We start from the raw sequence: 71,427 nt of genomic DNA, 5'->3' as shown, positions 1-71,427 counted from the left end.
TGTAGTTTTGTAGGGTTTTGGTGCGATTTTCTTTACATCGATTTGCTTGAAGAAAATTTCCAGGAGAGGCATCTTCCCTCAGGACTTGGAGAAGGCAATGGGAACCAATGGGGCTGGGCTGGGCTGGGGGTGGGATGGAGAAATGAACTCACATCCTGCGGGATAAAAGGAGAAAAAGGGCTTTGGGAGATGGATTTCTACAAATTTCCTTGGGAAAAACACAAAGCACCCCGCTTCTGAGAATGCAGCAAGCGTGTGTCAATGTGTGCTGGAAAGGAGACACAGGTCTTTGTTTGGAGATAGCTTGTGGTCCTTTTCTGAGGTCAGGGATGTGATTGTAGTGGAGAAAAAGGAAACAAATCATCACTGAGAACTGTGTGAGAGGCGATGAGCTGAGTCAGCACTTGTGGGCTTGCTGTTGAACAGCGTGGCAATTTCTAGTGGTTTTATCAGGGGAAATTTGGAGGACTGGTTCTCAAACAACACCCTCCTGGGATGGCTGTGGTGGCTCACATGGATGACCTGAATCTGGGAAGGATTCAGCCTCCAGATGCTTCTCAAATGGATGTGATGTGTACGATCCTGAGCAAAACTGGTGGGGTTGACTTAAAATGAGGCACTAATGTATTTGAGGAGGTTTCTGTATGTTTTTTCACAGCTTATATTTGTTTTGCAACCAAACCTCCTGGTTTGTAATTCTTTTCGGAGTTGTTCTATATTCTACTTCACCCATTCATGGTGCATTGCTGCCGGAGCAATGCTGATGCTGCAGCTGGTTTCACACCAGGCAGAACATCTCAACCAACAGCATCTCTGCAGCATCTTGAGGTGAGCAAGACCTGACTTTTTTGTTTGTCTAGCAAATATCTCAGGAACACCATTTCCAGAGGTGTTTGCTAACCTTCCCTGGTGCTTTGGGTGTCCAGATCAGGCACATCATACCTGATCACTGCAGATCCCGCTGAGTGGAGACAGGAGGTTCCAACCCAGGCTGTGGGCTGGGTCCTGCGCAGGTCAGTGTTGGGCCCATAAATGAGGAATAAAGCTCCAGTAGTCAAACTTTTTGTCCTGTCAATGTGGGAGAGATTTGCCCAGATGACTTACATTAATTTTAATGGAAACTGTGTGCGGAAACCACAAGCTTAAATCAAGAAGATTATGTCAAAAGAGCAGACTTTACATTCATAAATCCAAATGACAGACTCCAAGTGTGTTGTTTTTTTTTTTTTCTCACTGCAAAGAACCCATCACTATTTTCAGCTTCTTAAAGCTGACACAATGCCCGGCCTTCATGGGGATCAAGTTTTGAAATGGTTTTCATAACTCAAAGGATAAAGGAAGAAATCTCCCCAACCAGGGTCATGCTAATAAGCAGCTACATTAAAAGAGCAGTTCCCAGAGACTTCAGCACAAGTTTTGGCTTGGCATCTCATCGCGGCCTCTGTGCCAAGGTGGGATGAGCTGCTGAATCTCATTTCCCTGCAGTGGTGTGGTTGGGAGTACAGCAAAGGATGTTGCATCAGTCCATCCTGCGTGCTCATCCCAGCAAGGAGACTGGCACTTTCCATGGAATAAACAGCCTTTCCTGGCCAGCTTCACTTTCTAAATTCTATCCATTAACAGTGATGAAAGTAAGGGAAAATAGAAACATCAGGAATGTCCACAATGAATAGTATTGATTTTTCTGAGGATGCTTTTAGCCTGGAAACATACCTCCTGAGCTTGCAAGGAGCTTGGGGGTTTCAGGCAGATCCAATATAGCAATCACTGTCTGATCAAAATGCACTCAAAGAAGTATGGTGTGTAATTTGATGTACTGCAACAGGTTGAGAAAACCATGACAGGTCTTTGGGCAAACAGAAAGGAAAGGACATGGCTTGGAGGCTGGGAGTGAAAATTCCATTGCATCCTGTGCTTGAGAGAGCCCCTTCACACCCAGCTCCTGGCTCTCTCCATTAGGAAGATGGGAACAGAGAGTTCCTGGGGAAGAAAGAAGAAACCTTCCCTGCAAAAACTGCTTTCAGAGATTTCTGGGCAGGGCGGGAGGAAGTTTCTCTGCCAGGAAACAGTAGCCATCACTAACGAACAGGGAGCAACTTGTCATTAGGTTCTTGTCAATGATTGACATGTTTGTGGCTCTGGACATCTGGAAGGGATTTAGAAGAAAGGTCTGGTTCCTGTGACACCGCTAATCTCTCCAGCTGATGGATTCAAAGGGAATGAGGTAGAAAGAGAAAAGGAAACTGAAGAACCAAGGGCTGATTCTTGCCACATGTGAAATAAATAAAGGACCTGCTCAGGAAAGGGTAAATAACCCAGCTCTGCAGTATCAACCACTTTCTCTTCCCTTTGCCTGCTATTTTGTCAGAGGTGACTACAACACACTGAAAGCAAAACACGTTCTTCCCTGCAGAGACTGGGTTTCTGCAGGGTAGTGGGGGGCTCCATGTGTCTCCCCCACGCTGGCTCCCGGCCGCCTTCCCCTCCTGGACTGAGCACTTGGGCCTCAGCGATGCTTGTCCTGCAGAGGTGGAGAGCAGAGCTTTAACTAAAGCCCAAACCATCACTTGGTACAAACTCTCATCCAAACTTGGTGAGTACATTAGAGGCTCAGCCTGTGACCCTGCCTTTGGCTCAATGGAATGACCAGAGTAGAGCCCATCACTGACCTGAGACAAACATGGGGAACAAAGATGGAAATGCAGAGGTTTTAATTGTTTGTTTCATTTTGGTATGACATAAAACCCAAGACTTCTGGAAAACATTGTGCAGAGAAAGAGGGAGATTTCCCAAAGCCAGATGTGCTGTTTGGGCTTTACCTGGGCTGTGGGAGACCTGAGTTTCCTTCTCAAGAAGCCCTTGGCTGCAGGAAAATGGGCTGCTCTGGGTTAGTCACACTCAGAAATTACTCAGTCTTACTCAAAATTGCACACCCAAAAGCTGGTTGAAAATAAGAGATGACCTGACTTTCCAACCTCCTTGATTACTTGCCTGTCAGGTTCTTCCAGGAGTGACCCATATTTCATCGTATCTCGCATTTGGGAAACCTTCCACCTGAATACACAACATACAACATGTTGGTCATGCTCTTTCCCTTGGTTCAGACCTGCTCAAGATAACTTTATCCCTAGACATTGTGTACTGGTAAGCAACATGTTTTAAGTTGTTTCACTTAATATAACACAAGATTTGGAATATTATCCTATGTATGGCACCCCTCTATTTATGTAAAGAGAAAACTGAAGGAATATAGCTGGTCTGTGTGTTTAATTTGCAGTCCTAAAATATGTTCTTGCATGTCTCATGTTTTTGAGATGGTCTTTTTTTAGTACCATCTGGGCTAAAATAATAAGGGTCTGTCCGGGAGCCATGAGCCAGTTTGTTAGCTCAGACCTTGGTAAGATTCAGATACAATTCCTAATTTGGACAATTCCTGATCCAAACAGTCCCTCGAGGAGAATGGCTGGGAAATTCCCTGGTTCTTCAGTTTAAAGTGTAAATCACCAAAGTCCAGTGAAAGGCTAATGAGCAAACCAAAGATAGCTCAGCCACCTAAAAACATATTCCCAGCAGTAATCAGCAGGGAGCATCTTCTGATGAGCTTTTAAAAATAATAATAATAATTTTTTAAAAGTCACTTTTAAGAAAAAAAATCGTTTAAAGAAGCTCTCAAGGACTTTGACAAGTTCTGAAACCTCAGAGCAACAGGTACCTAGTGCTGGTGCTGGAAATATAATGTTGTGCCCCGGCAGCCCTTTTACGCTCTGGAGCAAGTCTTTGTGTGTGTATTTGCATATCACTGTGTCCCTCAGACCCTGTGGTTTGCTCTCAGCAAGCCCCAGGTGGGGAGAAGAATGTTCCATCTCCCACCTACCTGATGTGGCCTCTAGAAAGAAAGTACAGTTTGGGATTAGACAACCATGACCTCATTCTGGGAGTTTCACACTGCTGTGAGGATTAGGACCATATGACTGGAAAGCCTGTCTGGTAAATATTTATTCCTGCTCATGCATAGAACGCCTCTCCCGCAGCAGCTGAAGCAAGGGAGTGTTGCCTTCCCACTTCTTCCAGTTTTGCAGGCACACTGGACTCCCACTGTAAATTAACCCATCCCTCTGCTATAATAAAAGCTTTGGAGTCGGAGAGTGATGAGGGTGGATGGTGCCAAACCATTGTGAAAAGCAGACTTAGAAGAATTAAAAACTAATAATGAAGAAATTAGTCTGTCTTGATTGTGCTACAACTGCCAGACTAATCCTACTGGAACCCTCCCGAGCCAGAGCATCACTTAGTTTCTCAGTAGCTGGCAACTCTGTTTTTTAATCGTAATGGTGGAAATAACTTTGGTTTTAAGAAGCTCTTTATTTGCAGTGAGGTTTTCCTTCATTTGAATTCCAGATTTCCAGACACTTGGGGCTAATGCTAATACAAAGTCCTATTGTATCACACTAAAGAGATTACTTCTCTGAATCTTGCCATAAATGCCTGAAGCTGAGTTTCTTTTTACCTTGCCTGAGTGAGAAGCACCACTGAAATAAAGAGGTCAGTTTGCCTGAACAAAAGGAACCAGATTTGGCCCAAGATATCTTGCTTTATAATGTGCTACGTCTCCTATAAAAATCCACGTCTCCAGTTTCTCTCTGCTTTGGATATGCCAAAGTCCTGGTACATGTTCAAACATCCTCTACGAGACCTATTCCCACACCTGCATCTCCTGTAAAAAGCAATGAACCTATGTGCTTGTGAGCTTCAGAAATGTGCATATACTTTGCTGGATAAAACAGTGCCTGCATGTTTCAAATATTTGACTGAAAGCTGCAGAAAATGCTGCTTCTTTTATTTTACGGAAAATAAGCTACGTGGACCTGGCTAGTTGTAGAAGTGGTTTATCCAGGAACATATGTCTGTACCTTGAACTTGCATAACGAAGGCAATTATTTTCCATTCAACCCTGCTAACACATATTGCAACATTCGTTCTCAGCAGTAGTGAAGAAATGGATCCAAACTGTTCCAGGTCTCCCTGGCCCTTTATCACTGAGCCTTTAACAAGTGCTGTAGACTATATTACTAAATCATTCCCTCTTCGAAATTATTACTAACCTTGTCATGTTATCTACTCAGCTGTGACTAGAAAACCACTGAAACTAAATTAAGCCATATATTCCCCTATGATTCCTTGCAGTGACGATGAACTCACAATATCTAATGTGTCTATATGGGGTTTGGGTTTGTATCTCTGTGTGTATGCAGATAGAAATGGTCCAGAATCATAGGCTTGGATGAAGTTCTGCTGGTCATACAGCCCCCCAACACAGACCATGGTGAAGGAGATGTCTCTGTCTCCGTTTTCCAGCCACGAGGAAGCAGGAGGAAAAGGTGAAATTCAGACATGAAGGAGATGATGAGATATATAATCACCTGCAGCGCACAGCCTCAAGGACAAAGGAAAGCCTGAGAACGTCTTTTGCTGCTGCTGGTGTGATGCCAGGCAGGAGAACGTGTCGAGTGGGATGTTCTGCTCTTGTACCTACCATGGTCCAACCCTGTGGGGATTGGTGAGGAGGTGTCCAGTGAGTGAGGGCTGGGGCAGGCAGAGCCCGTGCATGAGTCCGTGCTGCTGCTGGCATCATTTGCTTCCCTGCCTGCTCCTGCCCATCCTGCTTGCTGCCTCCAGAAATGCTCCTACTGCTGGGGAGCCGCTTCAGCTCATGAATCCAGCAGGAAGCTGGACCTGCAAAGTGGGTCCCACTGTGCTGGGGCAAAGGAGCAGCCTGGGAGCACTATGCTGGGCTGATGGAGGCAGGAGAAGAGCTGGTGCATGGGACAGGGAGAAGCATACTTTTTGGAGCAAGTCAGCTGTAGTGTCAAAGGTTACCCAGCAGAAACTGGTCCAGGAAGGTGTAAGTGGATCTAATCCCCACTGACAGCTAAGGTCATCTAGTCCATCCCCCCATCCCAGGGCTCCTCGGTGCAAGCTCTCTCCTCGCAGCAGGTGTCTGTGCAAGCTGTTACTGAAATCAAGAGGGGAGGCTGCTCAACTTCCTACCTCACAGCTATACAGACCCCCTCTGATGTCAGGTCTGTGGTCACACATCCACACAGTGCTTGGATCTGCTTACAGAGCCGAGGGAAAAGTGATGGAGTGGGAAGGAGGTAGGTTGCTGTGTCCAAGCACTTGGTTTGATGTACAGTAGGAGAAGGCTGTTCCTCCTCAGTGGTGGCCTGGCACAAACTGTGACTGGCTGTGTTGTGAACTGTCCCTCTAGTGTCATTGATGCTTGTTCTGATTTCATTAAGAAGGGAGACTTTTCTTTATCAGGACCTAGTTTTCCTAAAGTTTATCACTGCTCGCTTGGTCTTCTGTCCTGTGCTTCCTTACGTATCTGGTTCACCTTGGTGCTTGAGGAGACCGTTGTCTGAAGAATGGACCAACCAGAAAAAAAAACCAAAACATCCAGCATTTGTATAACTTTGCAGAACTGCGATATCAGTGACGTGAAAATCCTATGTGAAATATTTACCAATATTTTATTATTATTTAAGACTCTCTCTTTTTCTTAGGTGCAGTATGTCTTCCCGTTGATGAGGGGGTGAATCAAACAAGGCATTGCAGCCTTGAGAAAGACTCTGCTGTTCTCCAAACAGTTTCTTGACTTCTCAGCATGCTCCTGACTGCAAGAGTCCATAGGGTTTATATAAAACCTCAGGTTTACTTCAGATATACGGATAGTGATAGAGAAGTTTCTATTCCCTAACAATAGTGTGTTGGAAAATGTACAGTAGGGAACATACTTGGACTTTTACACTCTAATTTCCCTTTGCTTTGTTAACACCATGTGAAATGTATTGAGAGATGACTGTGCAGAGGTCCTGTGATCAGTAGGTAATGACCACCTTGTCACGTTGGGTGTAGCATGTCGTTGTGGTAGAGAGATGGAGAACAAAATGGCTCCTTAAATCTTGATGAAGAAATTTCGTGCTGGGTTGCAGAGGGACGTTTTGAGCTTAGTCTTGAAGTCAGAGTTTTGTCATGCTTTCAGGGAGCTGAATTTCATTCAAAGACTCTAGGCTAACAGAAGCAGCCTTCTGGCTACACATGTCTAGTTATGAGATGGTCGATTGACATAATGTAATGTAGTTTATGTATCTTTTTGGCAGGGAACAGTTTCTTCTGCCTGTTCCATTTAACTGAAGTTAATGAATATATATATATTTTTTTGGAAGTTCCAATGTATCATAATAAACTAAATGAATTCAGATTTCGAAGCTGAGCATCCCAAAATAAGTCTGTTGTAATTTGGCTCAGGATGCTCAAACGTTTGCTGTCTTCCTGCATTACAGAATGGCCAACTGCCAATCTCACCAGATTACTGCACTGACACCGAGCGTCTATCAGACCTTTAAATCAGTTGAAGCAGGCCAGAAAAAACTTGCTTTTATCCATTTTAAAGTCTGTAGACTCTGCTTGTCAAGTGGTTTGCTCTCCACTGATCACACAGACTTTTCCATGGCTTATGCAGCTATGCATGGAAATGAATACTCCCCAGAAAGATACGTCAGACTAAGCTTTCTTAGGGTTTTTCTACTTCATTGCTGGCTTGCTGAAAACAAGAAGATAAATTGCAGCATAAGGAATAAAATGAGAACATGTGAGAGCTAGAAATGCCTTGTGGAAGTTGTTTTCTATCTCATTTTTTCTTTTTTGTACATGGCTGATATGACTAAGTGACACTGAATTATTCTCTGAAAGTTGAATTGCTACTTCTTGTGACTTCCTGCTCTACAATTTTACTGGATCATATATCTGCAATATAGGGCAGGGGGAAGGAGAGGAAAATAGAAAACAGATGAGGGATATCAGCTTGGCCCCATAACACTACTCATGATCTTCAGTGGGTTTACGAGTGTCAGCATACGAGAGAGAAACAGCAACGGAGAGGCATTCTTGAAAAGATTTATCTCAAAGTATCTAATGTGGGAAGATAATTACAAGCTTATACGATGAGGTAAGAGAATTGTTTTGTTTATACTAGAGAAGATAAAGCACATATTTCTTCCATCACAATGATATATTAAGAAGAAGCAGAATATTGTGTGTTAATTGCCTTTTTGGCTGGTGCTCCCTGAGGCCCCTAAGAACAGAATGACAAGGTGCCTTTTAAAGCTCACGAGCTCGCTCAGGGCAGCCACCCTGCTTAGCTGCTTGCATCACTCAGAGTAGATTCATTTCACCAGACCTAACAAGACATTCAGCAATAACTTCCTCCTTAATCAGAAAGGAGGGAGAAAACAAACAGCAACTGCACCCTATTTCCTCCAAGCAGCTTTTTGGAGGATGTGACAGAATTGGGCTGGTCTGGTCCTCACCATGGAGCATCACGGCTCCTCCCAGGCAAACGTGCATTCTGCGGACTGCTGGTACCCAAATTGTCCGTAGCTTGTGATGAAGGCCCCGTATGGATGCTGCAGGCTGGGGAACTGGCAGAGTTTTGTGCCTTTTGACAGGGGTAAGTTGGCTGTGGCACCGCAGCAGCGAGCAGGAGGCTTTCACCTTCTCAGGCTCTAATGAAGCACTGGTCCCTCACAGTAAATTTGATAACCAGAGCATGATTCATTTTTGTTCCTTTCTGCTCTTGCTCACTCTTCCTACTCCAAATACAGTCCTGATTTTTATTTTATTCTGAATTTCCACTGTATGTCGTATCTCTGAAGGGCTGCACCGGCTCTTCTGAGGTTTCAAAGACAGCTTGTGCTGCCTGTTGCTATTCCGATTGCTGGCCTAGATGTTACTATACATAATAATAAAGCTGTATACATACAGAGGGTCTTTTGGACACAGTTTTGAGTGGAGCTGGAACATAAATCCCATTAATTCCCCACCGTGTGCAGTGGAGGCAAGTGGGATTAGTGATCTTTTTCAGCGGGCTCTGGACACATCAAATGGAGCTGTCTACAATGGAAAACTAAGAGGACTATGTGATCTTTATCGGGATCTTTTTACAAGACTGAGGTGTGAAAGTAAGAGCGTGATATGGAGGAGCATCTGCTACATCATTAACACACGGGACATGGAAAGAAGACCCAAAAGGCAAGCGTGGGAGCATTTGGGGTGAAGAAGTTGCTCAAAAAAGACCAAAAAATGACCCAGAAGGGAAATATTTTCCCTTGATATCAGTATTGATAGTGAAAACAGATAAAAAAGTGGGAGTGTGGGGTTGGGTGGGATGGGATTTATTTGATACTGATACATTAACAGGCTCATGGTTAAGGTCATTTCCCACCAATTAACCCATTTCTCCACCAACCCAAGCCAGGCATGAACTGCTGGCTGTCAGCACCACTGTCACCAGGATATATTTTCCTGTGATATTCTGATTCTGTCTGTCTGGCTCATTTTTTGTTTGCTTCAGCCCCTTTTGCACCTGAGCCACACAGGTCCTGCCATGTTCTGTGTGGGGCTGTGCCCCTGAGAGTAAAATGAATGCAGGATCATCTGTTTATTCTTCTATATATATTTGGCTGTATATAAAACACAAGCTTGGAGATATTTCCAGTGCTTTTGCTCAGGGTCTTGGAAAATGAGAGCAAAGGCTACTCTGGGAAAATAAAAACCTAACCTGAAATCACCACTAACAATGGAGATCCAGCCTGTTGCATGGATGTGGGGTTTACCAAATGCCACTATAACTTTTGATTATGGGAATAATTGCTTATAAAATTCTGAGGACAGTAGAAATAGAATTCTATGCCATTGGTCATTTCTCCTAAAACTATTACTAGAGAGGTGGAAAGGTGTTTTTTCTGTACAAGCTCTTCTTCTGGCCTTCTGTGCAGCTCACAAAACAAAGTAAAAAATATTTATGGTACTAAAGATTTGGTAATTTCAGCCTTCAGATTTGTTTATAGAAGGAAAGCTTTTTAAATAATAGATGTTTATTATTGCTGAAGAATTCTTCGTTTTGGCTCAGAATACATCTTGCAATTTCTCCCTTTTGGTGGAGCAGCTGTTATTTCTGTCTATTGCTTACTCTGAAATGTGTATAGAAGTGTCTACTTGTGTAAGTGCAATTTTCTACGTGATTGATTTTAAAGTATTTGTATGAGTGTGCAGAAAGTCCACTGCACATGGATTTCATTTCAAACTAAACATCCGCCCAAAAGCAGAGGTTAAAACAAGTGCAAACCAAACTAATGGTCATTCACAAATAGGATATTTGAATATTTCTTTGCAACAGTTGAACCATCCTCAAACAGATTCACAGAAGCCAGTTGAAGGCTTAGTACAGAGAGTCCTGCTGGAGAGGAATAATAAATAAGGATTCACTGGAGAAGAACAAGGAGGCAGCAGGACCAGGTGGGAGGGATGAGGAGGAACAAAACCAGCAGTGATAAATAAAAACCATGAATTTGCCTGTGGGGTTTGTGAGAGATGCTTTTCCGTGAGAGCTCTCCACTGCCCAAATGGCAAATGCACTGGCTCTGCCCACCCTCCTGCACATGGAGTATTCTCCAGTCCTGCCCTTGCCTTGCTCTGCGTATCTCGGCACAACCAACCCAGACTTTTTGGGGCAGGAGAAGCAGCGTGTTGCTAAGGATACGTGCTGGCACTGGGCACAGGAAGGTGACGGAGCAGCCCCATTGCTCCCCCCTCTCAGCCCTAAACCCTCTCAGACGCTTGTCCCTGCTCACCCAGTGTTTGCTTAGTCTTTGGGAAAAACCTTCCCTGGGAAAAATCATTGCCAAGTTCTTTTCCAGCATTTGCGGTTCAAAAAACTTCTGTTGACTACAACGCAGGGTTTGATGCCTTGAAGACATCAACCCTTGTTTTGGAAGGTCACAACATGAACATGGTGATCCTGATGAGCTCATCCTAGGACAGGCAGCCCTGTGCTCCTGGGGAAGATGCTCTTCTGAGGGTCTGGGGCTCCTGCTCCTTGGAAGTATCCAGGAGAGACCCCTCACAGGTCTGTAAACTAGCTGTGCGAGTGAGAGGGACCTTGCAACTCCTGAAACACCAATCTGGGAAGTCAAGGCAGGAGCCCACATCCAGGTGCCTGGCTCTGCCACCATATGGGAGTTTCACTGTTCTTCTTCACAGAGAAATAGCAACTGGCTGCTGTTGCCAGAGGACTCAGCAGTTGGCAATGCCTTTGCTGTGATCTCCCTCCTCTTTTCATTTCACTTTTTAAGCCTTTCCCTGGCAATAAATTACCATAGCTGGTGGAGGAGGAGTGAATTTTAAGGCGCGTTCTCTTCTGGGGCCAAAGGTTCTAACTCTGACCTGGAAAAAAGCACATCCATCAGATCAGGCTTCACAGCCCTAAATCTTTCCCCAGAGCCAGGGAACGAAATCACCCCTTTCTGGGGAGAGTGTAGATCACTCCTCCCTTTTAAACAGAGTGCTGGAGGCACTCATAAAGCAACTCCATTTTATAGTGGTGCAGCTGAGAGAGGCTTGCGTCAGGTGGTACCTAAGAGGGTTCAAAACCTCCCCTTTTTCTCACTAAGACCTGAAACCTCCATTTCTTGTCTTTTAGGCTGTACTCAGGAGCTTTTGCAGGTAAGACTTCACAGTTTACCTACTCAGATGGAGACAGCAGTGAGGCACTCCCTGGGGAGAAGAAACACAACTGAGGAATGGTTTTGTGGATTTTATCCAAGAAACATTAATACTGTTTACTCTGATCAGATTTATTTACTGTGGGAAAAAAAAAAAAATCTTTGCAAATAGAAAGTGTTTGTTATTGCTGAATACTTCTTCTGTTTGGCTCAGTGGCTCCTCACTGGATACGTCACAATTCCTGTCCTTTGCCGAGCAGTTGCTCTTCCTGACCACTGTTCAGTCTGCAAAGCCACATGAGGGCTTTGCAGAAAACTGTCCATGAGGTCAAGTTGCCACAAGGCACCCCTTCTGCTACCTAGAAGGATTTAGGCACCTCAGTTGTTTGTCATTTGTCTACTTTGTCACCTCCTTAGGACTTCTGCATGGTCTCTTTCCTGGGAATCCTGTGGTGATCAGCACAGTGAGGGTTTGACTTCTCTGCTGCCATTACCTTCACAAACACTGAACTCCACGCTGCCCTTGGCTGGAGTGGAGGTTTCCCACGCAAGCTGTTAGGACAGCTGCAATGCCAGAGCTGGCTTCAGGGCCAGGCTGGCTTGTGGGGACTTGTCCCACCAGCCATGGTGGGCCCACAGCTTTGTGTCTGTCACCTTTCAGAGCAATGGGGTGGCATGTGGCTCACTGCAAAACTCACTCCTGGGCTTCACTCCAGAGCTGTACACAACACCAGCAACCTGGCCAAGGGGACACACTGGTGACAGCCTTATTGCTCTGTGTTGGTCTAAAAAAACCCAGAAACCTCTCACCACGTGTGACTCCTGACACAGGAGGCCCCCGGGGAGCCGGGGTGACACCATCATGCACTGAGAGGGTGCCAAGCAAGGTAGCAAGCACGGGGTGACATTCAAACAAGCGGTGGGGCAGGGCTGGGCTGGCCGGATGGCAGCCATCAAAACTCGCTAGGGTGTGATGATCACAGAGGGGTTGAGATAGATGGGACCCCCAGAGTGAGTCCAGCCACCCTGTTCTGAGTCCTACCTGGGGAGGGGATGGAGGGGAAAAAGTGCAGAAGAAAAAGCGATTGTGGATGAAATGCTGAACTGGAAGAGAGGGTGGAGGACGCTCCTGGACACTTACTGCTCCCGCAGCTGTGGGGCTGTGAGGCACGGATGGACCAAGTTACGGATGGATGGGTGGACGGGTGGACCAAAGGACGGATGGATGGATGGACGTGTGGACCAAGGGACGGATGGATGGATGGATAGACGGGTGGGTGGGCGGACGGAGGGATGGATGCCCTTCCAGGGGGGCGGCCCCTTCTCCCCTCCCTCCCTTCCCCTCCGGCCGGGCCGGACCGGGCGGCGGCTCCGCTCCCCCCGCGGGGCCGCGCCACCGCTCCCCGCCCCCGCGCCGCCGCCGCCGCATTTAACGGGGCGTGCGGCCGCCGCCGGCCCGTCCCGGCCCGTCCCGCCGCCTCCCGGCCATGGCGCAGCCGCCGCTACCGCTGCTGCTGGCGCTGGCGCTGGGCTTCGCCGCCGCCGCCAAGTCCCCGTACCAGCAGGTCCTGCAGCACAGCCGGCTCCGCGGCCGGCAGCACGGGTAAGCGCGGCGGGAGGGCTGATCTCCGTGTGCGCACCTCCCCGGGGAAAAAACTTCTTTTGCCTTATATTTGCACAAATCTCGGTGGGAAGCGGCGGCCCCGCAGCGGCTGGCAGCTCGGTTGCCCCCCCGCCCACCGCCGGGCACCGTCCGGTTCTTTGCGCGGGTGCGGAGGCGCCGGCGAGCCCGGGGCCGGGTACCAGCAGCTCGGCCCAACACTCGGGGAAAACTCCGGCGGTTGCTTTCTTCCTGGCATAACGACTGTTTCTTTCTTCCGGGGTTAAGAACTTTCATCCTCGGATAACAACTTTTTCTTTCTTCTTTGGATGACTTTATTCCTTTCTTTTAGGATGCTTAGTATTGCAGATGTCATTTTAGACTACGCAGTGATTCTTTATCACTCTATCCCCATTAAGGAAAAAAGAGAAAAAAATAAATCCCAGATTTTGAATGGTTAAACATTTTGGGGAAGGAATTCTCCTTTTCATAAATTTATAGAAAAAAAAAAAAGAAAATTCATTCAATGATAGAGGAGTATCTCTGTGGAGTAAGCACCAATCTACTCTTTGGCTGGAGCCCCTAGCAAGTCTTGAAAGTTTTCTTGAGAAACAGTTTTTATAACGTAGTGGGAATTAGGATGTGTGAAAGGATGACAAATGTTTCATCTGGCTTTTGTCATTAATGGAACTGTAGCTTCCATTTAAATGGATTGCTGAAAGCAGAGTCATGAAATGCCTTTTAAAAACTCCAAGACTTAAATATTACCATTTTATACATTAGCTGGCAGGGATCCAGGTCAGTATTTAAGAAACAGGGTATGCTCTTTCTGTGCCTGATCAGGTACAGAATCCAACAGACAAATTCTGAGCTGATGTCTATTTGTAAAATCTCAATAATGAAAGAATTACAGTGATATGCATACAAATACAGTGAGCCTGGTTCTTTATCTCTACATGATCTGAAACTAAGTAAACATCCAGTTCTGCTGACAGCCTTGAGGCAGATGTTTGCTCAGACTCGGTAAGTTACAGTGCAGTCCTGGTGTAACTCAGTGCACTCTGCAGAGAGAAGCCTGTTACTCCCTGTATAATCAACAGAGGCACAGGGCAATGTGACTGTGGTCCATGCTGGTGTCTGAGATGTCAGGGAGACACAAGGAATTAGCACACCAGGGTTTCCAGACGAAGTGAAGTTATGCTTAGATAAATCCAGCCACAGCACTCTGCTCACTGATCCCTTTCTGATGGAGAGAGCAATTTATACCAAGCCAATTTTTAAACATCAACTGAATTTTGAACATTGATTAATGATGTGCCAAATAGATACAGCAACACAAAACCAGCCCCACGGGTGTAAGGTGTGTTGTTTTGCTTGCAGGAGGGAGCTTGGGAGGGATGTGCAACCAGGGCTGCCACTCTTTTTGCAGTGAGCATCCCCACACATCATCAATGCTCCTATTGAGCTGGGAGCAAGTTGGGTGGCAGAGCTTGGCCCTGCAGCAAAACTTGTACGTCTTAATTAACTTTTTTTAAAGTCAATCAGCTCAAGTCTGGGAGGGGAGCTGAGAAGTCTAGAAGGAACACTAACATTTGAAGATGACAACCTAGGAGCTATCTCCCCAAAACCCATCTGGCTTTGTGGGCACTGCACGATGCTGGGGACCTTCATGGGTGCAGTCATGGCAGGTAGCTGGGACCATATGGTAGGTCCTGCTCTTCTCTGCCTCTTCCCGAAGGGCAGACCCTGCACCAGCAGCTCCCAGCTGCTGCCTGCCAAGTGGAAGGCTTCAGCTGAAGGGGAACAATAGGCAGTTTTATCCTCGAGTCAGCGCGGCTGGCTGGGAACGACATGGCAGAGGTGATGAACTCCAACGAGGAGAGGGGAGAGTGTTGACAAATTCATTTTAAGCCAGACTGGGCAGAGGACCAGAACACGCACGGCAGGGAGCCGCTACTACAGCCTGTCTGTGGGAATCATTGATAACGCGGCCATGGGGGGGGAGATTTTCCCGCACTGAAGAATAACCGGGGAGAAGTTTTCTCTGATAAATCAGGGAGGGAGCAGCAGCCCTGCGGAGCCGCAGTCCCGGGTAGGGAGGAGGAAGCAAGGCAGTGCTGGGTTCAATGCTGTCCTGAAGGCACAAGGGTTTTCTTGGCAGGCTGCTCCCAGGGATCCGGGGAAAATGATCAAACAAGTCCTTCAGTAGCCAGGCTTGTCAAGACAAATATTAGAGGGATTGTCCACTGCCGTTAGCCAGACACTGAAATTGAGGCAAGGTTTGGAATTTCGATGTAATTGGAACCATACTTCAGCCTGGCGGGGCCAGGGTAGCTGAGGTGGTCTGAGTCAGAGTGCACAGACGTCTCTCTAAGCGATGATTTGGCGTGGAAATTACTGAGCCTGGGCCAGTTTGCACCAGCTGAAAGTCTGGCTTTGTGATTTCTGACTTTTTTGCAGTAGATTGTTTCTCTTTGTCCCTCATCTTAAATATAGGAAGGGAATTAAATGCTTTCGTGCAGAATCAAACTGCCATTACTGGATATGGCAGTAACGAGGGAAACAGTGAGCCTAAGTCCCCCAGGTCCCATGGGCTCTCACCTTCCCCTCAGGGCAGGATGAAGATGACAGGACCGCTCAAGGTCAGATCCTGCCTCTGCAGGACCCTGCGCCAGCCGTGTCAACAAAGACTCATTGAAGACAAGCCAAGCTCCAGCCAAGACTGGTGCTGGAGTCAGGCAACATATAGAAGACCCTTACGTTAATTCATGCTAATGATGGGCAGACCGACCCGTTTTGGAGAGATGAATTTGGGGTGCTGGTGAAAAGCAGGTGTGGCCTCAGGAAGACTTGGTGGTTGGGCTGCAAACTCCTTTTTTATTAATTTTGGTAGGCAAGAAATCAGTGTCTCAGTCAACCCAGTGTGAAACAGGCTGCTGTCTGTTTTCCTGAACAGATCAACAAGACCTTTACAACAGCATCTCCAGACTCCATCAGGAGTTTAATTTGTGCAAATGAAAACTCTGCCTTGGACAGTACGGAGCACTTCTGATGGGCTGAAGTAATGATTTGTGTATTTTGATTAATTATTTGTGTTCCCTCCATCTGCTTGGCAGCTAATACCATACATACTTTTGGTGCTGCTGCTGCGATTGGGATATGGTGTTGGTGTTGGGAATTCAGTCTCAGTTGAGCTGAGCATGTTCAGCTTGCTTGGGTGTTTGCTACAGCTCTGGCTCAAGCCCAGAAGCAAGTCGGTGGCTTCACAACCCAGATCCATAAATCAGATCTCATGCATTGACCGTGCGTTGTCCACATCCCTGGCCAAGGCTGCTGGCCACAAACCGCAGAGCTGGTGAGCCAGGCTGAACAGGGAAATGCTGTGCTGGCCAAACCAGCAGCAAGGAAACTCCCAGCTTCTGTGTTGACCATGTCTTTGCTCACAGTGATACCACTTCTTAGAAAGCTGAAGGGCTGCAGTCAGCTTTCAGTGGGGTTAGTCACGCATGTAACACCAACCATCTGCTTTTCTGGTTGAGAAGGAGCTTTCGGTACCTTTGGGGGTGATACAACCACCCTCAATCTGTGCTGTTGAAACTGGAGCGGGCAGTGCCACTGCTCATTTTCTCCATCAGCTGCTCAGCATCCATGTCCAGAATCAGCTGAGTCTGCCATAGAGCAAAAGTACGTGTTCTGGTTGCGGTGCAAGTCAGTCTACAGGCTGATAAATACCTGTCTGTTTTCAGGTCTTAAATGACAAAATAATGTGGATTGTTTTGGAGGATTTAAAGTGTTGCATAACTTTATCAGGTTTTAGATGGGATTCCAAATTGGAAGTAGCTGTTCACCATGGGAATACTGACCAAAGTATTATTTTTAACTTAATTTCTTTATATTTTGTTGAGAGGTTCAACATGGAAAAAAGTCAATGAAGAAAAAGATACCCTGACAGAGTGAAGAGAGATCTCTTTCACTGCTTCTTCCACTTCATGGTAGTCATTTTACGTTCAAATTGAGCAAGTTGACTTACAGCTCTCGAAGTTTCCTCCCTTGCAACACCAGCAGGGCTTTTTGGGTGCTGTCAGGTCAGGTCTGGCTCCGCATTGGGGTTCAGCACCGACAGGAGGGAGGCTTACAGGACCCTCTTCTGCTTTCTCATTACCTGTAGCCCCAATGTGTGTGCAGTGCAGAAGCTGATCGGCACGAACAGAAAATACTTCACCAACTGCAAGCAGTGGTACCAGAGGAAGATCTGTGGGAAGTCCACGTAAGTACCTGAGCACCAGTCAGGGTCTCCCCAAAGACCCTGTTGTGGAGGTGGGTGCTGGGTGGGAGAAGCAGATGGTGTGACAGATGTGGGATGTCAGAGCCCATGGTGTGGGCTTAATGTCTATGTGTGTTAAGAATTGGTCCAGCCTTTTACTCCCTAAGAAATATTTGCTTTTTTCTCAATTTGCAAACATGATCCTAAAACACTTAGATGTTAAGAATGGAAAGTACTGTGTAAATACAAACCCTGATGGTTTATTCTAATTGCACTTCTATATATACACTTATAGAGCTCTCAATGCTGTAATGAAGTGTGTACCAGATGTTTTCTAGTACTTAGCCAGGTCTCTCTACACGCATAGCTGAAGAAAAAAAAAAGGCAATCCAGAGCTGACGGATATTAGAGAGGACATAAAATTCATCTACACGTGTTTGCTTTGGAAGGAAAAACAGAAATAAGGCGAAAGAGGTGTCAGTCTTAGCCAACACTCTCTGATGACTCCACCAGGAAAGTTAATTAGACTTGCAGGCCAGTTCCCCATTTAAAATTGCAAACAATAATATTCAAGTAGCTGTTGCATAAAGTATCTGTGTGAGCAGCCTCAGGACATTCTTTTGAAAGACGCAGTCAGCAGATAATTAAGGATATGCGTGCTTGACTACCTGCCAGGCTGTAGATCAGGAGTGGGGAATCTTTCTCCTTGGTGTAGGCCAAGCTGGGCTTTCAGATACATTTGCTGGCCCAGACTTCAGCACATACCAGCACGTTACCCAATATCAGTGCAAAGGTGGTGGCCGTGGGGAACAGGGCTGTGGGCCAGGTCTGGTCCTGGATCCACAAGGTCAAGAAGAACAAACAACACAAAGTCCTCTCATGTGTTTCTGATATGGTCTGATGTGAATTGTGATTAGATCCATAGGAACATGCTGTTCTTTACTGCAGAATAAATAACTTCTGTGTCTGTAGTCAGCAACAGACTTTGAGATCTTGAAGTCTGGTAGTCTGTATTGCTTTTATTTTGGTTGCCTGCATTGGTTTAGCTGTGCTGGCTGATCATGGGGATTTGTTTCATGTGTCTGGTGTTGTTATTGTGAGAAGGGATGCAAAACAGGAGTTGTCACTGTGAACGGCTTTTGGCCTTTCATTGTACTACCCATGAATTTGTCTAAAAGAGGTAAATTCTGTACTTCAGGAGGATATATTGCAGGATATACCATATAGAGAGCATGTATAGTGGTTTCCCTTATGTTCAGGTGTCTTTACAGAACCAAAAAAAAAAAAAAAAAGAAAAAAAGGAGAGGCAATATTGTAAAACCAAACAAACAATACCACCCCCCTTAATTCTACAAAACCACCAAATCTGGAATTTGGGTGATTAGAGTTCAGGCTCTCATCTTGGCCAAGTGGTGGCTTTTTTGATGTAAAATGGACAAGATTATGGCATGGCAATATGGTATTGTCATTGCCTCTTCTGATAACAGAGTAGCTTAGTAGGTCTCCAAAGAAAACATGACTCAGCTGTGGATGTGGGATTGCTTTCTTTTATAGTCACTGAAAGGCAAAGCCATCCAGCCACAGATTTCTTCAGCTCTGAAGCAAAAGGGAAACTAACCTCACGTAACCCAAGTGTGCAGCTGTATTTGGCAGAAACAAACTCACCCACTTATCTCCAGAAAGAAATGGAACAACTGGTATCTGGCAGTATTTTATGATTTCATTTGAACAGAAGGTGTCGGTTTCTTCTAACCTCACTTTCTCTGCTTTTACCCAAGGGTCTAATCCAATGATGCATTGCTGAAAGAAAAGCTTACACAGTGTTAACCTGCCTGTTAACCTGTGAGATAATGTTCCCATTATATGCGGAATTTGCTCACTGTTCTTCACTTTCCATCATCTCAACAATGGGCCTTATTGTCATCTTCTCTTTTCCTAGTCATTTTTGAGCCTGGGCCCTACTTTGTCCTTTAGCAGAGCTTGTGCAGAACAACAGAACATGCCTTGACTCGCGTTTTCCAGAGGACCCTGGGACAGCTCTGATTACAAATGTTTACTGGTGATGGCTCCCACTGGATGTGGTATTCCTGGCGTATGGAAGCAATCAGGAGTCATTTGAGCTGTAAAGGACACGTGTTACACTACAGCAGTCAGATTCTTAAAGCCGTGTCAGGGTCTGATGCTGTGCTGGACTCGGTGCATCAGCACCCAAGAGAGTGTGTGGGCACAGTTAACAGTGGGTGCTCAGCACGAACCCTCAAAACTGGCCTGTTGTATGGGACTGAGCTGATCCATGGGAGGTTTTGCGAACACCAACAGCCTTTAAATCCCAGAAGGAGTCAGGATTTGGCATGTTCATCAGCATAAGTGGGTGGATCCAACTTTTGCTTTGGATCCATAGTCAGAAGTCCTCTCCTGAAGCTGTGTGCTTGGTGCTCCCATTGGAGGGGGATCTACTCCATCAGCCCAGGGGGGGTTGTGAAGCTGGATGAGCACAGTCATTTCTCTCTTCTTCCTAAAAGGTTTTTCTCATGAGAAGAACAGTCCTGGGATTGTAGACACTTGACACATCCCACCTACTTCACATTTGACCTGGTGGTTATCCGCTGTAGAGAATCCATTGTTCTTCTGAAAGGGTCAGTGGTGCAACAAGTTGGGTGCAAATGCCTGGGTCTAGGAAGATAGTTAAACTGCTTTGATTTCTTTTCTTTTCCTGCTCTGAGCACTGTTTCAAACAGGTAGTAGGGAGGGAGGTCATTGAGAGACCAGGTACTGCAGAGGTGCAAAGCTGAGCTGCTGCAGGGCTGACTCAGAGCAGAGACACTCAACCCTGGGTGAGGAAGGCAGAAAAGATGCTGCAAGCCTGTAGCACAACTTCACTCCTTCTTGGATGGTCACATCTTGATCAGGAGACACAGAGTGACTGGAGCAGCAAGGAAAGCAGCTCGAAAGAAGTGGATGTGCCTGGTCTTTAATATTTTCTCTGAGTGCATCACTTTTTGGTTGCTGCTGTAGGCATGATGGAAATTTCAACTCGTTCATCAGCAGAGGACTCCTACCTCCTTATCTATTTTTTTCTTTGTTTTTCTTGTCTTTGCTTAAGTATTGGCTCACATAGTTAGGAAGAAATTAGAGGATTTATGTACTTTTTTATCATTGCGTTACTTGCTGATGAAGTGAGATAAGACAGTTGGCAAGAAGTCTGACAGTACTTTGATTTTAATGAGCACTGAAACAAGGTTGTTTTGGTAATTAGGTAATTTTCCACTGTTGGTTATTCCAAAGCCAAAGAAATAGTTTATTTAGAGTATATTCTCATAGCCGGGCCTGCGTTTTTTGTATTTTTTTCTACCTTCTGTATGCACTGAACTCATTCTTCCAGAACTGGGGTTGCAATTGAATACGTCCCCATACACTTTTTTGTCATGAGAATGAAAAGAAAACTTACATAAACGTAGTTTTTGATTATTTTTTGAGGAATAACTACTGGCAGTAAGTTGCCCCTTAATACATTCATTTTTTTTTAACTTTTAAATTAACTTTCCTTTTCTTGTCTGATGTACTTCCCTCAGTTCAGGAGAAAAAAAAGACTCTCTGGCACTTACTTTACAAAAACAAAACATATGGGTTTTATTACAGGAAATTATTACAAATGGATCTTTATTCACTAATATATGCCTAAGCTTATTTTTATTACCTTGAAAAATGCACTTAAAATTTAATTTCAGATCCTGAGAATGCAACAGCGGTGAAACAATGCCTAATAAAAGCCAGGGAGCTTGCTTCTGCAGTCAGACACAGATAGACATTTAAGAAATACAGTGTTTCAAAACCAGAGGCTGAAAAGCTATAGATTTGGCTCAGAATTCCTCACTGAGGAGGTCAGGAAATTGTGGTCAGAGGCACTGTGGAGTGGATGACAAATACTCTTTGTAGGAGGGCATTGCTAATTGAACCCACATCGCTGGCACCCGCTGTCTCCTGGTGTAGTGGTCTGGAGCTGCGGAGCAGACACCAGAAACGGGGCTGGACATGGCAATTCCAAAAGCTTTTGTGCAGAACCTGCCACACGGTGCGGTGGTTGCAAGTGTTCGGTGTTTTCTTCCATGAGCTGTTTGCCCCTGGCCATGTAAAAGAAATACTCCTTACAGCAGACTGTGGCTCTGACCCAGCTGGAGAAGGACATGTCAAAGGAGCAGCCTTCCTCCCGTATGGATGTGTAGGATACTGTAGCATCAAGATGCAGAGTCCTGGAAGCAAGGCAGGGCAGCCTTCAGCCATGGCTGTACTGCTTCTCCCTAAGAGCTGGAGGTATCTGCAGGACCATCTTCCCAGAAAGGGTTGTTGGGCACTGGAACAGGCTGCCCAGGGCTGTGGTGGAGTCACCATCTCTGAAGCGGTTAAACAGATGCGGAGATGAGTTTCATAGGCACATGGTTTAGAGGCAGACTTGGCAGTGTCATGTTGATGACTGGGCTTGATGATCTTAAAGGTCTTTTCCAACCTAAACAATTCTATGATGGCCTGTGTCCAGCCTTGGAGTGACCCCTTCAACAGTGCCCATGTGCCTTTGGGTGGTCTGGGTGTTCTTGTGCTTCCACCAAGTCCACCAGCCACAGAAGGGCAAATGACTGAAGCTGGTTTTTACAGTGCCCATCTCTGGCTGTAGTAGTTGTGAACACTGGGCTGAGCACCTCGATGTTCACCTGGCCCTTTGGAGTTTTCTGGTACTCAACTCAAAATGCTGGTGTGCAAGATGTGTAGCAGATGATGCTGGTAGGCCACCTTCAGTGGGTGAGTGAGACAGGGGGCTTGAAGGAGCCCCTGCACAGGTGGAGCTGACCTCATTACTGCCAGCTTCTAGCCATTTGCTTCCCTTGTGGGGTGGTGGTGGAGATACCCACGAACTTCCTAAAAAGCAGATGGTGTGGTCCCTCCATCCCTTCTTGGCACCCTCCCCTCCCGGCTGTTGGGGCAGCCGTGAGCCCCGCGCTGCAGGCTTTGTGCATCAGCGTCCTGCCCCTTCTTCACAGCTCGTTAATCTCCAATCGATCTATAAATAAGCCTTTTAAAGCCTACGCCAGCACTCAGGAATTATTTATGCTGAACTTTGGAATGATTTCTCTTTAATCAGCTCTTCGTCTTTGATTACAGGTCTGAATCAAGGGAACTGTCTAGACTGGATTTAGTTTCTATGGGGAAAAAAAGAAAAATTGGAGGTAGGGGAGGGAAGTGATGGGGGGAGAAAGTGTGTGTTTCTAATGAACATGAGACGGAGAGGCTGGGGAAAATGGAGCAGCAGGGTGTTAAGATCTCCAGTAGTTAAAGGAAGGGATTGCTTTAGGCAAACTCTTTCCCACATGGAATATATAATGTCTAGACAATCAGTCTGGGTTTGCTCTGTAATTCTCTTAGGAAACCATGACACAGAATTTATTTGCTTCTGTCACAGAAAAGCAGGTATTTGTTTCCCTTACTGGCTCTTAATTACCTTGAAGAATTCCCTCTTAAACCCCCGGCATTTCCACTGTTTGTTAACAATGTTAAAATGATGACAAATATCTGAAGCTTGATGATTTTCCTTTCTCTCTGAGTGAGTGTGCTGAGGCTCGGTGATACAGCATCCTAATTGTCTCGAATCCAGCCGGGAGCTCAGAGGAAACTCTCGTCTTTGGGAGGAACACCTATTCCCTCGCTGTCTTAGCCCATCAATCAGACAGCTTTGCTCCTGTCACGCCAAGTGTAAGAGCAATAGGTGAAAGAACCCCCTGTGAAAAATAAACGAGCACCTTCTGGATTGATAATTTTTTTCTTTTCCCTGTAAATATCAGAACATATTCACTCAAATGACTGGCTTTGTGAATCAGATGACTTTTATTTCCCACTGAGCTGCAGATGATGGACACAGCATTCAGGCATTCTTTCTTGCTTACTTAGGGTCTGCAAATCTGCAGGATGGACCCAAGTCCCCAGGACATGGTCTCTGGCCTCTTTGGTTTTACTGAGGGATAGTGCTTGATTGGAGCAGCAGCTTGCTGCCAGCCAGAAGAAAATGCTCCGCTGAGGGTGTCGAATGGACGTAACCAGGGTTAGCAAAGGTGGTTGTGCTGTGGTACTGCCCAGGGTGCCCATGGGTGCACATGCCACCACCGATGAAGTTTGTCCTTGCAGGGTTTATCCCAAGCCCTTATGCCAGCGCATCCAAGACCAGGGATGCTCCTTCCCCTCCAGGTCTGTCTTGTGGTTTTTGCCATAAATAAGCAAATAATTTCTGCTGGTGGACAAGAATGGGGTGAAATGAAGGGGAAATACTTGGCTGGTTCGGTAAAGCAGCTGCAGAGGAGTTGCAGTGTGTTGCCTTTACAGTGATCAGACGTGACAGCAGCGGTCAGCCGGGGAGGTCCCTAAATGCCATGGGGAATGCGCCCAAATGAACCAGCACTTACAGTGTCTTGCGTAGGTTATCTGTTGGGACCATGACATTGGTTTCCATCCACTATTCATACAAAGTCTCCTGGAAAGTGTGGTTTTGAAAAGAAATTGTCTGCTTTTGTTTGGTGGAGAAATTTGCAACACAAAGCCTTGAAGGAGATAAAAAATTATGGTTTGAGTTTTGTTCACGTCTATATTTCTAATGAAGAATCTGCTTAGATACATCACCAAGTATGGATGGACACAGATCTATAGCCAATAGAGGAAAAGCAGTGAGACGCCATCAGTTAATCTGCCGTATCCATCTCTTATTCCAGAGTAATCAGTTACGAGTGCTGTCCTGGATATGAAAAGGTTCCTGGAGAAAAAGGCTGCCCAGCTGGTAAAAATACTTCTGACATTTTTCAAACTTCTTAAAATTATACAGCTGCCTAGTAAAGGGAAATGTTAGAGAATTACTCAAAGTGGATTTGATTTTTTTGCAATTTATGCACAATATCGCCATGAGCAAGTCAAAAATGGACTCAGCAGAGCACCAGCTGAGTGCCAGATCAGCTCCAAAGCATGTAAAATGTTCCAGACAACTTAAAACCTTGGATATAATTAAACTTAATCAAGCATGGGAGGGCCATAGGGAGCTACATATTCCAACAAGTAATATAGCTGTGTTGGAAATACAAAGGAATGATAGAGTAGCACACAGTTCTGCCAATCTCTGCTCATTTTTATTTTGGCAAGCACAAGGTTAGTGGAATTGCATTTAGGAGAAAATACAGTTCAGTCACTGGTGGGGATTGAGAGGGAATTAACTGGGTTTATTGAAGAAAGACACAGTCTGCTTTTGCTTTCTGAATGCTTCCTTACACAAAAGTTTGATGCTGCCCAGTTAACCACGTGGGCTGGTGTGGTTGGGAGAGCAGCAGTGAGCTGCCGGCCCCGAGCACCGAAAGCCTGACTACAGACAAGGGTTGGGTGAAAGCAATTAATATTTTTTGCTTGCCTCATTTCACATCCATATAAATGAAGAGTAACTCCATTTAAACCTGCAGAATTGCAGTAGATCCTGGATTGGACTCTTGTAATTGAGACTGGAGCTGTCAGACTATGATTATTTATTATCTAATTAATGAACAGATCTGAGTTCCCTGATGTGGTTCATTTCCCCAAGCGTTTTCACCAGTAGCTCTCCTTTAATTCAGCTTGATGCAGGGAAGGTTGAATGATGTTGTGCTGGGAACAAACCTTCTCTTTTTTCAGCGCTGCCACTTTCAAACATCTATGAAACCCTGGGAGTCGTTGGGTCTGCCACCACACAGCTCTATTCCGACCGGTCTAACCTACGACCAGAAATCGAAGGACCTGGAAGTTTTACAATTTTTGCCCCAAGTAACGAGGCCTGGGCATCCTTGTCTGCTGTAAGATTTAATTCCTCTTCTTTCTCCTCTTCCTCTGGCTTTTTCCTAGTGGAGATCCACCTCTGCAGGGGTCTGGATCCAGCCCCATTTAGCAGAACAGACACAGTCCTGACACGGGAAGGTCTGTGAATATCTACGATGGCGGTACACCTGTCAAAGCGTAATGCAGGTGTCCTAAGGCGAGCTCAGGTAGGACGGAAACCTCCCGCGGAACAGAAGGGCAAAAGCTCACTTGATCTTGATTTTCAGCACTGTGCTGGTCCATCAACTCCAGAGCTTTGTTTCTGAAACACTAGAGAGATGTGGATGCTCTCCAGTGGGTGGATGTAGAAATCACCTCAACCAGTTTTCCCTACCTCCCACCATTACAGATTGCATCAAGACCTGTAGCAAGTGACTTTTTTTTCCATCCCTTTTGTTTTTTCTTGTTGACCCTTACTTTATCAGTCTAGTTGTTCTTAATAATTTGCACAAGTAGCCAGTCCCAACTGGAGCCTCTGTAAACCTGCAGCCTTTGTGCATCGGTGTGCTCCGATGCCCAGTTACATATAAATTTCCCTTACATTGGTTTTGATTTTCTCACTCAGTGTCTTGCCGAATTTCCACTCCTGAAATTGTCACCACTGTCCTGATGGTGCTCCCATCCTAGTGGAGCATCTCTGTGAACAAGGGAGAGTCCTGATTGTACAACCCCTATCCAGTTACATCCCATTTAAATCACTTGTCCGTGTATATATATATATAAGAAAAAAAAATATAGGAACAACTACTGGGGCAGGGAGGGGGCATCTTTTTGCCTTTCCCCACTACCAAGCCTCTATCCCAAACCTGCACTAGCAGAGCTTCTTGCAGGGATGATGCTGTTGGGGAAGGTCTCCTCGTATATTTGTCCTTGGCTCTGAGTGATGCCTTTTGTTGCCTTACTGCTCATTTTGATGCAGTGATCCCACACTGCAGCTTGCTGCCATCATCCCTTCATCTGCCAACGATGGGGCATTCTAGAGCTGCTAGCTGCTGTCATAAGGCAAAAGATAAAGATTTACAAAAGTTAGAGCTCTTAGTCTGCACAGATGGCTTAAGGCTGAATAGATCACTTAATAACACACACACACACACATACACACACACACACACACACACACATACACACACACACACACACACACACACACACACATACACATACACACACACACACACACACCCCTTGGATGCAGCCTGACCTCCTGGCTCTAGCAACTGGCTTAATTGCACTCAGCACCGAAAAATGATTTTTTCTCATTTTCAGGAAACTCTGGATTCCTTAGTCAGTAACGTCAACATTGAGCTGCTCAATGCCTTGCGCTACCACATGGTGAATAAACGGGTCCTCACAGACGATCTGAAACATGGGACTACACTTAACTCTATGTACCAGGACCTGCCTATCCAGATTCACCACTATCCCAATGGGGTAAGGCATTTGTATTCAACCTACCCACAGTGGGTTTGCTTTTCTGCTGTGTTGCACCTTCTACATTGTCTTTGGGCCTCCAGGACCCTATAATGCTTAGGTTGACAACTATGGATTTAGGATACATGTTTAGAAGGAGCTTGGAAAGAATATTTATAAGCAGATAGTTTCATTGATGCTGTTGGAGGGATGTTGCCCACATTACTATGTAATGACATGCTTGTTGGTTCTTCCATATTTTCTTAGTCTTGATGATTCAGGGTAGACAAAAACACTGATTATTTTGAAACCTCTTTAAACATGAAATGTTTCAAACATGCTTGAAAGAGCATTCTCATTCTTTGTGTGGGTTTTTTTGGGAAACCACATTTCTGCTCTGCTAATTCAATATTATAGCACTTGCTGCATTTGAAAAACAGCAGAGGCTGCTTTACCTTCTTCACATAATGTCCCGTGGCTCTTTCCCTCTGCAGATTGTGACTGTGAACTGTGCCAGGCTGCTGAAAGCTGACCACCATGCCACTAACGGAGTGGTTCATGTCATCGACAAAGTCATCGCCACCACTACAAACAGCATTCAGCAGATCATTGAGACTGAGGAGAGCCTGGAAACACTTCGGGTGAGTCCAGCCAACGTGTGCTCTGGGGATCCTTAAAGATGTTCAGTCATCCCACTCCCAGTGAGTTGTCATCAAGAGCTCATTAGTGCCTGGGTGCTATGACCCTAAAGCTGCTGATAAAATCCTCGTACCAATATAGCTTATTTTGCTTTAGGAAGAGAAGTCTTTGGTATCGGCACAAGTCAGTTTTTATGAGAATAATTGTCACTCTGCTATTGTTATCAGTAAAGAGATGTGGACTGAGTCTGTCTCCTCACTCTTCAGTGGGAATCTTAGCCTGATTAACTGTTCGGGTTTGATGAGCACGAATTTATTTGCCTTGATATTTGGCAAGTTAAGGAATAACTTAAGAAGCACAGAGGTTTTGCAGTTATCTGGTTGTGGGTTCTGATCTGAGTTATGCACTGGAACTACTGTGACCCTTTCCAGGCAGATCAGGGTATTTGAACCAGCTCTCAGCCTTGCCAAAAAAGGGCTCTTGTACTCAAGTTTCTGGAGCACAAGAAAACCACGGGGCCAGGTCAAATTTTTAAAGGGACCAAAGTGCTGAAAGAAGCTATTCAGTTTTTTTTTTTTTGTAAGTCCTCTGAAATTATAAAAGCCTTAATAAATCTGGCCCTCAATGTGTGCCTGGACAAAGTTGCTGACCTTTGTATTCTGGCTGACTGTGTTTTACCCTCTCTCCTCATTTCTCTGCAGGCTGCTGTGGCTGCCTCTGACCTCAACAGCTTGCTGGAAAGCGAAGGCCAGTACACACTCTTGGCTCCAACCAACGAAGCCTTTGAGAAGATCCCACGAGAAACACTGAACAGGATCCTGGGGGACCCAGAAGCCCTGAGGGGTAAGTGCTTGTTTACTGAGCCCATGGAGAGACTGAAGAGTATTTTGCAGTTCTCTGAATCCTTCTCAAGGGCATCTGAACGGCTCCTTGATACACTCTAACAACAGCTGCAGTAAACACATTTGACAGATTCCAGCTTGTTAAACTGGACAGACCGGACTTCTTTGGATGTAGATGTGGTGGACGTGTTGGCATGGCAGAGGGAGTGGTATCCATATGTGGAGGAGAGAGCTGAAGCAGTCCCTTTTCTGAGTTTTCCTTTAGCACTCCTGTATGCGATGGTCATTTCTATCAATCCAGCAAAATGCAAGAAAACCAGTATCTAATCAGTGTAACTCCCCCTGACAAATGAGTCAAATAACCAAACCTAAATAACAAAATCTATTGAAGTTGACAAAGGTGTATAAAAATTACTCTTTCTAAGCACTTAGTTTCCCAGGCTGGTGAATTAAAACCTGCACAATTTAAAATGACTGCGCATCTTTTGGAGTGTAGCCCATACTGTGCTCTACAGGAGGCCCTTGAACAGGATCCCTAAAAGCTCCAGTAATTTTATGGTTGATTGTTCCAGCTCACTAAGGCACTTGCTTCTCTTACAGACCTGCTGAACCATCACATCCTGAAGTCAGCCATGTGTGCTGAGGCCATCATCGCTGGCCTGACAATGGAGACTCTGGAAGGAACCACCTTGGATGTGGGCTGCAGTGGAGAAGAGCTGACCCTCAATGGGAAGCCCATCATTGCCAACAAGGACATCCTGGCTACTAATGGCGTTGTCCATTTTGTTAATGAGCTGCTGATCCCAGACTCAGGTACTGATGCCTCTCTGCATCTTTCTGTTTCCTTTCTTTTGTCTATTTTTCTTTTTACCAAGGAAATACTGGATTTAGAGGGTGTAGATATTTTGTAGCAATGGGTGGATTGCCTTTAACGCAAGGTCACTATGCATTGCTTTTCTTTTCAGCTAAGACCCTGTTTGAGTTGGCACAAGAATCTGAAGTTTCCAAGTCTACAGACCTTTTCAGACAAGCTGGTCTCAGTTCTCATCTAACTGGCAGCGAGAAAGTGACCCTCCTTGCCCCAGTGAATGATGTGTTCAAAGGTAAACTGGGAGTAAATCCCTTTTTTGCATCAGTCTGGGCCACATTTCAGCCAAGTTTCAGTGCACAAGCATGTAAATCCTCTCTCAAATGCCTCAGCTATAGGCAGTGGCATCTAGCTTTAAAATTAAAAACTAGTGTGGGTAAATCTCTGTATTTGGGCTTTTTTAGTGTCTCGGTGGTTGTTTTAAGTGAATCACTGGTTCTTTCCATACCTTTTGCTGCAGATGGTCTCCCCACTGTTGACAGCAACATGAAAAACTTGCTTCTGAACCACATTGTTAGAGATCAGCTCTCCTCTAAATATCTTTACCATGGACAGAAACTACAGACTCTGGGTGACAAAGAACTGAGAGTTTTTGTGTACCGCAATGTAAGTCCCTGCAGTGTGCAGTGCTGTATATGGCTGAATGATGTTTGTTTTCTGCAATGGTATGGCTATCATGTAAAAGTTATAACTGAGCATTGTGGAAAGTATAAAAATCTTTTGAAGCATAGGCTAATAAAGTCTTTTTTTTCTTCAATTTTGTTTTCAGAACCTTTGCATTGAAAATGCCTGCATTGCTGCCCATGACAAGAGAGGAAGATTTGGGACACTGTTCAGCATGGACAAAATGTTGACTCCACCATCTGGCTCAGTGATGGATGTTCTCAAGGCAGACCATCGCTTCAGGTGACCTTTCTGCTCTTCCTAAGTGCTATTTAGGAGTAGAAGAGCTGCCAAAGCAGTTTCTATTTATTATGTGCCATAGTCATGACTATATGTATTTTTTTTTTAACATCAAGAAAGCATCCAAAACCATAGTCTCATCCCTAAATTATAGGGAGTGAGACTTCAAATAACCCTTCCATGAATTGTGAGCCAAGAGTGTGTGGTCCCTCTTTAACACAGTAAGAATCTGGCTCCAAAGCCATCTCTGCCCATCAGAGTCACTGTGGCCAGGCCTCACTGCCTCCAAGGATTCAGCATCTCCAGGTTGCTTTGCCATTTCTCAGATGTTCTGACTGGACCTCACAGGCTCATTTCATACCTAATCGACTTTTTGGTTAATTGATTTACAGGAACCCAGCAGTATCTATGTAATCGTAACTCTTTTGAACACAACATGCAATTGCTCAAAGACTAATAAAAGTAGTTTATAGTGAAGCATTTTCTCTTTGTTTTGCAGTACGTTGGTGGCTGCAATCCAGTCTGCAGGTCTGACAGAGAACCTGAACAGGCCAGGTACTTTCACGGTGTTCGCTCCAACAAACGAAGCTTTCCGAGCCATGCCCCAAGGGGAACTGAACAAACTCATGGGTGAGCATTTTTACAGTATTTGGAGGAACAGCTGCTGGGTGCTTTTGGCATGATATGGGAGAAATGGCTAAATTTCTCTGCCATATCCTGTTCTTTGACCCTGTCTGTTGGAAACACGGGCTTCCTACACAACTGATTTGCATAAACCGTATCCAGCAGAAGGCCAAGGATGCACAGTGGCACTGAACTCTCACACAAAATGTGGGCATGAGTTTATGCTTAAGCACAGCAGGTATGGCCTCAAGTTGTTCCAGGAGAGGTTTAGATTGGATATTAGGAAAAATGTCTTCCCAGAAGCGGTTATCCAGCACTGGAACAGGGTGCCCAGGGCAGTGGTGGAATCACCATCCCTGGAGGGGTTTAAAAGATGTGGAAATAAGGTTCTTAGAGACATGGTTTACAGATGGACTTGGCAGTACTGGGTTAATGGTTGGACTCTGATCCTACAGGTCTTTTCCAACCAAAATGATTCTTAAGTGTGTGCTGCAAATTTACTATGACTTCAATTTGGCTGTGCTGGCTGGTGTAAGCAAGATAATTCTAAGGTGTTTCTAGTGGAACCAATGAGGTCTCTGCCTTGCAAATCAGGGATGGAAGAAGTGGGAATGTGGCTGTCAACCACATAAGACCAGAGTGTCTAAAGTAAGTTTTGCAAATAGAAAACATGGTCCACATTCATCTCCAAGTTACACTGCATAAATTTAAGTACTAAAAGGATGGAGCTGTTGCTCCATCTGTGTATGTGGACAAAGCAGGAAGTCTGATCTGACTCTGAGAAGACAATAAATATTCCAGTCTAGCACAGATGAAGACCAGTATCCTGAAAAGCACAGGCATGCAGGCTGGGTGTGTAAAAAAAACATGGGAATGTTTAATAACGCTCTTCTTGGTAAGCAGCACAATCTTTTATTTTGTTCGTGTTAAAAATGGGCTGTGGTTGGAAACAATGTCAGGTATTTGAGTGTAACGTCTTCTCATCATTAAAGCCCAACCAAACATTGACATCATAATTTGAGAAGCATTTACCCATGGTAGCTGGTTAGCCTTTTAAGTGCAGGGATGAGGAACTGGTGATATCAGACTGCATAACCAGCCTAGTGCTTCATGTATAAATATTTCAGAACTGGTTTGTAGCTATTGTAAACGGCTGCAGGAATGAAGTATCCCAGATGCAGACACTTCAGATGTTCTTGTTTTTTCACACAAATATTTAGCTTACGCTTCTGATGAAGAAGTGAATCATGCTGGTGAGGACGTGCAGTGTGAACTGTGGCCACCCTAGGAAAACTGTAATGGAAAAAAAGCTCACAGTGTATTCAGAAATGGGTAGTGAAACATAAAGTCCCCCTTGCTGAAGGGGCTGCTCTGGTTTCATAGACAGAGACCATCTCTTGCACCAGCTGTTCGCCATCACCTGTCTGGGGGTTTTGCCAGTGAAAGCCCATGTGTGCCAATCACTGCCTCTTCTGGAAAAAGAGATTGTAAAGGGGAAGCATCTTTTCTTCCTAAGATCTTTTTCAAAGCATGACTATATGAGTAGAGACTCAGTGGGATGGCTATCGGGCCACCAATCTGCAAGGTATTAGCGACATTTCTCCTGCACTTTTCCCCTTCTTACTCAGAAATCCTACAGTTTCAGCTGTGAAGATTATTGCAAAGTGACACTGGCTTTGGCAAAAGTATTGACATTTGCAAATACCAGAGTGATGTATTTGCTTCCTTATTTCACATATGGCTTTTCCCCCCACCCAGACTTCCCTGGGAAGTGAAAGCAGAAGCAGGTTCACAGTGTGCACAGTGAGAGAATTAAGGGACTGGAAAACGAAGAAATAGGGATTTTGTGTATATGGCAGATTTGGTACATACCACAGTGGGACATTGGGAGAGTGTCCTTCTGGAGTCACTGGGATCCTGATCTGTCCAGACAGGAATGGCTTTAATGTCCTAACCAGGTCCAACCAAGGTCCTTCTAGTTGGTCTTTTCAACTTTCCATTGTTTCGTTGCACTTTGAGGAAATTATGGTATTTTCCACGTAGTATCGTTCCAGCACATGGAATACGGGAAGCAAGCGCTGATGCTGTTTTGCAGATTGAAAAGTTTTCTTCCCCCAGGTAATGCCAAGGAGCTTGCCAACATCCTCAAGTTCCACGTGGCTGATGAGATCCTGGTGAGCGGTGCAGTGGGTGCCCTGGTGAGGCTGAAGTCCATGCAGGGAGATAAACTGGAAGTCAGCATGGTGAGCCGCCTCGGATGGGGTTTTGTGGTCAGCAGGGCTGTGGTCTGTGTTTAGCTGTCCATGTTGAGGACCAAAGTGTGTCTGTGCTCATGTGGGTGGTGTGGGAACCTCTTCCAAATTTGCGCACAGACCCACGGAACAGTGTTTTCTAGGCTGGAGCAGAGGGACTGTAGCCTTGTGTTCAACCCAACAGGCTGGAAGTCTTGAAATGTGGGTTTTTTTCAGCTTTCTCCCCAGAAGACCAATCGTAAATAATTTCCAGGAGCTGTTATAACTTTAACCCTGAGTTGTGGGGGAAAAAGCTTAAATAAATTAAACTAATAGCTTATTCAGCTAAGACATCTCTTTTGGTGTAACAAAAATGATCTCTGCATGGGCTCCCTTAACAGCAGGATTTATTTAGATGTATAGTTTAATTTCAGAAATTCTGCACTGCATTAAGAGAATGTAGAATCTTTTATTGAGGGTATAAAAAAAATTCAGAAAGTGAATCACTCAAGACCCACTCTGTGCATAAGGAAGAAAATATAGGACAAAAATGGAAAGGCCGGTGTTTCCAAGGGCATTGAGTTGGCCAACTTGTGTGCTAGACTATTCCCATGTTCAGTCCCAGTCTGCCCTCTCCTGATGCTATCTCCTCAGCTGTCAGGGAGCTGGTGGATGTGTTCTGCTGCCGCGGGACAGCCTTCCCAGCCAGAACACTGAGAAAGTCCATGCTCAGGCTATAATTTGTTTTTATATTCTCCTTAATTGGCAAGAGGAGTGAAAATGCCTACAGCCATCCAGTAAATGAATGAATGCAAAGTGAGAGCTTTTTTAATAAAATTGGAAACCACTGATGACAAAAGTTTCTCATTTTCTACTTTTTGTTGTTGTTGTTGTTGTTCTTCCTTCTTCGGACCAGAAAAACAACATAGTACATATCAACAAGGAGCCTGTTGCTGAAAGTGATATCATGGCCACGAATGGTGTGATTTATGCTGTGAACTCTGTCTTGCAGCCTCAGGGTAGGTCCATGGTTAGCAATATCTAGAACCATACCACTAGGGGAGAGCTGCTTTGGGAGGGAGAGGTGACACATGGCAATTGCTTTAGTTTATTGAGGGGGATGAGTCTGTTATGGGATTTTCAACGCATACTGGCATGGAAAATATTCCAAATACTCCAAAATACTGGCAGGAAGCAGCCTGTGTGCTTTGCAGAGTATTTCAGTGCTATTTATGTCCCACCCTTAGCTTCAAGGCCACAAGAAAGAGGTGACGAGCCTGCAGATCCCGCGTTAGAAATCTTCAAACAGGCATCTGCATTATCCAAGGTAAAAGACAAATCTCCCACACTTGAACTACTGAACTTACATTTTGGTAGTAATGATTGGAAGATAATATCATGTGCAGATTTTGATTTCCAAAGAGAGTGAGCATGTGTATGTTTCATGGAATGACCAACCCTCTCTTCTTACATGATTTGATTATATAAGAAGTAAAACATTTTGCAATGTGAAGCCCATGGTTTGCAGCACACTGTGAATGGAACCTTGACATGATAATATATATGTCAGCCTCCAATAATTAAGAGTCATTTATGCATAGTTTTTGGAGACTAGAGATAAACATATTCACATGAAAACCGTTCTTAGAGCTGTTGGAGATTTGTTGTATTTATGCAAACCTTGTATTTTCTTTCCATGCAGGTTTCTCAGAGGAATCCTCGACTAGGTAAAACAACTTCTCTACCTTGTTTCTAATTTCCACCATACATCCATCTCCCTTAAAGAGAAGTTTATTCTGTTTTCTTGCTCCAAGCAATGTAGCATAACCAGGAGGGGAGGGGACAGGGAGATGCTGTGTGTCTGTCCCACTCAGCTTGGTTTTCTCCTTGCAGCACCCGTCTACTCCCGGTTACTCGCAAGGATGAAGGAGAACTCAGGTGGATTCTGAGCAGCATCATGAGCAGCAACCACAGTCAGCACCTCCATCCCACCTGCTCTGGCTGACAGCTAAAGAGAAGGACAGAATCATTTTAAAAACCAAATATCACCCTTAAATTTACTTTTGTTTCCAGTAAAATGGATAGGAAAAATGAAAAGCCATATATACACATATATATTTGAAGACCATTTTTATTTGGTTTTGACATTAAAGTTCCCAGACTGAGGGTAGGTTTTGTTTTGTTTTTTAAAGTAGTCACTAATTTGCAGTTTTTAACATACCCAGTTTTTGGCTTGATACATATAACACTGATGAGGGCAGGTGCTTAATTCCGCCCTGGTTCAGGAGCTCAGAGGGATGCTCAGAGCTCACCTTGGTGCTGTCTCACTGGGGGAGACCAAAATGGGCTGAATTTAAAGCCCCTTTTCCAGGCTCCCAGTGGTACCTACTGGTACTGCAAACTCCAGGCTCCCAAAGCGGGAAGCCAGGTTTGATCTCACTGAAATCCCCTCCAAACCAGTGCTAGAATTGAGAGATTTTGTCCAGATTGACTTGGCGTTAATTGTGTATGTTCAGTTTTCTGTGCAAATACATCACCCAGGGCTAACTGTATGGCTGGACAAACAGCGATTGCTTTGGAGGAAGTAAATTTGTTGAATTAATTAATCATTACCCAAGCAATTTGTTTTCCTTTTTTTTTTTTAAAAAAAAAAAAAAAGTATGTGTTTCCTTCTTTTCCTTCTTCCTCTGTGTTTTAAAAGTCTTCCATGAAATTCTGAATTGAAGTTTTTTAACAAAAGCCTCTCTATTGACACTGAGCAAACTGCATAATTATAAGCTATGGTTTGAACTGGGGGGGGGTTGTTTGTTTTTGTTTTGTTCTGGTTTTTATTGGGTTTTGTTTATGCCTATGGGTTTTAACTGTGCTGCATTTTGTTCCCAAGACTGAAATGAGACTTCTCCCTGGCTGAGGCCTTCCAGTAAATGATTCATTTTTAATAATGGTTGGTTTTTTAATAAAAATTTAAAGTAAAATAAAAAATATAAATATGACAAGTGATGATAATGCCTGTTTGTTTTTCTGTTTTGTTTGAGTCACCTGACGGCACAGTTTGACCATCTGAGCACTGGGAAGGAGGGTGGTCAGATTTGGCCGGATCAGGATTGACAGGTCTAGCAGCTACTAGAGTGGAATAGCAAAGCATTTCTCCTCCTCTCTGACCCTGGCCTGTCATCAATTTTCACCGGTACTTTTCTGTCAGTGTCACCATTTCAAGGACAGGGCAGCCGTGCGCATCCCCCCTGATGGATGCTCAGCCATCTCTGCCGACAGCTGGGGCTCAGTGCTCCATGCTGTGATGCCAACAGCACTTATTCACCCCATCAGGCCTTTATATCCACTCCTCAGCCAGTTGTTACCCTTGTGAAACCCAGGATTATGAGGTAAAGAAAACCGAAAATGAATGTCAAGTGCAGAATACAAAACCCCCAGATTGTTTTGCTTGCTCTGGCTGAGAAACACACTGGTAGTTTTTCTTCTATTAAAAGCCCAAATTGAAATCCCATATGCTATTGGCCATCTGCGTAACTCAAATGTTAAAATGTGGACAATAATCAAGCTCTTCTTTTATTTCCCATTACCAGTCTCCCATCTCATCTTTTTACTTTTTTGGCATGGTGCAGTCCTGTGATTTAAGGCTGGAGCAGTGATGGGGAGCCCTTTGAGCCACCTGTTCCCAGGAGCCCAAGGAAGAAGAGACCTATCAGGGGATTGGCTCCTGAGGGAGGCTCAGCTTTTTGTAGTCAGAGTAATTGATTACTGACTCCTACAAAAGCCTGAAAGAGAGGAGAAACCATGTTGCATCTTGCTCAATAGTAGCACATGCAATTGTAAGGGCAGAGCCTTGCCTTTTTCTTTTTTTTTTCCCGCCTCCTTCCCCCCTGCATCCTTGATGCTTCATGACTAAGTGATGTAAAGCCCATCACAACTTGGGAAGCTGGAAAGCAGGTCTGTTCCACATCTACATGAGTACCTTTCACTGGCACCTTCTTAAGTGTCTGACCTGGTGACTAAGTAAGTGTTTCTTTGCAAAACAAAACCACTTGAGTAGATGGGAGTAGGGGAAACTTTGCTTAGATGTACTTAGTGACTGCAAGAAGTCCCATCTGCTGCTAGAGCAGTTGTCATTTCCTCCTAGGAACACGGCGCTGATTCCTCTGTTGCCTGGTTTATGGGCAGGGTTGCTGGTGACACAGCGATAGTCTCTTTCATGTTTTGCATATGGCCTGACTTTGCTAGGCTTGCTTTGTGGGGGACACCAGGTTTATGAGTCCCAGCAGAATTTACAGTAGATAGTGGCATATTATCCTTTCAATCCAGTACCCTTTTTACTCTCTCTCATTGCTTGTCCACCTTGGCTCTCTGGTGGCGCTCCCTGCCCTGCTCTTCCTGCATCCCGCTCTATCCCCATAGCTGATCCCTGGGATCCCACATCCTGGAAAGCCATTCCAGGGCACCTTCCCATGGGCTCTGTGCTTTGGTGGCTCTAGATGACAGTTCATGTTGGTGGAAACTCTTCAGATTACTTGATTCCCTCCATTTCCCTAATTCAAGTTGTTTTTTTCACCCCACTGTGCTCACAGGGGATTCCCCAGACAGCTTAGATCAATGATTGAGCTGTTTTAGTTGATCAGCAGGGACTGCATCTCTCGCTTTGATTCAGTGATGCTTTGGGGATGTTTTTTTCCCATGGATATTCATCCCTGTATATTAGCCCTCACAGATCGAGGGCAGGTGCTGGCAGTCATCCCACCAAGGGGGGTGAGACATTATTACTTCAGCCTTCAAGGGGCACAATAGGAGGAAGCGAGAGGAGAACAGCTGAAAGATGGGGAAATGAGGAATGCTGAGATGATGGGAATGTAAAACTTATCTGTCACTTTCTAAAATTTTTTTTAATTTTTTTAATGTGACAAAAGGTGGAAGTGAAAGGAAGAAGGAAGTTGCTGGTGCTGAGGAGAAACATAACTCCCCTGGGGAAGTGCTGGCCAAGGGGCAGAGAGTTCCTCCAAGTCCAGCTGGGCATGGGAACCTGAGGGATGTCCCAGCTGAGGGATGGAGGAGCTGGGGTTCCCCTCTGGACCCACCCCATCCCTCCCCACAGCTCCAGGCCTCCCTGGGGAGGGAAGAAGCAAAACCTGATGAAGGTGCTGCTGAGGAAAGGTCTGGGCTGCTGTGGCTGCAGAGTCTCTGGGGCAGCTGTGAGGCAAGCAGTGTTTAGGATTTGCCTTCTTGTGGCAAATGCTGCTGGGGTGTTCAGCTCATAGTCATACTGCACCAAAGGCTTTGGGCGCTCTGACAGAGTATTTCCACCCAAAGCGGGTGGAAATGGGTGCATGCCACCATGAGCTCAAATTGGGGCTGTCCTCTGCAGAAACTCCCTCCAGGCCTGGGGCAAAAAAGAACCAAACTGAAAGCAAATATGAGGCTTTTAGAGGAGCATTTTGCATTTTTCCTAGTGTGGAGTCCAGAGTGTTTTCCCATTGAATATTTGCAGGAATGTGTAGCCGCCCTTATTTACTTTTTTAGAATAATGATTCCTTCACTTGCAGTGGCTCCAGTTCAACAAAATAATTAAAGGTATGCAGAAATCCATGTAGGAAAAATACAGCTTTTAAGTGTGCACTCTGCTAAGTCCTCAAATCCCACTGATGCCCAGTGATCATGGCTGGGCTGATGCTGGTCAGTAGCTCCTGTGTCAGCTGAGCACCAGTGCTCTCCGGGGCTGGAAAATGGAAAGCAAGCAGCATCTCTGAAGGGCTGGAAAAGCAAATTTTGAATGTGAAATACTGCATTTCGGGGAGCTTAATGTGGTGGTTTTGCTCATTTGCATCTCAAGATGAGCCAGAGACTCTCTTCTTCTAGAAAATTTTATAACTTTCTGGTGGCCTTCTGCAAATATATTTAAAGTGAGAGAAAAAGCAGCACTGTGCTTTGTCCCAGTAGAGATCTTGCATTCAGTGCAGTAGCGGAAAACATGTGCTTGTCCAGCATCATGGAAATCTCAGAGCACTGTTTGCTTGGCTCACAAGAGAGGATTGGAGTTGACCTGCCCTAAGTGCTGGAGTTTGGGGGGAAATCAGGCTGGGGGGGGGTGTGAGGTGGGTGATAGAAGCTCCCCCCTGCACCTCCTTACATGAAAAGTGGAAAGGTAAAAGCCTTTGCATGTGTCAGAGGCCAGGCAGAGACTTGAATGAAACCAACACATCACAGTCAGATGCTCTGCAGAAGGATGACCCCTGCAAGCTGAGCCTGAAGGCAGGGGTGAAGCCACCCGTGTGCCATTGCTGGAAGACATTGTATTCCCTACTTTTCTGCTGTACATAAATTTTTGTTTGTACATGTGACTTGTTGGAAAGTCATTGCACCTGTTAGCTGTTGTCTCAGGAGGAGCAAAAGGAAAACTAAGGGTAGAACTAGTGTCTGTGAAAGGCTCGAAAGAGCAATTGGCATCACAGGCATCCAGCTGTGGCTCAGGCAACTCTTGCATTTTTTTCTTCAGAGTCCTTTTTGGTCATATTCGTGAGATTTTGCAGAAATCTGTAAATTCCCCAAAGAAAAATATTTAGGGGGAAGTGTTTTCTTTTTCCTAACAATGAATGATGCCTTACTGTTTTGTAATATTTTTATGAGTAAATACTTTGCAAAAGCTCAGCACTTTTCCTAGGAGAAGTCACCTGGAGCAAGAGCAGAGGGGTATCAAGTGTGCAGTGAATCACCCAGAACACTGTGCCATGTGAAGGCAGCCCCCAACTGAGGTAGAATAACTTACCTAAGGTTCAATTATTGCCTCCTGGGAAGGAAGGTGAGAGGAAGGGTTTGTTGGATGCTGCCGTCCATGATACACTGAAAAATTCTTTGCAGAATTGTCCTGAGTTGGCCCAGGCACATCTCTTTCCTGGATGCCTATCCTCGACTTTTCTGCAGCTTTTCAGAGAGCTTGGCTGCTGCTTAGGCTTTTGTCATGCCACCTGCCTCTTCTTTCTCTGATCAGGTGGTCTTTCCAATGATATTTCATTTGACTTCTGAAGTTACATCATTTTTTTTTTTTTCAGGTGCAGCTTGTTCATCAAGCCCTGTTATCTGGCAAACGTCAAACTGGTGATATTTTTAACTGTTACTTCTGGGAGAAGAATTGAGATCTCCTCCTGTTTGGAAAATAATTGTGCAAAACCTGGAGGTCATTTGTCAAATTTGTGGTTTTGTGGAGGCAGGAGAAGCAATTAATAGATTTCAGGATTTCTGTACAGTTTTTCTAGCTGTCTGCCTTGGTTTCAAAGCTCACAATGGGCTAAGTGACCTTTTTCAGTGACAATCAGGTAGAAATCCCATACAAACCCCAAGTATTACAATGCTATCTTCGTACATGTAGTACTTGTGGAGTTACCAACCTCCATGAAGAGCCAGAGGATGGCTCTGGAGAAAGGTGAAGTATCATGATGACAGTGGCAACAGTTGTGACTTTATAATTAAATGACTCATATATAACATAATGTGACTTAATATACATATGTAAAATAAAATGTGGCTTAATAATATAGAATTATAATGCTAGTCGGAAGACACATCCATTTGCTATAAGTTGTAGGCATCCTAATCCCTGTACCCAGTGTGGCTGTGTGTTCTCCTAGCAATGCTGTCAGTGGTGTTCATGCCTTTGGACACCAGACAGGCTCATGTGGTCATGTGGCTTTCCAGCTCAGAACTGGCTTAAGGTGGGGATCTCAGAGCTCAGGCTGGGGGTCTGGCTGGACAGGGTACCCTATCAAGTCTGCCTGGTTCTATACTTAGATACTAGATCCTCAATCTTCTTGTCATGCAGAACCCCAAGCGTTCACACAGAAATATTTACAGACTTGTCCCTGACAACGGTACATCCATCCCTGCACTTAAGCTAAAGAGACCCAATTTTGCAATCTTCGCTCACATGAATCGTGGTGACACACCCCGTCAAACACCCCCACAGACGTGCGCTGGCAGCAACAAGTGATTAAACTAGCCAAAGTGGCTGGTTCCCTTCCTTAGCTCGTAACTAAAGAGCAGGAAAAAGTGGAATAAACAAAGCAAAGCTGCCAAGTAGTCACGCAAGGCAAAAGGAACTGAGGAGCATCAGCAGAAAGTGCTCCAGGACAACACCAGCTGCAAGCATTTGAAGTTCAGGAAATTCTGCTCTTTAGGAAGTTCATGGTGCTGTTGCGTACAGCCGGAAACAGGCTGGGGGTGAAGCTGTGCAATTGTGCCTTTTATTTGCTCAGCATATTTTGCCTCTTTTTACGTAAAAGCAGCAAATGAGGAACTTGAAGTCCCTTCTCTCATAAAAGCTTTTGACTGCAGAATTGTTTGAACTTTCTTCTTTTGGGCTGCTTCTACCTTACAGTATTGCTGCTGCTATCCTGAAGTCTAGGGAAATGTTAATTACATGACCTGTGCTCCAAGCTTTTTCTGAAATGCCTGTGAAACTACAGAAACCTTTGATTTGAAGTCCTAAAAGATGGGACACTGGATCAATGCTGAACAATGAGCCACTGTGCAGGCTCAGATGTGGTCCTGTGCTGTGCCCAGAGAGCTCCTGCTGGAGATTTGGGAGATGCTTTCCACTGGGTATGCAGACAGGGCAGGAAAGATGCTCATCCATCCCTGATTGCCCAGGCTTGGGCATGGGAACTGGGCTTGCCATGAGATCCCAGCTGTGTGACTGGGGCACAGCAGAGAGGCTCTGGGGCTGCCCTGGCTTTACACAGTGAGAGAGCAAGTTATAGTGTTAAGGAGACAAAAAACAAACAGTCTGGGGGAAAGCAACTCCCTGGCACATGTGTCCTCTCCACCTTCCTTTCCTCTGAGTAATCTCTCCCAAGTTTAGTACCTTTACAGTAAAAAATGCAGCTGCTGTTTCAGGTTAGTGGTTTCTGAGGCAATATCATTGCCTCATTGTTTATCGGGTTTCCTGACTCCTCAGAGTGAGCTGGCTTGTGCGGAAGCCACGTTCTCCTGCTCGTCCCCTGCCCGTCACCGGGCAATGGCACTGCGGGTCAAAAGCACATCCATGCAGGATGCTGCCTGCCAACTGCACAAGAGTCTTGCTGAGTCCAAGGAGATGCTGAGATGTTTGAAGGCTTTTTTTTTTTTTTTCTTGAGGATTAGAGCAGTCCAGATTATATAGGAGGCTATTTTAAAAAGACTGACTTGCTTAGCTTTAGGTCAGGTGAACAAGGATTGGGGGAAACCGAGGCTGGGCTTACCAGGGACAGCACAAAATGCTGGGATGATGGGCAGGGCAGGGGATGCTCGGCATGGAGAAGCATTTCTGCACCACACAACCTGAGAATGCTCGTGGGTATTGGGGGATGAGGGAAGCACAATGAGTAATACATGGAGTAGGTGGTCCCCAGCCTGCTGAGCAAATGTTCTTCCCAAGCTACTATATTTGTATACCACAAGCCAAGTGATTTCACTTTCCTGTTTAAAAACAAGCCCCCTAAAGTTACGTTGCTGGCTGCTGACACTCACCGAGCAGCCACCCCTCCTCTCCCGCGGGTAACCTCGGGCAGGACAAGCTCTGCCTGGGAGTGAGGGGCTGCAGAGCCGCATTGCTCCCCATTTAATTGTAACCAGATTCCCCTGGAAAGGTCTGCTGAAATATTTATAAATAACATAGCCAGCAGCTGCTAACGCCAAACAGGAAATTTTGAGCTGAACAAACTTTTCCACGTTTCTAAGTGGGAAAAGTAAACTGTAACTAAGACCAGTATTTAAAAAAAAAAAAAAAAAGTCTAAATAGCAGCAGACTTCTTCTGTTCCATATCCTGAGAGAAGTTCATGATTTCTTGAAATCTTAGTCCCCTCCAGTGTGGCCATTTTCTGTAAGCAGTATGTCTGCACAGCTATACAGAAGGTGGCTCTAAATTAGAAAATTGGGTTATACCTCAGCATGTGTAATGGTACAGCCTTTAAATCGGGTTTACACAGTGGAAAAGGCCACTGGGAAGCTTTCAGTTGAAGGTATATATGTTGTACCTGCTCTTGTGTTAGTTCCCCATCTCAGGAGACCGGGATTTTAAGCTGTTGGTTAATGTAATTTTGAGCAGAGGGAGGAGAAAAAACAAAACCAACCAACCAACCAAACAAAAAAAAACCCACACAAAGAAAATACAGAACTAGAATGGAAATCAATGAGTCAGGGTTGAGGCTGGTGGGAGAAGTGGCCACCCAAGGAAAGGAGCCCAGCTTTGTCTTGCACTTCATATTTTGGGTTGTTTAATTTTTTCTTTCCCCCCCAAGTTTCTTTTTTTTCTGGAATTTTTTCTCTGCTCATGCATTACTTGGTGTTGAGACAATATTTTGAAGCACTAAAACATAGACAAAAGGGAACAATAAATCTTTGTGGAATTATCTGATTTAAACAGCTTCTTCAATTTACAAATTTTCTAAATTCGTCTTTAGGAAAAAGCTGTTTACTAAGCTTTTGAAAACTGACTCATGGCACTTCATAGTAAATGGCACTGAAATTGCATATTAATTCTAAAATCAGATCAAGCATCTTCCAAATGGTGAAGTAAAGATCTGTATCCTTGAGCTTTTTGAGGAATGAATCATCAAAATAACTCAGTCTCTACCATCCCTGCTGTGACTTTCTTACACAGATATTTTTATGAGCTTTTTTTCAATCAATTCCGACTCCTGTGTTACCTTAATGGAAAGAGAAGAGCGTTCTAAAATCTTGAACTGACACTGATATTTTTTGTATGTTTTCATCTTCCAGCTGCTGGTAGCGAATCCTTACCCACTGCTTTTATGTGAGTTAATTTTCTTTGAGATGAGTCAATGGTGTATGGCGAGCTTGGCAATAAGAGTGCATAGGCTGAACTGCACTTCACTGCGTGGTTTTTGGTAAGCAGCATGCATTTTAAGAGGCAAAAAGATCATATAACGAAATGAAGTGTTACGAATTCTTGTAAATTTTAGTGACTAATAGTAGCAGGATCTCGGGAAGGCTTTATTACAGTATAAAATGTGGAATTCAGCAGCAAATTTATTCATAGCTTTTCTACTTGAATGGACTCTATCTGGTTTAATTCTGAGTGGGAAATAAAGCACACAGGTGGGCAGCCCTGTGAACGCTTGGTTTTATTAGGAGACTGTGATGAAGGAAGGTCTCAGCCTGATGTGGGATGAAGGGGACCATTGCTGGCTGGATGGTCTGAGACATCCACGGTGCCCAGAAGTCCCTGGCAGCTCCCTTGGGAACGTGGTGCGCTACGTTGGCAGCTCACTAGCCAGAAATTCATGATACAAGAATACTGCGGGAGTTTTATCCTTAAAAATCCCGGTTTCCATTCTGCTGATCGCCTCTGTAGGTTGCTGTAAAACTTTTGGCTTTTAGGTTTGATCTTTCTCAGTTATTACCTAGGTACCCTGGAAAGATGCACCTGGGGCAAAAGAAAGGGTCCAGTCTTCCTCTTTTGCAGGCAGGTGGTATCAGCACTGATCCTGCCTGGGCTTTCCCCACACATAAAACAGCCCCCTGCAAGCACTCTTTTCATGCTGCCACTGCAGATGCTATATGAAAAACCAATCTGAATTTTTCAGCAGCCAGAAAGTCACTATAGCAGCTGAAAAGAAAGGTGGGGAGCTTTGAGTAGGTAGTATCCACATCAATGTTTTTGCTCACAAGAGTTGAGTAGTTTACCTCACTAGTTGTTTGTCACCAGGTAAGCAATCCTCCAGTTCCCTTTAATGCTGAATCCCCCTCAGCACACAGGTTTGCTAAGGGCCAGCCTGCCACGCTTGAGTGAATTTTGCTTGGAAATTGCTCAGAAGTCTGTGTTTGTCCTGTTGTGGAAAGTGAACATCTATCCTAGACCTCAAGTCACCTGCGTCAGAGGCTTGACTTCTTCTTCCAAGTTCTGGCTGAGTAATATGTACAATGTACAGACTCCTTGGCAGCTCCCTGCTGCCACAGCACCCTCCTACTGTACCCTTTAAAGCATCACTGGGTGTTCCTATCCCTGCTTGACAGGAGGCACCAGGGTTCCCTGGGCCAGAATAGGCATGAACGAGCATGAGTCACGAGTTCTCCATGTTCTAGTATCTGGAACAACTTTGAGTCTAATTTAAACCAGATGCTTAGTGAGAAAATGTGCATCTGAGCCTCTGCAGACGTGTAGACTGTCAGGAGGGGCACATCTTAGCAGAGGGAGATGTTTTGTCTCACTCCTAGTTAATGCTTAAGAGCTTCAAGCGAGGCTTGAGAAAGCAGTTAAAGCATTTTGCTGCCACTGGGTAAGTCTCCGAGGTCTTTGATGTACTCTTAGATGCAGATCTAATAGTGTGAAGCTGGGGTACTCCACACATACCTTTCTTTCAGAGTTATGGCTTTCTGAAATCCTTAGTAATGGCTTTACCCAATGGCTGGTCAAAGTCTTGATATGAATCTTGCATGCATAGATGAGTAGATGATCTAAGGTCTGTGTTTCCCCAGCTTTGTGTATCTACAACCACTGGAATGACCTCAGCTTTTCATTGTTTGCTCTCCTGTGACTTGTTTAAATTCAGATGTCTCCATGGTCAATGTCTTCCTCTTACCATATGGATTTAGTAACATCTAAACATGCAGATCCAAGACAAAGCAATTGAGCTGCAGTCAGATGCCACTGCTGTGACAAGGAGGTCTATTTACAAGTCTAGTTTTGTAAAGCCAGCAACTAAATACATTTTTTACACAATTGATGAAAATTCTGGCTGCCTACCACTAAGCTATAACTAAGAATGTGATTTAGAAGAAACTTTACTTTCCCAGAATGTGGTGCTGTATGGCTTGGGGCTGCAGATTACTTTTAAGTCTCTGCCCATCAGTTTGGATGGGCATTGCACGACTCCAACACAACTTTAAAAAAAATTTATTTATTTTAATATGATTCCTAAGGTGCTATTCTGATATTTTTCTCCCAACCCCCATGTGATGTATAGGATTTGACAGGAACGGTGATGCTGAGAACCTCTTTTTGGGGTTTGGGGAAGAACACTACGTGGGAGTACATAGCCATGTCCTGAAAGGCAAAGCTGACTCACTCCAGACCAAGACAAACATTGAATCAGGAACACATTGCTCTCCACCATCCACTGCCAAACACAAGATTCCGGATGGTCCAGAGCAAGAGATCACCATGGCAGCTTGAGTAGTAAGGCACGAAAAAAGGAGCAAGCTACAGATGTAGTAACAGCTGCCCACTGCAGATTGGGTTGTTTAAGGTAAAGGCAAACTGGAATGCCCATAAACAGTGAGAGGAACGTTGCTGGCCAAAGCACTGTGTATCAGGTCCCTGCTGAGGTGGCATCACTCCACATTGCCTCGGGCGCTGGAACTGCAGCACTTGAAGATCTGTTCTGGAATTTTTATTACATTCAGGAGCAAATTAGATCTGGTTTAGGAATTTTCCAGTAAAATCCTTCTTTGCTGGGAAACGTTGATTCACTGAATCCAAAACTTAGCATAATAATGAGAGAACTTTCTCATTATATCCTGCATGAGCTTTTTCGTAAGAGAGATGGAGACCATCACAGCATAGCTCTCACAGGCTTAAGACACTGAGGTTGATATTTCAGACTGGATTCAGGCTAGAGAGGAGCTCATCCATACCTCAGGTGCAACTTGGTGGTTTCCACCCTTTGAAAGATGCAAGAGGTCTCCCAGCTCCTCATATGGACTTGGGCAGTGCCATGAACTGAAGGCTGAGGAGCATCAGAGCTGGCTGGCTCCTTACAAAGCCCAAGGGAGCTCTTGAATACCAGAGGAGAGGATCTCCCCTGACTGGTCATACAAGGCTTAACAGGCTTGACATGAGACATCCCTTAAGCACACAGAACTTGCTGGAGATTTACAATAGGTGGAGATTAACGGGTTCACATCTGGTTTTGACTCTACAATGCAGGGAATTAACTTGTCAGGTGTAAGCACTCCACATCTCTTACAGTTCCACTGACTCTTCCCAGTTGCCATAATGGAAGAGGAAATTCAGTTTGATTAAATCCCCACATGCATTAAAATGTACTATGCCTGTTGACACCCTGCTTCTAATACTTCACCCACAGAGCAATGACTCTTACCTTGAAATTATTTTCTTCCCTGACTTCTGGGACTGTACCAGATGCTCACCAGGGATGGTAGCTGGTTAGAGAGTGATGGAAAAGAGGAAGAAATGCTAACTCCTGTTTCTGGGCTGCTCTGCAAAGGGTGACTTTTCTGCTCCATGATGGAGGCTTAGCTGAGCAAGGCTGTTCCACTTTCAGCAAGACAGACCCTTGAAATAGTTTACCCTATTGATTAATCGAGGTTCCTGTTAGACAGACTCTCAGAATGGGACCCATCAGAATGAATGAGGCTCTGCTGCAACTGGAGGCTGTGGTTGAACCTACTGGCATGCACACAACAATGTGCAGGGCAGCAGACTTGGATACAAGAGCAGAGTGTAGTGGTCACCAGCTCAAGCCACCAGCCTGAGCACCCATGTCCTAGTAATTCTTGGGCTTTTTAATTGTATGGATTGTGGCACATATACCTTGCTGGGCTGACTTAGCCCTGAGAGTAATGCCTTTTGGTGACTTGTGTGTTGGTCTACAAGCAAAGAGCTCCAGCCACCAGGGATCTAGCCATACATGTACCCTTCTGCACACTCCAGTTGTCTTCTTCCAGCTCACTCCAGGGTCAGAATTCAAACAAGGATATGCAAATGGGAGATAGTGCTGGCACCTACTCACAGGCCTGTCAGAGATGGCCCTGACCCTGCTGCTGGTTTGGTCCCTCTTGCCCCATCTTGACTTTGAAGACCTCAGATTGTGCTTAGGATGATGTTGAAGCTCAGCTGCAAGTGTTTTGGCTACTGTTGTAAACTGTCTAAATAGATTGATATGTACTTCAGTGTACTTACTATAGGTAGTTATATATGTAATACATGACAGTAATGCTACCGTTACATCTATAGCAGCAGCTGCATCCAAGTAGTAAATGCATGTTCACATTAGTGTGGCCTTTCAAACTGTGGCACAAGGTCTATTGGTGAATGACTACCTGCCCTTTCGCAACTATGTGCCGATGGGATGCAGACGTCTGTAAAGTTTTGGTCTCTAGTGGCTGTAATTGCTGCTAGCTTAGTACTGGCAAAGACTCTGGAATTTGTTCTGTGTTTCATCTGTTGGATTTTAATGAGGATTTTTTCTCCATTGCTGTATGTTTTGCACATAAAGATGCCTTGCATTTTATGAGCCTTATGTAGAAAACATACCGCCACTCTAAGGTGGTAGTATAATTACATTTACTGTGAACTCCATCCACATTCTTCTGGTTCTAGTGATCTGTTTCTGGAGACTAGATAGCCATGTCTCTGGTAGTCCAATATATCATAACCAAGTCACACAATTACTGTAGGAGCAGAATTGCTGTCACTTGCAGCAAGCGTGTGTGTTTTTGTGTACAGGCTGACTATAATTGGAACCACCTGCTGCCACAGAAGCCAGGAGCTTTTTGGCTTCAACAGAGTTTTGCTGAGGAGGCTAATGCAATTACTTATGTGAACTAATCTGTAAAGGATGTTTTTTCTGTTGTCTCTGAATAAATTGTTTCCAGCTTATGGCATGGAAATGTTATTGGCCCTGGCTGGCCAGGGGGAGAAGGGAAAGAAGGAACGTCAGAAGCAAATGGAAGGTTTGGATGAACACAAGAGATACTTGGGGTTTTTCTTCCTACTCCTACATTCATTAAATCATGGGAACGGAGGTAAGCCTATTTGATTAAGTCACACTCAGTAGAGCAGGCCATAGTCTGCCACAGGGCAGCTGTGAATTATTTTATACCTGCAAAACTTTCTTATAATGTGTCATATGGGTCTCCACGGGTCTCTTGCTGCTTGGGAGCAGGTCTTCAGCCTCCCTTCTGTCCCTGGGGCAATGAACGTGCTCTAGTAAAGGTGTGTGTGGGATTCCTCTTTTCCCAAAGATCCTACAGGCAGACTTGCTGTCCCAAGGTGGCTACTTTGGGATCCTGTGGCCTTCCTCAAGCTTTTCTGCTGCTCTCAGTACACAGCATATGGCTATCAGTAGCTTTCAGCCCAAATATTCAAAGCCTGGGAACATGTGGAGCACCTTTGCAGCTCTATCCCTCTTGTTGCTGCTGAGTCTGCATTGATCGACTTTTGCTTCCTTGCCTGTGATTTGCAAACATTGGCCCCTCTGCTTTGTCTCCATTTGCTTTGTCTCCTCATCCTCAGTCTCACCCAACTAGGCTATAAGAGTGTTAAACATCACAGTAAGCTAGGCTAGCAAACAGTCTTCAGAAGAGCAACCTCCCTACTGGGTTGTCAGACCAGCTTTGCCTTCAGAGAACCATCTATCAATGTATCTCTTCACTCATTCCATGTTTTTGTAACATCTGTTCCTTTCCGCTGTGTTTATCTCAGAAATACGTACTTTTTTTTCTTTTGGCACAACTTGTTGTCCCTCCTTTCATATTCCTCATATTTTTCATATTTTTCCCTTCTCTGTTCCAATGCCTCCCTCTTTTCACTTGTTGTGATCATACCGATATCCTTCATACTGCACATCAGTCCTGGAAAACATCCAGTGTACCACCTCTGTGTGCTCTTCCACCAGTCTCTCTGAGCAGAACCCTTCTCCTGGGAGCTTGGTACCAGCAGAAACCCAGAAGGTCTCTGGAGACAACCAGAACCATTCAGTCATTCGGGTTATGAGCAGAGCCAGCAAGCAGAGATTTCAAACTGAAGGTGGCTTCCCAGTTTGTGGGCAGTCACCTTCCTCAGGGGATGATGTTGAACATCTTCAGGGAGAGCTCTGATCCCATCAGCTGTCTGAGCATTGCTTGTCCAACACAGCCAGGTGCTGTCAGAGAGAGTTTGAAGTGTAGCTGAGCTACCAGTGTTTGAAGACCTCTCCTGTGACTGTAGATAGATGGTTAAGTCCTCAGTTTGGCAAAGACAATTATCTAAGACACTGAATAGTTGCACTCAGTCTTTTTTTTCCTCCAAGTTCTATGAGAGAGACATCTGTGGATGCAGGTATTTTTGAGGAGAAAAAACTTGTAGAGAAGATTTGGCCATTTTCAGCACTTGTGCCACTTGAATAAGAAGCTCCATATGTGCAGCCTGATGCTTGGAGCACTTGAACTCCTTGTTCTTGAAGGAGGCATTGGAAACAGCGTGACTCTTCTGCGTCTCTGAAGACTTCAACTGTGCACGGCAGTGCTTGGATCTGAAGGCAGCTGTACTGAACAAATATTCCCGGATCAAAATGACTTATCAGAGATTGGGCTGAGGCCATGTTATTCTGACTCAAGCTCCACTTGTCCCATCTCCAGCAGCCAGTCTGATCCAGAGAGGCTGCATGGGCTAGACGACCTTTGCTCATTAACTAATGTATGAACATCTCTTCCCAGCAGTAGCTTCCACATGCTGAAATTACTCACTTGACATCCAAATATTAATGGAAAATGTCTTTTTAATACTGAAAGCTATTCCCTTGCATTCATGTCCAAACTGTAGCCTTTTGGATCAGATTCTGGCATGCTGCTGGTTTCTCCAAAGCAACCATCTCCGGTGAATGCTAAGCAGCTAATGGAAAAGGAAAATCCATTTGAAGCACTTGGAAAGAGAGATCATGAAACTACTTCACAGAAAACTGCAAATTTTAATCCCAGATAAAGACACAAGAATTGTTCTTTGGAAATACCTGTTGCTTTGCATTATAGAATTCTCTTGGGTGGTTGTAAAGACAAGGAATAGGAAGGTAGAGAGCACACAGCCTGATTGATTGTGATGATTTCTGGCTTATTCCAGAAAAATAATCCAAGAGTGAGTACCAGCAGGTTTTAACTGGCTGTTCTTTGCAGGCATCAAAGTTTCTCCTACGGGAGCAGAGCAGGGAAGGCAGGTGTCAGAGTGTTGCTTGTCTGGGTATTCTGCATGGTTCTTTTTGTGGTTTTCCTGGGAGTGTCTCTCCCGTTACCTGTTCCTCTTTTCTGTTCCATTTTGAAAAAGAAAATTACTTGCTGTTCCAATACTCAGAGCACAGTGCCACAGCAAAAGGCAGTTTTGCTAGATAAAATGTAAGCAATTTATTTGCCTGTTTACATATGGTTTCTTGAGGCATGTCAAGTATGTTAGCTCTGGAAGGAGCACAGTAATTTTAAATGGTCAGACTGTATGCAGACAGTCTAAGGATTTCAGAAATAATTTCCTTAAATTTATTGATGTTTCAAGCTCTCGTTTTGCCTGTAATGTTGTGTTTTCCTTTGCAGTCTACCTACCATCTGTGAAGCTGTTTTAAATGTGCTACCATATCTTGATCTGTTTCCTCAATAATCAACATTTTGTACTAAGTGCCTTCACTCTGCTGTGTAGAATCCTGATTGATTTTCACTGAACCTTGACTTGACCTGTCAGTCCCGGGCCACCTCATCCTTTCTGCAGAGGTGTTGGTGATCTAAACAGGATCACCTTTCAGAAGGGGTAACACCAACTTGGGCTGGGTTTAGGTTGTGATGTGACATTCAGAGCATCTCACCTGTCTTTGCAGAGATGGTGGCTGCAGGGCTGGCTCAAAGCTCAGGCAATGGCTGGAGGTTCCCTTTGCCGTGCACTTTCAGGAAGGTCCTGAAAGGAGAACTGTGCATTGTCTTGCCATTCCTGCTCCGCTTGCTGCCTGTGGATCTCCACACCAGGGCAGCTCTTCCCAGCCTCCTTGACAGAGTTCTAGACTCCCCTCTTCTTCCAAAAGCCTCTTTCTTGCTGGCTGTTGGAAGGTGCAGGGATGGGAGTCTAGTGCATCTGGAAGCTGAACAGAAATGGATGGTGAAACAGTGAGGTCATTGGAGCAACGTCAGACAAAATCTTTTGAATGTGGTGTTAGTGCAAAAAAGATGTGGCTGATGGGTTGCATATTAACTTGACATTTTTCCAGCTAAACATGAACTAAAAAATAACTTGATGGTTAACTATGTTATGATAAGGAACATTAATTTATGGCCAAAAGCAAAACCAGTACAGTGTCATTATTAGGATTCTTGACTACTGCTCTACCATGTGCCATTTTTTTTCTCAATTATAGTCAAAATGTTAAATTCCAAGTTTGACCCTAAGGTCTTGAAGAAAGCATTTGTCTCCGATTTTACTCAAAAAATATTCTGCTTCTATTGCAATCAAAAAGCCCAGGCCTTTGGCTGCGTCCTGCAGTTTTCAATGTCTGTGGCTCTCCATGTGGTTTTGTTATTCCATGACCAGTTGTGCAATCTGGAACGCTAATGGAGACCAAGAGCCAGGGATGGACTGTGTACACACCAGCTGGCTCCTAATGTAACATTTCTAACAATCACTGGTTGTGATGCTAAGGCACACGGGAGCCTTAGTCTCCCTGTGACTGAACCTCCTCGAGAGCCAGTACTGATGGTATAGTCATGAAGTCCTTCAAAAATCAACTGTTAATCTCAAGTTTCAATTATTTCTTCATCTGTTCAACATCAACATAAATATGTATCCATTACCATGTAATTAAGATCTTTTTCATTTATATAACAGTGTTGGGACTTGGTAGACTTGCTGTTACTCCAAAAAGCGGTTCAGCAGCACCATGTACATAAACTGTGAGGAATACATTCAGTTCCAGTGTGGACAGATGTAGGTCTCTGGGCATCACTCTGGCTGTTCTTGCAGGAAAACAGCCCAAAGGTGTGAAGGCCCTTGAGGCTTTTCTAGAGGCTGCTCATCATTCCTCTGAGGCTTAGTTGGGGTGAGAAACCCTTCCTGCTCTTAACAAAGGGCTCTTAGCTTTCAGGAGCCTTCTTGAATTTGCCTCCCCACATTAGTGATTGCAGATTGAGAGTGCCTCTATTCTTGTGTGAGAGTAAAAGATTTATTTCTATATTCTTCAGTGTATACTGGGTTTCTCCTGTATTGGGTTTTGGTTTTGTTTTGTTGTGTGTGTGTGTTTTGTTTTTTTGGGGTGTGTGGGGGTTTGTGTGTTGGTTTTGTTTGGGGTTTTTTTGGTGGTGTTTGGTTTTTGTTGTTGTTGTTCTGTGATTTTTGTTTGTGTGTGTGTGATTTTTTTTTTGTCTGTTTGTTTGTTTCAATTCTTCTGAATGACAACGCATTTCAAGGTTAAAGAAAGAACTCTTGCCATCTGCTGTTCCTGTGCTATAGTCTTCCAATCAGACCAAGAAACTGTCAGTTGGCAGGACCCAGTTTTGTTGTCCCCAAACATTCAAACAAGAGTTTATAGGAGGTAAAAGTGAGGGGAGAGAGAGAAAGGAGGCTTACTAAAAAATGAACTTAAATAAAATAAAATTAATGGGGTGCTGATAGGATAGGATTTGACTTAAAGATAAATGCTTGATGCTCCCAGAGCTCTTGGATGAATTCCTGGAGGATATGTAAGGAAACTAGAGAATTCATAAGAAATTTAGATGTTGGCCTCCAGGATGGATTTCTCTTTTGAAGGTCTATTAGCTTCTTCCTCAGTCTGGCAAACCTCCTTGCAGACCTGTCTTACATGGCAACAGTCTGCTTCAGCTAAAATTGGTGCCAAAACCTTCTGTAAGAGCTGAAGGAGATGCAAAAACCCCTTATTTCTCCATACTTGTGCTGGTCCAAATTCTGCTGAAATTAAGAGAAAGCTTTTATTCCAGTATTTTGTATCTAGATTTCTGTAGCTCAGTCCTCTGCCTTGTAGCAGGAATTATAGCTACTGAAATAGCAAGGGGACCAAGATCCTTCATCCCTCTTTCATAGTAAAATGATCCCACCTTTTATGTAACATCTGACTTGTCCATGTTCTGATGTGAAAAACACACTGACAGTAATGAAATCTGGTTAGTTTCTGCAGGAATTATTGCTTTAACTTGGTTCCACTGTAAATTCTGGCAAGCTTTTACAGGGAAGATGTCTGGAGTTTAGTTTATAAAAGAAAATTAACAATAAGCATGGAAGGTTGATAAGAAAAGTTCTGCTTGCATTTCAGCCAAGCAATTAAAGAAGCAGAAAAATGGTAGGTGAAAGGAAGTTTCCCTAGTTATCTAGACTCTAATTTTGCTGCTATAAATGAATTTAATTAAATGGAATTTTGAAAAGTTGAAAATTACACTTGGGGGGGAAAAAAGCAGTTGCCACTCAACCAGAATTTTAGAGGTAATATTACATTAATGTTTATATTTTAATATGTTTTCATCTGAACTGCAGTGACCATAAAATCTGCTTTCTCATCTTTCAGAGTCAGGACAATTTAATTCCAAATACCAAGAAATGAGACGCAGAGCAAAGGCACTGGGATGTCTAGGGAAGATGATCCTGCAAGGTGACAGAGTCATTGCACACCCAGTTTCCATAGTGTGAAGCAAGAATTTTATGACCATCTCTGATATTAACACTGGGTCTCTGGTTGTAGCCATGAAAATATAAGCATTAAGCACCTTCTAGGATTACACTTGGTCAATCATGTCAATTAATGTGGGAGTGTAATGAGGTCAATTAAGTTTGCACAGTGTATGTGTTTTAAGCATTGGAGGCAGCCAGTCAAACCCATTTCTCCTGTCTCCTAAAGGAAAAACATCCACTAAGCAGAGAAAGTGTGTGGTGGGTTTTCTTTCCTTCCATCTTCTGAACTTGATGCTGTTACAACGTCTCGTGGTAACACTGGTCATCACCTGATAACATCTCATTTTGCATTGGATCTGTGAGTCTTCAAGGTCATGGGTCCTTTCGGAACCCTGGAGAATGGAGGGATGATGTGGCTGGTAAAAGCCTTGGATTTGAGGTAATGTGCTTGAGGCAGAGAGGGACAGTCCACAGGCAGGTAAATAGACATCATGGTGTTTTCAGGGCACTGAATGACAAGAAGAAATACAAACTGTCTGCCCGGAAAAATCCCCCAAAGTGGGGACTGGCTATGCCTTGTCACAAAGCCCAGTTTCCAGGAGAAAGCATTGTTTATAGAGGGCCAGTTGGGGACATGGACTTGCTGCTTGTCCTTAAACCCATCCTGTATATATCTGTCTTTATTTTAATTGGATAATTGTCGGCTCTGGAAGCGTTTCCTTCTAGTAATTACAGCTTTTGTTTGTTCCTCTGTCTCAAACATGTGGTGTGAGGGAGTTTTCATTGCTGCTTAAGGGCTTCTCTCTCATTACTGCATTTCTTCTCCACCAGTGTTTTCAGCAGTTCCCTCTTAAAACACATCAGGGGCTCCTAAATCCCCTTAAATTGACTTGAGCGGTAGTTTGGTGAAGCAGACAAGGGTGGGTTTGGATCTGGAATACTTACTGCCCATGTCTGCTGGTTTTCTGGGTGTTCTTGGAAAGCTGTCTTGGCCTCAATTTGCTTAAACCTTGTTAATAGATAAGGATGCTTATTTCTTCTAAACATTTTGAAGATCTCCAGCTACAGAACTTACTGATGAATGACTTTCTCATGTCTGGATCTACAAAGGTGGTGGCGTAGCTGCTTTGTTTCTGCTCATTGAGATGTGAGGTAACAGTGGAGTGCTGCGTTATGGCTTTGAAAGCCCTTCTCCCAGTATGATTTCCAGATATCTTTTTCCAGGTCCCTTGTTCTTCTGTTGCTGATTACACAAAGTTACCATTGAGGGAGAGTGGCAAGGGCTAGCTGACAGCTAGAGAATTGCTGGAGATCCCAGGGGAGCAGCATTCCTCCTGTGTGTCCTCCCTGGGAGGTGAGTCTGGGCAGGTATTTATTTTACTGCCATCTAACAAATTGCCTTTACAAGCTGATGAAGTCTTCTGATGACCTCCTTTTTCATGGTGATGTGCTATTCTGAAATGGAGGGCACAGATTTCTATTGTGGAAGGTGATGTTTATAAGCAAATGCTGATATGAAGGAACAAATGAATTCCCGTTCAAGCAGAAAGTCCTATGCTGCTGCCTGCCATCACAACCCTGTGTGTGATGCCAGGTGTCTGGCCATTAAAGTATTGAGGTGACAGAAGGACAGAGCTCCTCACGTAAACATCACTGACAAGACAAAAGACCCATTGGAGAAAGGAGCTAAATTTGGCTGTACACAGAGATGACTCACCCAGAAATCTCATCCATTTATAGGTTGTCTCCTGGATAGCAACGGGTCCAATTCCCCTTGGAGCCAGTGGAAACACTTACAGGGATTTCAGTGGGAGTTCAACTTGGCCGTAGGGAATATTTTTTCACTTTGTAGCTCTTTGGGTTTTTTTAATTGTTTCTTCCAAGACTGTGGAGCATTAATCAGTAGCAGCGCGATGAGGCAGGCACGTAATTCTTAAAACATTCTTGCTTCTGCTAATGATGAAACACTGCTTTGTGCTGAAATCATGTCTGGGGCATTGGGAAACCTGTGTTTGAAGCAGATGTTGGTGTGTTGCTGCCTGGAGATTGCTGCAGGGAGATGCTGCTAAATCACCCATCAAAACAGCATTTGCATGAGTGTGCCACCAAGTGAAAGCTGTGGGCTGGAGAGGGACAGTGCTGGGGAGAGGAGGTGAAAGTCTGGAACAAGTGGCAGGTCAGGAAAGGATGGGGTATTTCAAGGACACCAGGCAATGCTAGGGGAAGATCTGCCCTTTGCCTGAAAGGAGAAAACTACAACTAAACAGCACAAGACTAACGGAAGGGCAGGCAGTTGGCAGGGGGCTGTCACATTCATGGAGCAGCAGCTGCCCTGGTGATGCCCCCAAGGGAGCAGCAAAACCAAGGGAGATCTGTGGATTTTCCTTCTCTGCCAGGCCATGGACCACAGCTGGGGTACCTCACTGCTGGTGTTTGCAGAGTGAACCCCCCACATGTCGCACCATGAAACCTGGGGGCACGGCAACTCCTTTGGAGCAGAGGAGGCTGGAGCAGCACATGCAGTGTCCCCATAAACACCCCCCCCACAGCCAGCACAGCACAGCCCTGCACAATGGCCCTGGGGACGGCTCCCTTCCAAGTTCAGCAGTTAAAGGAAATTATCATATCAAGAAAGGAAACCCCCTTAACATCAATACGAGAATTAATCTGCACATATTTCAGAGCGCTTGTGATCCTGAGCTTGCAGACATTGTTTCTCACTCGTGCAAAGTCTGCTTGCTTCAGGCCTGGCCACTGACGTAGGGAAGCACAAGCTGTTTGCAAAGGCTGCACAACACTTTCGTGTATGAAATTTTACCACATAATTATTAAGCATTTCGGTTGTCAGCACAAAATTTATTAATAATCAGGTGGAGTTATGCATGTGGGTGGCTACCACTTTTTTGAGGTACCATTTAGGATGACCATTTTTATCATTGTTGAAGAATGCTCCACAGTAAAATTATTTATATATATATAAAAAAAAAAAGGATATCTGATTCATTGTGCATTCTGGAAACAGAGATCGGACCCCAGAGAAGGGAAAAAGGGAAAAGAATGAGAGATTAAAACATGAATGGAAAGAAGAGACAGGGAGGGAACGGGTATTTTGGAGATGTGTACAGCAGGAGTCTTGCCACTCTGCAGGCACTGCTGGAGATGTGGTTGGGCATGGCTGCAACCTGGCAGGTACAAGGGATGAATCTGCTTTAACGACAGAACCAAATTTTGACACAGCCAAACCTCAACAATGCACCGAGCATCCTCAAAATTCCTTAAATCAGGAGGATGCATGAGGTTTTCTCATGGTTATAACTACAGCTTCCACGGTTCAAAATATTCCCCCAAACCAGTCCCAGAGCTGAGTCCATCTACTTCCAGTGCCCACACAACAGGAGAGTTCTTGTTCTTCCTGTGGTTTAATTCCAAGGTTTTAGTTTCTTTGCTCTTAAAGCATAAACCAGAAAACCCCAAAATATTTTTAAATAAATCCTTATGCCCACATTCTTATTATCAAACTATAAATTAACACAGTGACCAGGGCTTAAGTGCTTTCTGTCCAGTGAGCTATGGTCTCACCATGCCAAGTCTTCTACCTAAAGTGCCTCAGGAGAGCCTGGAGAACAGTGTTCCTCACCTGTACTGACAGGACCGATTTCCAAGATTGCTCTGGGAGAACGACCTGAAATTTATTTATTTGGTTTTTTTGTTTTTTTGTTTGTTTGTTTGTTTGTTTTTCAGTTGCCTCTCAGAGAGGGGGAAAAAAATAAAATAGGATTTTGGAAAGGGGAAGGAGCAGCCCAGCAGCCCTTGGCTGGCTGCCTGTGACCAGTCCTGGTGGGAGCAGGGAAAAGGAATTCCCTGGGATGACAATAAAACATCTGATGCTGCCATAGAGTATAGCAAATAGGCATAAAAGCTTAAGGCCTCTTTTGTGAGGGTAGTTACACCAAATTATACTTTATAAGGGTAATTGCTCTGAATCGGTGCAGAACCAGGTGCCTAAATGCCAAATCACTGGGTGTCTCTGTTGCAATTTAAATCGAGTGCTGTAAAAATCGGTGATGCGGGTCAGAGCTCCAGCATGGATGGAAGCACCGGGTGGTGCTGGGGCTGGAAGGAAACCTCTCTGCTTTAACCAGCTCCAGGGAAAGGGGTTTAAGGTGTTATTTTCTGGTGCTGGCTGACAGCACCACATGTGCTGCAACAGAGCAGTAATTCCCATGCATTTCCAAATAAACCATCTGGAAAAGAGGGTTAATCACAGGCTTCTGCTCACAAACGTTTGTGCGTATTTACTTACCCCACACCTCTTCTCCAAACAGCCTCAGCAATTAAACTCCATCACAGCATCTCTGCTCTGAGGCTGCTCTTGCTAACTCAGGCTAACATGAAAAAGCAATATAATATTAACTAGTGGCTGTGGGTGCTACTGGGCCACCTGCCCTCCCCATGTTACATGGCTCACTGGGTGTTTGTGAGGCTGGTTGGGGTTTGCTGCAGGTACATGCTGGCACAAACTGCCCCTCGAGTAGCTCCGTATCTTTTCCTTCTTGTTTTTGCTGCTCTCCTGGCGATTTTGGGAGGCAATCTAACCTCTAATCCAATTGTTGTCAGAGCTTATTTATACTTGGGGTCACGCTAGAAAGAAATTTAAAAAAAAATCGCCCAGCAGAGCGGCCAAGGCTAAAAACTGCTTCCCTGGCAGGTTCCTCCTGCCCCCAGACCCTGCACGAGCTGAGGATCCTATTAGGAGAGGGAAGAAGAAATCGTTCAGCATTAAATAGTCACTCTGACTTGGTCTGTGCAGCCTCAGATCTACCCATGGAGTGGTTAATCATGCATGGTTCCTGGGCTTTGGGCACCAATGGGTGTTCTACCTCTCCTCTGAGGTGTGGATGGGCAGTTTCTGCAATGAAATGGTGTTTAATGGGAGATGGGGAATCCAGTTTCTCAAACGTTTTTATGCAAATGTACTGATTTGATTTCACTCTAGTCAGGAAATCCCAAAATCAGAAAGAATTAAATGAAATTCTTACACAAATGTTAGTGGGAGGAATGGAAGTTTCCCTCCCTCTTCAGATTTAAGCTACAAAGTCTGGTCTGAATTGGGCAGAAAAGGAAGATGATTCTCTGCGAATGGCACCGGATCTTGGGACATCTGATGATGTGACACAAGGACTGTGCATGTGCGCTTACTCTTGTTCGATGAGGTCTGATTTGGGATGGATGGAGAAAGGCAGAAGCTGTTGACATGCTGGAGTCCCTATGTTCCCAGTGGTGGTTTATCGGCAGCTTTGCCAAGAAGTGAGGCCAAAAGCACCTTGTCACTCCTGCACCTCCTTCGTCGCGTGTGCTGGCAGCAGCTGTTGCCGGAACAAGGAGGGTGTGTTGTTTCCTCGAAAATAAGAACAGGGCTTTGCTCTCCTGGGAGCTCTGTAGTTACATCCCAAGATAGTCATCCGCGCCTGGGCTCAGAGCGAGGGCTGCTGCTCCTCGCCATCGCTGCGCAGGAATTCGTCTTCAGTGAGCAATCTAATTTCACATTAGCCATGATGGCCACACGCCAAGGGGGCATCACCAAGAGTGGGGTTGCCCTCTGTCCTCCCCCCATGCCTGGGGAACAGGGGTGCTGCCTGCATTAGCCTCCCCCTTCCTCCCCAGCAAATCCAGGCCACTTCTCCGAAAAAGCTGAACCCAGGTGTTAATGCAGGGAGAAACACACGGGCAACACAGCTGGGAGCTGCCTCTGCCCAGCCCACGGTTCACCCTGGGGCAGGAGCTTGGTTGGAGCCTGTTTTCCCCAGCTCTGAGCAAGAGGTCCCTCTGGTGGGGATCTCTGCTCTAAACCAAGCCCAAAGCAGCACTTGGACCTCTGACCAGTAAGTGTCTGCACCGCTAGACCTGTTCCCTGCAGGTAGTGTTAGAAACCAACTGGTTTGCCTACCTGACCCTGTAGCAAGGAGGGCAGGCCCTGGCTTTGGGACTGATTTCTGATGCTCCTCTTTGCTCGCTGCCCCTCCTCACAAACCCTTCCTTGCTTGGTCCTTTGGCCGCACGCTGGCCAGTGGCCTTGGCTTTATCACACCGCTCTGCTTTTGCAAACACACCAGGGAATTTGCTCTCTATGCAGCCGAGGAGCAGTGTCAGGGCTGGCAGATATGCACCCAGTGAGGGGATCCAGGTTCTGTCCATGTGTAGGAGGGTGGTGGGGGCTGCAGCACCTCCCTCCCTCACAGCACAGCAGGGCTGCCCAAGCACCGTGTTCGCAGCTGGGGGTAGGCAGCAGTGCATGCCCCACTCCCCTCTAACTGCAGTGTCCTTATTGCAAAAATAACCCAGGAGGAAAACAAAAAAGGACACCTGGCTTGTTTTCCAGGAAGAAAACCATTAGGGACAAGAGTTTGCTTTATACTTTGAAGGACTTGCTGATAGCACGGCAAACTCTCATTACAGAGGTCAGCGGGGAAGCTTTTCTCTACGCTTGCTAGGGGAGAGAGAAATCACCTCTCCCCAGCTTTGGACATGTTGTTGGTCGAGCCTTGAGTGTTGTGGCTTGCTCCGCTTTGTTTATGATTTCTGTGATGTCCCCACCCTGCGTCCAAGGGCTTGGCAGCCTTGGGGAGGGGAGGCAGCGGGGTGGGAATGCTGCCAGGCAATGCAGGCGCAGGGGATCCAAGTGCTCGCACTGGGCCAAGGTCAGCTATTGTTCCAGGGGTTATAAATAGCTGTGCTGGTAATAACGCAAAACTAAGCCTTGAAATAAAACCATCGTTTCTTCTTCAGCTCTGAGGTGAGGAAAGTGGAACAAGTTACAAAGCAGTGGCAGGGCAAGAAAGAAGCATCTGCAGGAACACACCCACCCACAGATCAGATCTATAAAATCAGATTATAAAGTTATGCCTGAATTTCCCACTTATGCCAATAATGATGATTTTTTTGTTTGTGGGAATTTTTTGGTTTGTTTGGTTTTTTCCTGCAAACCACAACAGGTAAATCTGCTCCAAGGAGAGACAGAAAATAATAAGTGTGTTTTACCCTGTGATAAACAAATGTGACATTTGTACCTGAATATACGTGGCAAAGTCAAAGCAGGCTTTAAATCGTAGAAGTGGGAGATGAAAAACTACTTATATAATGCTCCTCCAAAATCGGGTTCAGAAAAATAAATCAGGTTTCCACTTAACAAATTTTCAGATGCAAGAACTGGGTAGTGGTTTGTGTTGGTTTGTTTTTTTGTTTGGGGGTTGGTTTGTTTGTTTGTTTCCAATAGCACAATTAAAACCTAGAAAAACCCATTGTGTTAAGCCCTTGGGTTAAAGTACTGGTTTTGCCGCTTTGGAGGGGGACTGACTATGTCCAGGCGGGAGTGGTCCCCAAGTCTTTTGTAGTGTAAGTTCAAGGATGTTAAAACTGAAAACAGTTCAGCGGCTCCTGGTGCCGACTTTGAGCCTATTTGTTGTGGTCTGTGGTTGAAATCTCATTCCAACTGACCTTGGCTAAAAGGGTTAATCCCTCGCTAAACCTTTACTTGATACTGTCTGACTCTCAACTTTCCACATTGCTGCCCAACATGACAGGGTGGCTTTAGGAGACAAGAGGAGCAAAATACGCCTTCTTATTAGCAGGGTTCTCCTTTCAAAGGAGGTGCAGGCAGCAAGCTAAGACCAAGAGACTTTCAATCTGTGTTGTGTCTGCTCTGCAGCCAGAGGACATCAGCCTTTTAGGAGTGCTATAGAGAGAAGGTGCAACCCCCCAGGTAGCATGCTGTCTGGACTGTGGGAACCATGGGTTCAATTTCAGGCTTATCACGGGACTTGGGGCAAGATACTTGGCCTCTCTGGTGCACACACCCTTAAATTATTTTCACTGAAACAAACAAAAAAATTTGTAAATTTAGTTCCCCCCACTAGAACCCTCATTTCTCCATCTGGGAATTTCACTTGAAAACAATTATCGACCTAAAACTGATCCGTGCTTTGTAAATCATGTGTGCTTTGAAGGAAAAAAACATCACAGATTAACTTTCCATTAGGTAAAGGGCAGAACGCATGTGCAGATCCTATACTGGCTGAGAAGAAGCAGTTTCAGAGAAGCTGCATGAAACTAATGCCTAGTGTTGTGACAGTGTGAAATAGTTTCAGACCTTCTCAGAGCCTCTATCCACATTCATTGTGTAGTTGTTTTTCTTCTGTTTTATTCTCTACTTTCTTCTATTCTAGAAATTGACTGAAAACCTGGATTTGCATCTCAGGCCCTTTCTGTGAATCAGAAGCTGTCACAGGTGTCTAATTGCTTGTGCTTGTTTAACTGGATTGCGAAGAGATGAGATGGTCTGTGCCGTTTAGTGATGATGATGCTGCTGTGATCACGCGTGTGACCAAATGGAAAGCTGTGCACTAAGGTTTCAAAACTCTGACTGCAAGTGAAGTACTCTGAAAGTTTTGATTATATTAATTACAGCATTACTGCACGTTATAGCTTCAGTTAATGTGTTAGTTTATATCTTGTCTTTCTCTGTCTTGCAAGACCAGAAGAGAGATAATTACAGCACATCTTTCCTTTTTAAGTTTCCTGCTGGGATATTTTCTACTTGAAATCAATGCCTGCCAGTGTGCCTGTGAAATTTCCTGAGGAAGTAGTTTAAATGGTGCTGTAAAAACCAGGACTGATTTAGTAAGCAGGAGCAATCCAACATTGTTTCCAGAAACCCATGGCACCAAGGGAAATGGAGGGCAGAGGGGCTGGGGACCTCGTGGCACTGGTTGCTGGTTGTGCTGCTCTGCAAATACCTGCATGGGAATGAACATAAGTGGGGGAAAAGGGACACGGATACTGAAGAACACAGATACAGGACATCAGGAAGGATTGTCCTTTTCAGTTTCAAACAGGAAGGTCTAATGAAACAAGGGAAATAGCATTATTGCTTCAAATTGCTCTACTTACAGAAGGTGTCCTTGTCGCTCATTAGCACAATCTAGAGTCATGGGAAATAGCAGAATAACTCCTTTTTATCTCTTCCAACTGCCTCTGTTTTCTTATGTTAGGATGCACCCAGCCCAATAGCAAGAGCCTCTTTGCAATTGTGACCTTTGCTGCCACGCACTTGGCACCAGCAGCAAGTGGGAGAGTGAGCACTGGCCAACTGGGAGAGCTTCCCAGTGCTGCTTTCCATAGGGAGTGCAGAGCCAAGCAATACAGATCTGTTTCTTACTCTCCTGTCATCCCTCCCTTGCTGTGATGTGCCCAGAAGTGGAGGATATCCCTTTGGCAAAGCCTGGGGATGATGCTGTTGGCGAGCCTGCAACAAAAAAAGCAGTATTTCTGATGGGAGGACAGATCACATCTGGGAGCACTGCCAGGGTTGGGTAGGAGGGGATGGAGATTGCCCCTCTTTAAATGTCTCACACAGGTCCTGGGCTGCTGCCCTGGGGATGTCAGACTGGAGCCAGTGGTCTGGAAGGCTCCCTCCAGATGTGGCTGTGATGGGCAGTTTCATGCAATCCCTCTCCTGAGCACCAAGCTGCTGTGATAAGAGCATCTGGATGTTTTGGCATCCTTTGGCAGGCTTTCTACACTGTCCTAAACACAGGAGCGATTTTTCCATGTTCCAGTGAAAATATACTGAAGCGACTCGTAGCTATTCACTTTTCACTCTGAGAGATACAGTTTCGCTGTTGTTGAAGGCATTATTGTTGCTGGCTGGGTGCGTTTGCACCCTGCCATGATGCTACCGAAGGAGATGTTGCTCGGGATGGAAGCTGAGAGCAAAGGGCCACCTTCTGAGTCAGACCTGGGCTCTCACTTCTAGGGTTATGGAAATGTTTTACATCAATTCGCCATCAGATGGAGCAGTTTTGGAAGTAAAGACCAGAACTGCTCCCCTTCCACCCTGCATGAGCTCAGGACCCAGCAGCATGTTATACTATCCTGCTTCAGGGCCAGTGAATCTTCAATTATTTGCCTGTGCACCTTTATCTGCAGGGTAAAATAACACATATACAAGTAACTGCCAATAGTTTGGTAGCCCTGGAGCTCTCTCGGGAGGTGCAAGATGAGGCTTTCAGTTTCTTCATGCAAAAAAATAGGAATTCAGCCTGGAGCTGAGACTGCTGTGTGAGTGCAGGGCTGAGTGCCATCGCACCTGATGAGATGCTGCGTCTGCAGAAGAGAAACCAGGGGATGCCATGGGGACTGCAGCAATCTGGGGCATGTGCAGAATTTTAAGTGCTTGGCAATGTTTCAGGTGACATGTTAAGGTGCTTTCCCAGGTGAGCAAGCAGGGCAGTCAGGGTTTTCAGGGTCACAGCCTGGGTCTGAAGTGCACAAAATGGGAGATAGGCAGAGTACAGGGCAGATGGACATGGGGACACCCCTGGCATGTCAGGAGACTCCATCAGGTCTCCTGTCCCACGCTTCAAACACAGAGCTGTCCTATCTCACCAGCAACATTGCCCCGGTTTTGTTTCTGTGAACATTTGTTTAATCAAGCCAGCCTGTGCCGCTTTGCTACAAGAGGCCACAATGGTAATAATCAGCTGATTGGGGAAGATATGTAAGCTGTGCTCCAGGAGCTTGCTTATTTGTTAGTATTTGCTTTGACACTGCAAGTGCAGTAGATAAATAAGTACCTCTGTATTTAGGCATTGGTGCATAAAGGGAACTTTGCTGAACGGGGCATCTGAAGTGTGGTGAAGCACACAGCAAGTGGGGGATAAAAGCTGGTGGAAGCAGGGGAGAAGCATAAAACTTCGGGATCTTTACAGAGCAACTGAAAAAGCCATTTGCCTCTGGCAGGCTCTGGGGAGAGGGGAAAGAATATTTTTGTTTCCAACAGTTTTTTTCAGCTCTAGAAAGGCACAGGCTGAATGACAGCACGCTGTCTCCATTAGCATCTCATGTGCTTCAGAGAAATACACCTGCTGATTCCTCTGAATAATAGGAGTTAAATAAGGTACATTAAACATGCATTTCCTTGTCGTGAATTTCCAGGAGCTCAATAACACTGTTTTGGCAGGTTAATTCGGCAGTCCTTGCCATGATGGCTTTAAAGGTTCATTTAAACTCTTCAATGAACTCCTGTGTTTTCAAAGCGAAAGACTAAAACAAAGGTTTTTGTGAATAATAACCTAAGTAAAAAGACTGGATAAAGCCTCTGTTATATTGTGAGGGTACCTCATCGTTCTTATGATGATGGTACCATCATCCTCATGACATCTCGATGTGAGATAGTATTTAATTGCCTGGAGCTCTGTCTTCAGGAGCTCTCCTGCCCAAGGTGTGCCCTGTCTACCTTGAGCATTTCAGATTGGGTATCACTTCTTGGTGACAGACAGCTAGAGGTGTTAGGGGTGAGGTCCTGCCCAGCCCTGGGCACCGCCTGGGGCAAGGAGCTCTTCAAAGTGAGGAGGATTCATCTCCCTTCTCCTTGCATGGGGATGTGAAGGCAGTCTACAGCTGGGGTGCAGAGAGCAAGCAGAAACCACCCCTGACAACCCAAGGAGATGACAACCTCCCCCGCATCACCCAGCTCTGCCCCCCTGTAAATCTGTTCTATTGGTTTTAGCCAGTAAATAAAAGCCAAGCTGAGGCCTCGATCCAAAACTCGGTCCCAGGCTGCATGGCAGAGCTTGTACATGAACCAACAAAAGACAGATTGTTTTGGTTAGGAGGTTTTTTGCTGGTTGGTTGTTTCCTTCCCTAACCCAGCCAATTCACTTCGGGTTTCACAAATGATATGAAGCCAATAATGCCTGTGTCAACAAATTGTGATTATTTTTTTTAACTTTTTTTTTTTTTTTTTTTTTTTTTTTTTAAATCCTGCATCCAGATATTTGCAATCGTGGTTGCTTGGCTGGCTTCTTCCCTGCCTACCAAACAACCTTTCTTTTCCACTCTCAGGCAGCTCTCTGCCTGGGACAAACTGGGAATGGTTCTCCTGCCCCAGTAACCCATGCCAGCTGGGCTCCTCACTCCTCTGCTGAACTAGAAGTTATTCAACAGCGATACCAACCTCTGCAGAAACATTGCTGTGATCTGCTGTGGGATAGGGGCTAACGAAGTACTGACACGGGTAAAAGTGTGGGTTTAGGACAAGGGGAAAAGGGGGGAACATCGCTGCACATGACAACTGGTTAATTTTCAAACGGCCTGTAGCTATTTTAGTTACCATCTCTTTTAAGGAGATCAACACTTAGGGCAAATTCCTTCCCAGATAAATCATGCTCATTCCACATGCACAAGAAACTGGGGAATTTTGTTTTTCAAGTGGCTGCTTTGCATGTTTCTCTGGCTGGCAGATCGCACGTCAGTGCCAGAGCTGGGTTAATTGTGCGAGGGATGTTTGTCACTCCTGATGAAGCCTCTCGTGATGTCTATGGGACAGATACATGCCTACAGATACCCTCCTGAAATAACACTCTGAAAAGGCAAATGATTTTTTAAAATATCCTTTTAGAGAAGGTGTCAACCCCATGCTCTTAATATCTTGGGGAGGTGTGGTTGTGGTTGTTTGTTTGGGATTTTTTTTTGGGGGGGAGGGGTCGTTTGGTTTCGTTTTTTTTTTTTTTTTAGAAAGTAAGGAGAAAAATAGCCTCAGGGCACAAGCTGCTTTACTTCACCTGAACAGGCTTTGTTTAGATCCTAACATGGGGCAGCTGCATCCTCTGTGCTCCCTGCACTGCACCGCGGCTGCCCCGGGGCAGGGAGGGCAGCCAAGAGCAACACCGCACTGCAGCCATCTCCCTTTCACAGGGCCCAGCTGTTTCCGATGTCACTTTTGGCCTGAGCTTTGCTGTTCACCTGACCCTGTTCATATGGTGCTGCAGCTCTCCCACAAGATCCCACAGGAGATCCACGGCAGCTGGGAGTGATGTGGTGGTGAGGACCACGGATGCAGCATGCCTGCATCCCCTTGCTGGCACTCTGAGCATCACCTTTTCACACTTGGTAATGACAGATAAGGAAAAGCTTTGGTGTTTGCTGCCTTCTTAGCACTTCAAGATTTGATTGCAAATACCCTGGTGTAGAAAGAGAGTGGAGGACCTGAAATGTGGTGAGCAGACCTGTCCCATTCATGTAGGTTGTTATAGCTGAGTGTGGAGGTTTCTTTTTCTTTCACTCTCATGTGTGAGCTGTGTGTGTGTGGAAAACAGGGAATGCCCACCTGCATTCAAGCAAGAAGCTCCACACCTTCCTCCAGCACTGTAGAAGTAAAGAGCATTCCTCTGGAGATACTTGGCCCACATGAACACCATCAATATTTGTCCATTTTATCTAACAACATTTATCTGCCGCTTCTCATGGTTGAGCCATTAAGTTGAATCTTAGTTCTAAATCAGCCATAAACACTGTGTAAATTTTCCATGTCTGTTACTGTGAATTGGGAATGACTAAAGGAATTAAGATGTATTAGTCGTTAGAAACAATGCTGGTAACTTTGATGCAATCTACACAGGTTTGTGCTGCACAAGGAGGCCAGCATTGCCTTTGGATAGTTTTAAAACACTCTGCATGTTGTAATTGATTTATAAAATTATGGAAAGCACTGTGAAAGAGACTTCAGTAAATCATCTAGTCTGTTCTACTGGCCCGAAGCTAATTTGACTCTCTAGCCAAAATAATGGATTTGGCGCCTATTAAAAGCTGGAGATGGTTTTCTTACATTCGCAGAAACAGCTCTAGATTTGAGGGTTAAACTCGATGCATCTTTGAAGGAGTCAAAAACATGTGGCTTGGGGTGGGAATTCCCCCCTCCCACTGTGTCTCAGGGACTCTCATTCTTTGTGTGCATTTTTAATTGCCCATGAATGAGCACCAGCTGAAATTTTCTGCTCCTTGCTGTGGATAATAGCGTCTCTTAAGAGGAAATGCTGCAAAACTGTTCCTATGTTTTTCAGTAGCTCTTGACCTTAAGCCAGGCCTTGTTTTTGTAGCTGGCTCCTGTCTCCAAAAGAGACTGAATACAAGGGCTAACTCAACTAGACCAAGTGAACGCACGTTCCTGGTCTGAATTCTGCCTCTTGAGTCTCTCTGTCACTTGGTTCATTGACGATAGCTGGAAATAAGCTCGCAGTGAGCTCTCCTCTGCTCACATGAAAGCGCTTTGATTTCCTGATATGTGTTGTGCATGTTAAGCTTCTCGAGCTTTGGGCAGCATCTGCTTTTCCTAGTTTCAGCCCTGCTGCAGCCCTGGTATTGTTTCACATGAATCTGAAGGCCATGTGTGTTTGTCCCTTCCATGGATAATGTAGTTTCTGTTATGAACCATCACGTGCTTTTTGTTTTGATCCTTTTCCCATGTGCTTGGGGTCATCCTTTCTGCAAGCTGCAGATCACGTACAGAGCAGTGAATATTTATTTGCTGGATTTACAAGAAAAGCGTTGACTGCAGTTGCAAATAAGTCATCATTACTCCATGTCAGTGGATTTGATAATGAACTGTTTTCTTTGCAAGCTTTCATTGCTGTGGATTCACTTTGTCCACCGCAATAGGATGTTCAGAAATAAATATAGGGCTTCTGTTTCATTTAGGCAATTCTGAAAAGTGTATTTCCACATGTTTATAGACTGACCTTTTATTCTGTTGGGTTTGTTTTGGTTTGTTTTCTTTTTGAGTTTCAATGTCTGAAGGTTTCTCTTTGCTTATGTTTCAAATATCAGCATGGATTTGAGACCCTGCATGTGACTACCAATGCTCCTTTCCCATGCAAATTTTCTCAAAAATAAGGTTTTAGTATATATTCTTTGTGCACAGATGGGAAGGCACAGACTAAATCTTCCAAGAACATCGAAGTGGGCTGGTTACTGGGAGCCACTTTTGGCGGAATGATGTTTATCCCATGCAAAGAATCTCAGTCTCTGTCAGTGAGGCTGTGTGAAAAAATCCCCAGTGACAGGTCACATACGACTAGAGACACTTAACTGGTGTCACCCCATCTCTTTGAACAAAGGCCAGAAATGCTGTTTGTCTACAAGAAATACTGAGATACTCAATTGAAGTCTTTCTTTGTTGGAGTTTCTGATAGGAATTGCTACGGTGAGTTTTTCTGAACAAACTACTGTGTAGGGTGGGTGGGAGGCAAGCCCAAGGTGACACTTTTATTACATGTTTCTGAAAATCACCTACAAACACATCTATTGCTATCAATGCTTTTAAAACCCTTAAAAAAGAAAAAAATCAAATTCTGGAAACCCAGCTTCTATTGCTGTCTGCTTTTAAAAGCCTTCCTGTGTATCTTGGAGCCCAACGCTCTGGCAGAACATGAGTCTGTTCGGGATTTAGTTCAAAGGGGCTGGAAGGAATTCCTGGTATTGCAAAACAGACAGTGCTGGAGGCCAATGGCTGCCCTGCTGGCCCCTGCGCATGCTGCACGGGACTGGCCGCAGCCCAGGGATGGCAAGTTGGTGACTCAAAGCTTGGGTTAGTCACTACTTGAAGGGAAATCCAGTAAGATGTCTTGGAGGACTGCGCTAGATAGGGTGTTCTCCAAACATGGCAAGGAAAGAGTAGCTAAAACAACTGAGAATTCAATGCATGCCTTAATTTAAGCGTGCCTTAATCTTCCTAGCAATATATTACCATGACAACTCCATCCATATTTCGAGAACAATCACTTCCAGCCATCAAACTATCAACTATGTACTCAGTGTAACAAAATAATTCATAAACCAACGGACTAAGTGCCAGGAAAAGATGTGATCAAGCAGTCTTATGATACTCAAGAGAAATACTGTACTGTTCCAATGTGCATTTGAGTTTATTTTTTGTTAAAAATAGATGGAGATGAATGTAAACTGAGCACAGTGAATGTCTGAGATAACTTACAATAAATGCCGGGGGTGTTGAAATTGCAGCACCAAAGGAAAAACACTGCAAGATCTTACAGGATTTGATAAGAAGATATTCCTTTTCTTGTGGGCTGCTGAGCTCTTAAACTCAAGCATTATTCTAGTATTCTAGTATTTAGGAAAATGTAGATAACCTTAATCTAAATATTTCAATGACTTGTGAGTAGGTGAGAGCTGACCAGATGATCTCTCCATCCATGGTTTTGATATTTACAGTTTCAGCACACTTGCAGTGTTTTTGCTTTACTAGAGCAGAATAAAGCAGCAATGCCTGTGGCCCTTTATAGAAGGATCTACAAGGAGCACAACTGGATTCCCAAAAGACTTATTTTTTAGTGAATATCTTACAGTCTATGCCCAGAAAGTTTAGGACCACCAAGCAAGGGCACGCAGGTCTACATGAACCCTGTCTGTTGGTTTTTTTTCATTATTAATAAGAATGAATATGACATGATTTCTGAGGGACTTCCTAAATATTTCCTTGGTAGCCTGCTCCAGCTGATTCTCTAAAATGTTTTCAGACCACGCTTTTTTTCCACTTGTTCATTCCCTGGGAGACTGGCTGTGCAGAATGAGCCTGCTCTGTGCTTTGCACCCCGAGCAAAAGAGGTCTCGTGCAAATGGGGGCTACACCAGGGCACCCCAAAGTCCCATCAACCACGAGTGCCCTTGTCCTGGCAGCCGGCTGAGCCCCACCACCGCAGCCGTGCATTCCTGCCTGTAATCCAGGGTGAGACCAACCACCAGATGTTTGACCTTCTCACCCTCCTGGCAACACTAAATGTCCTTTCCTGTAAACTTCTGCAGGGTTTTATTTTACTTTCTTTTCACTGTCTCCAACTGCTGGTTATTGTCATTATTAAGCATAAATGGCCTCTTTTACACTCCGCAAGGCGAGCACTCCCATGAATAAAACCTAACTACCGTGAAAGGGTTTACATGATGATACTGCGAGTGATTCAGAGAGTGTCTTGCAACTAAAGTAATAAGAGAAATTAACATTTTGAACCCAACTGACTTTGTAGGCAAGGAGATACACTTGGATCAAGAATGTATCCTGTATTTTACTTCTGCAAAGGAAAAAAAGACCAAGGAGAAGGTATTTCCTTAGAGTGAGGAAGCTATCAGAAGCACAGCTAGGAAAGAGATGTAAAAAATAGAGCAGTGGCAAAGTATTAAGATCATAGTTCGACTCACAGCCCAAATCAGCAGTTGTTTTTCAGAGTGAGTGCAATTGCCTAAAATGAAATTTGGCAAAGAGCATCCATCTACAGTACCTGGTGAGGAAGAAATAATTATATATATGACATGGAACAGACGGGTATTGCATTTACACTGTACTGTTAATTTATCATCCAGCACATCTATGCACCGAGGGCAATCTGAATGCAAATGTTAC

At 44.8% G+C, this 71,427-nt stretch overlaps 1 protein-coding gene across 1 annotated transcript; it reads left to right on the top strand.

The window, feature by feature from the left end:
- Positions 1 to 13,004: 13,004 nt before the first annotated feature.
- TGFBI (transforming growth factor beta induced) lies at positions 13,005 to 35,817 on the top strand. The gene is made up of 17 exons (XM_065848937.2): positions 13,005 to 13,164; positions 17,330 to 17,428; positions 24,175 to 24,239; positions 25,115 to 25,272; positions 26,561 to 26,725; positions 27,199 to 27,345; positions 28,045 to 28,186; positions 28,786 to 28,998; positions 29,151 to 29,288; positions 29,514 to 29,659; positions 29,823 to 29,959; positions 30,456 to 30,586; positions 32,699 to 32,823; positions 33,728 to 33,830; positions 34,059 to 34,138; positions 34,514 to 34,538; positions 34,705 to 35,817. The coding sequence occupies exons 1-17, from the start codon at positions 13,049 to 13,051 to the stop codon at positions 34,758 to 34,760; spliced, it is 2,046 nt and encodes a 681-aa protein (XP_065705009.1). The 5' UTR covers positions 13,005 to 13,048; the 3' UTR covers positions 34,761 to 35,817.
- Positions 35,818 to 71,427: the final 35,610 nt, after the last annotated feature.

The sequence above is a fragment of the Patagioenas fasciata genome, chromosome 14, assembly GCF_037038585.1.
Source record: "Patagioenas fasciata isolate bPatFas1 chromosome 14, bPatFas1.hap1, whole genome shotgun sequence".
NCBI lineage: Eukaryota > Metazoa > Chordata > Aves > Columbiformes > Columbidae > Patagioenas > Patagioenas fasciata.
This window is presented reverse-complemented; position numbering and strand designations above follow the sequence as displayed.

What these genes read in the sequence shown, in the direction of transcription:
- TGFBI (XM_065848937.2), top strand. Translation starts at nt 13,049, where the DNA reads ATGGCGCAGCCGCCGCTACCGCTGCTGCTGGCGCTGGCGCTGGGCTTC. An exon ending in AGAAAAAGGCTGCCCAGCTG is followed by an intron (nt 24,240 to 25,114) that starts GTAAAAATACTT and finishes CTCTTTTTTCAG; the next exon opens with CGCTGCCACTTTCAAACATC. An exon ending in AGAGCCTGGAAACACTTCGG is followed by an intron (nt 27,346 to 28,044) that starts GTGAGTCCAGCC and finishes ATTTCTCTGCAG; the next exon opens with GCTGCTGTGGCTGCCTCTGA.